This window comes from Salvelinus fontinalis, chromosome 32 (assembly GCF_029448725.1).
Source record: "Salvelinus fontinalis isolate EN_2023a chromosome 32, ASM2944872v1, whole genome shotgun sequence".
NCBI classification, from domain to species: domain Eukaryota; kingdom Metazoa; phylum Chordata; class Actinopteri; order Salmoniformes; family Salmonidae; genus Salvelinus; species Salvelinus fontinalis.
In genome coordinates this window covers 3,870,755-3,942,843 of record NC_074696.1, presented here as the reverse complement: position 1 = coordinate 3,942,843, position 72,089 = coordinate 3,870,755, and the positions used below count along the sequence as shown (strand labels likewise).

Sequence of the window (72,089 nt, the reverse complement as noted above, 5' to 3'; positions counted from 1 at the left end):
TATATATTTTTTTCTTTGTATTATCTTTTACCAGATCTATTGTGTTATATTCTACTACATTCCTTTCACATTTCCATAAACTTCAAAGTGTTTCCTTTCAAATGGTATCAAGAATATTTATATTCTTGCTTCAGGTCCTGAGCTACAGGCAGTTAGATTTGGGTATGTCATTGTAGGTGAAAATTGAAGAAAATGGGTAATCCTTAAACTCTTTAACATCATCCTCAGCTCTGGCATCTTCCCCAATATTTGGAACCAAGGTTTGATAACTCCAATGCACAAAAGTGGAAATTAATTTGACCCCAATAACTACCGTGGGATATGCATCAACAGTAACCTTGGGAAAATCCTCTGCATTATCATTAACAGCACACTTGTACATTTCCTCAGTGAAAACAATGTGAGCAAATGTCAAATTGTCTTTTTACCAAATTACCGTACAATAGACCACGTGTTCACCCTGCACACCCTAATTGACAAACAAACAAAACAAAGGCAAATCTCAGTAAGACAAAAATAATGATGTTCAAAAAAGGGTCCAGTTGCCAAGACCACAAATGCAAATTCCATCTTGACATTGTTGCCCTAGAGTACACAAAAAAACTAAACAGGTAACTTCCACAAAGCTGTGAACGATCTGAGAGACAAAGCCATCTATGCCATCAAAAGGAACATAAAATGTGACATCCCAATTAGGATCTGGCTAAAAATACTTGAATCAGTTATAGAACCCATTGCCCTTTATGGTTGTGAGGTCTGGGGTCCGCTCACCAACCAAGAATTCACAAAATGAGACAAACACCAAATTGAGACTCTGCATGCAGAATTCTGCAAAAAAATCCTCCATGTACAACGTAAAATACCAAATAATTAATGCAGAGCAGAATTAGGACGATAACCGCTAATTATCAAAATCCAGAAAATAGACGTTTAATTCTACAACCACCTAAAAGGAAGCGATTCCCAAACCTTCCACAACAAAGCAGAGAGATGAACCTGGAGAAGAGTCCCCTAAGCAAGCTGGTCCTGGGGCTCTGTTCACAAACACAAACACACCCCACAGAGCCCCAGGACAGCAACACAATTACACCCAACCAAATCATGAGAAAACAAAAAGATAATTACTTGACACATTTGAAAAAATTAACAAACAAAACTGCACAAACTTCAATGCTATTTGGCCCCAAACAGAGAGTACACAGTGGCAGAATACCTGACCACCGTGACTGACCCAAAATTAAGGAAAGCTTTGACTAAGTACAGACTCAGTGAGCATAGCCTTGCTATTGAGAAAGGCCGCCGTAGGCAGACATGGCTCTCAAGAGAAGACAGGCTATGTGCACACTGCCCACAAAATGAGGTGGAAACTGAGCTGCACTTCCTAACCTCCTCCTGCCAAATGTATGACCATATTAGAGACACATATTTCCCTCAGATTACACAGACCCACAAAGAATTTGAAAACAAATCCAATTTTGATCAACTCCCATATCTACTGTGTGAAATACCATAGTGTGCCATCACAGTAGCAAAATGTGTGACCTGTTGACACACGAAAAGGGCAACCAGTGAAGAACAAACACCATTGCAAATACAAAAAATATTTATGTTGATTTATTTTCCCTTTTGTACTTTAACTATTTGCACATCGTTACAATACTGTATATATACATAATATGACATTTGAAATGTGTATATTCCTTTGGAACTTTTGTGAGTAATATTTACTGTTAATTATATTTATTTATTTCACTTTTGTTTATTATCTAGTTCACTTGCTTTGGCCATGTTAACATATGTTTCCCGTGACAATAAATCCCCTTAAATTGAAATTTAATTGACAGAGAGCACAGCATATAACCAGCATTAGTACAAATAAAGCTTTATTATCAAGCTGGTGTTCATCAATGTTTTGTGATGCTGTGAAATAGTTTTCAGGGTTATTATCCAATGTGTTCCAGCTTGTAGCAATAGCTTTCACAGTAAATAACTTTCACAGTAAATAGCGTACCGATTAACATGAGCTTTTAAATTAGATCACCCTGCAAGCTATTTTTTTCACGACCCATTCTCTTCTGAGAAAGTTTTCAGGATAAACAATATTTTCTTGGAGAAAATATAGATGAACATTAAATGTGTTATGACTTTTCATTAAGCAACAACGATAGCAAATCTCTCCGAGGGCCATCTCTTCACGTTCGAGACTCATTATTTTCTTGGTGTGAGTGTAACGGATGTGAAATGGCTAGCTAGTTAGCGGTTACATGAGCCAAAGTAAAAATGTTCCATTGTGATCAACAGCGGTCATGTCTGAATACCCAAGTGTCATTGCAACAACTAGAATTAAATTAAACGCAAGCTACAATGATAGTTGCCATGGTAGTGAGTTTCCGCTATGAAGTAAAGGAATCAAGGAAAGGAAGCTACTTCAGAGTATTGAGATGAGAGGTTGGAAACGAGGAGAGGAAACAAGGTAAGGACACCGGATGAGGAAGCTACTCTTGTGTGCTTCTCCTATGAAGGAAAGGAAACAAGGAAATGAATCAGAGGACACTACTTCAGACAATTGAGATGAAAGGAAAGGGAAAACAAGGAGAAGAAACAAGGTGAGGAAACAAGGAAAGGAAACAGGGAGAGGAGAAGAAACAAGGTGAGGAAACAGGGACAGGGAGCTACGCCAGACTATTGAGACAGTCTGTATCATCCAGCTGGTGGGAGAATAGGTCTGTATCTCATCACGTGTTTTAACTCGTAGTGCTAAAATGTTGGCTCACGCATTCATCTGACACAGAGGGTTTCAATCACACACTAATGAGAATGGAATGGTATCATACCACAGTGCCAGGGGAAAACAATGCCAACCCGCCCCCCCCCCCTGTGGATGCCTGTGGATGCCTGTGGATGCCTGTGGATACGTGGATGAGGGAGAATTACTGCTTAAAACGTTTGTGAGACTTCAGAAGAGGAATGAGCACATAGAGAAAAAGGGATAGTGACGAGAGAACAATAGTGAGGCGAAAAACGAACAAGAGAGAACAGTATTGAGGAGAAAAAAAAGAAGTATAGCTGCAAGCAGAAATGAACGGGGTTCATAAGATGACAGATAGGACAAGCAGATCAATTTGATCACAAAGCACTCGATCCAGTAGGAACTATCTTCCTTCGTGTAAGATCAGTGAAAGCATTATTTATCTCTCAATACCACAAGGATGTGAAGTTTAGTCTAGTAGGATCTTTGAATGCAACAGGTAATCATTTTTAAAGTCATTACTTAACGTATTGAGTTTATATACCAATTCTGGGGACAATTTGACTAATGGGTTATGTTAAGATTTATGAAATATTTTCAACGTTATTTTCACTTTATTTCACATTGTTTGTCTGCATAATTTAATCTAATATTAATTTGCATGAGACAAAGTCCACTTGATCAATAGTTACATTTTAGTAATTTGGTGCCAATTAAATCTACAACTGATCATTGATTAGATTTATTAGGATCCCCGTTAGCCGACACCAAGGGTGACAGCTAGTCTTACTGGGCATCCCCGTTAGCCGACACCAAGGGTGACAGCTAGTCTTACTGGGGATCCCCGTTAGCCGACACCAAGGGTGACAGCTAGTCTTACTGGGGATTCCCGTTAGCCGACACCAAGGGTGACAGCTAGTCTTACTGGGGATCCCCGTTAGCCGACACCAAGGGTGACAGCTAGTCTTACTGGTGTCCGACACACAATGAAAAAGACATTACAGACAAAATACTTTACAATTTACATCCATTTAAAACATTACTATGTAGTGTGTGTGTATCTATCAGTACACACACACAATAAGTAGGTCAAATAGTGCCGTGAGGTGTTGTGCCGTGAGGTGTTGTTTTATCTGTTTTCTGAAACCAGGTTTGCTGTTTATTTGAGCAATATGAGATGGAAGGAAGTTCCATGCAATAATGGCTCTGTATAATACTGTACGTTTCCTTGAATTTGTTCTGGACCTGGGGACTGTGAAAAGACCCCTGGTGGTATATCTAGTAGGGTAAGTGTGTGTGTCAGTGCTGTGTGTAAATTGACTATGCAAACAATTTTTGGAGATTCCAGCACATTTTTTCTTATAAAAACAAGAGGTGACGTAATCAGTCTTTCCTCAACTCTTAGCCAAGAGAGACTGGCATGCATCGTATTAATATCAGCCCTCTGATTGCAATGAAGAGCAAAACGTGCCGCTCTGTTCTGGACCAGCTGCAGCTCAACTAGGTCTTTCTCTCACAGCACTGGACCACACGACTGGACAATAATCAAGATGAGACAAAACTAGAGCCTGCAGGCTTTGTGGAGTGTGGTGTCAAAAAAGCAAGGCATCTCTTTATTACAGACAGACCTCTTCCCAGCTTTACAACCCTTGAATATATATGCTTTGACCATGACAGTTTACAATCTAAGGTTACACCAAGTAATTTAGACTCCTCAACTTGTTCAACAGCCACAAAATTAATTTAAGATTCAGCTGAGGTCGAGAACTTAGGGAATGATTTGTACCAAATACAATGTTCTTAGTTTCAGAGATGTTCAGGACCAGTTTATTACTGGCCACCCATTCCAACACAGACTGCAACTCTTTGTTAAGTGTACCATTAGCTGTGGTTGCTGATGCGTATATGGTTGAATCATCATCATACATGGACACACATGCTTTGTTAAATGCCAGTGGCAGGTCATTGGTAAAAATAGAAAAGAGTAGAGGGCCTAGCGAGCTGCCCTGCGGTACACCACACTTTACATGTTTTACATTAGAGAAGCTTCCATTAAAGAACACCCTCAGTTCTATTAGATAGCTCTGAATCCACGAGATGGCGAGGTTGAAAAGCTATAACACGTTTTCTCAACAACAGGTTATGGTCAATAATATTAAAGGCTGCAGTGAAATCTAATAGTACAGCTCACACAATCTTCTTATTATCAATTTCTTTCAACCAATCATCAGTCACTTGTGTCAGTTAAGTCACATGTTAAGTGCCCTTCTCTACATAGGCGTACAGAGGCGCAGGTAGCCTAGTGGTTAGAGCATTGCACTAGTAACTAGGAACCGAAAGGTTGCAAGATCGAATCCCTGAGCTGACAAGGTAAAAATCTGTCGTTCTACCCTCTGAATAAGGCAGTTATCCCACTGTTCCTAAATAATTGAAAATAAGAATTTGTTCTTAAATTAACTGACATGCCTAGTTAAATAAAGGTAAAATAAGCATGCTGAAAGTTTGTTGATAATTTGTTTACAGAGAAATAGAATTGCCTTTGGTCCCCAAAAAATCTAACAGTTTGCTAAGAGCTGGCAGCAAGCTAATAGGTCTGGTGTTAGAACCAGTAAAGGCCACTTTACCACTATTGGGGAATCGGATGGAAACGGGGTGAACAGGCAGTGTTCACCCCACTCCCTAGAAGGCCAGCATCCCGGAGTCGCCTCTTCACTGTTGACGTTGAGACAGGGGTTTTTAAGGGTACTATTTAATAAAGCTGCCAGTTGAGGATTTGTTAAGGCGTCTGTTTCTCAAACTAGACACTGTAAATGTACTTGTCCTCTTGCTCAGTTGTGCACCGGGGCCTCCCACTCCTTTTTCTATTTTGGTTAGAGCCAGTTTGCGCTGTTCTGTGAAGGGAGTAGTACCCCCGAACATGTCTGATACAGCCCGACAGGATGCTCTCGATTGTGCATCTGTAGAAGTTTGTGAGTGCTTTTGGTGACAAGCCGAAAGCACTCACAAAGCCGACAAGCCATTGGAACACAGGAGTGATGGTTGCTGATAATGGGCCTCTGAATGCCTATGTAGATATTCCATTGAAAAATCATCCGTTTCCAGCTACAATAGTCATTAACAATGTCTACACTGTATTTCCGATCAATTTGATGTTATTTTAATGGGCAAAAAAAAGTGCTTTTTTTTTTTTTTTTAAAGGACATTTCTAAGTCACCCGAAACTATTGAATGGTAATGTAAATGTGGTTGTGAATAAATGAAATGAGATATATCATAAAGCAAAAAAAACAAAAGCACATTTATGCAAAATAAAAATACACAGTTCTAATTGGAAACCTCAAAAAAAGAGAAATTGTTTGATGCTGAATGTAATCTCACCAATCACAGGATAGAAATACTCAGCAACAATATTGTGACACGTTGGAAGAAACAGAAGCATTCTGAGAACACTGTGAAAGAGATTGAAGACTCCATTGATGGAAACCAATTGTGGGAGAAATGGAATGGTCTAAAGGGAAAACAGAGAAATTTACAAAGCAATTCAAAATAGTCTCTATAGAATTATACCGTCAGAAGACCTTACTTGAAACCTACAAAATATGCAAGAAAAACTCCGCTCCCTAGAACACAAGTAAAAACAACCAGAACCCATTTTACATCACACAGGCTGAACTTTCAAAGAAAATACTAAACCTATAAAAGGGTATGTGGCCTGGATAGCATCTGGAATTAAACGCATAAACACAGTACTCCTGAGCTGCAGGGTGTCTTATTAAAACTACTCAACCTGATTTTGGAAAGTGGCTGCTTCCTTTATATTTGGAACCAGGGGCTCATAACCCCCCACCTATAAAAAAACGGACAAATTACACCTTAATAACCTGTAGGCGAAAATGTGTCACCAGTAACATGGGGGAAACTGATCTGCTGTATTCTCAATGATTGAATTACAAACCTCCTCTCACAACATAACGCTCTCAACAACAACAAAAAAACAAAAAAACGAATTGGCTTTCTACCCAAAACACAGAACAACAGACCACATACACAGATTACAACTGTAACTAATAAACCAGCATGTTCATCAGAAATGCAGAGGAAAAGTTTGAGCATGTTTTGTCGATTTTAACAATGCTTTTGATTCCATATGGCATGACGGATTATATTAGAACAGAACCTCCACAGCGTCGGCGGGGGTAAAGTATACGACATCATAAAATCTATTTACTTGAACAACACATGTAGTACCAAACTGAACAATAAAATTAAACAGTTTATTTGCACAAGGGCGAGGGGTAAGACAAGGGTACAGTTTAAGTCCAACCTTGTTCAACATCTACATCAACAAACTAGCAAACGAGCAGTGTTGTTGGACCTATCTGCAGTCCCTGGACTCACCCTCAAAGATGAGGTCAGATTCGTGCTCTACTCAGAAAACCTTGTCCTACTGTCACCAACAGATCAAGGTCTAACAGGAAATACCATTGTTGAACCAACTACCTGGGACAGGAAATACCATGGTTGAACCAACTACCTGGGACAGGAAATACCATGGTTGAACCAACTACCTGGGACAGGAAATACCATGGTTGAACCAACTACCTGGGACAGGAAATACCATGGTTGAACCAACTACCTGGGACAGGAAATACCACGGTTGAACCAACTACCTGGGACAGGAAATACCACGGTTGAACCAACTACCTGGGACAGGAAATACCATGGTTGAACCAACTACCTGGGACAGGAAACAGGAAACAGGAAACAGTGCCTCTGGTGGATTTGATCTGGCAGTGAATGCTCTAAAATAAACATCCTGCAAAACATTTTACTTCATAAAAAGACAATTCTCAAAAATAAATATTCCAATCCGAATCTCGTGCTAAATATTCTATAGTGTAATTTTACCAATTGCACTGCATGGATATGAGGTTTGGTGTCCAACCTGTAATGACGATTATAAGCACTGGGAGAAAAACGTACAGAATTCAGCAGATCATCCTAAATACCCCAAAAGAAAGTCCTAAATAATGCATGTAGCGCGGAACTCAGACGATTCCCTAAAATTGTAAATATAAAGAAAAGGACACTGAAATGTTGACACCATTTGAAATGAAGCCCTAAAACAGCCTTACAATTCAAATCACTGGAAACCCAAGAGCTGAAGCCTGAAAAGAGTCCCTGATGTCAGCTGTTAAAAACACTATACAACCCTACTATCCAAACACACAGGGAAATCAATCACAATGTTACAGAAAATAAAACCTCCTATTTTACAAATTGGGAAAATGAAACAAAAACACAGAATGAACTAGATTGCTATTTGGCCTCAAAAGAGAATACAAAATTGGCAGAATATTTCTACTCTGTCAGAGATACAAACCAGATCCTGACCAAATACAGGCTCAGCGACCACCAATTGGCTATGGAAAAAGGAGACACAAAAAGACATGGCTGCCCATAGAGGAGCGTCTATGTGGTCGCTGAACGAAAGGGGAAGTAGAGACAGAGATGCACTGACTCCTCTACTGTGAGAAATACTCCCAAATAAGATTATATTGTTTAAAGAAAATATCTCAATCAATTCCAAACTTCTGCGCTTTTAATAATAACATAAACCTGGGATTTATTCTGGGAGAAACAGCTAATACTACTGCCAGATATGTACTGTATATGATTACCATAGCCTGAGGGACATCCAATGACCACTAATTCCCTGAAGTATCTACATTGTATATAACTGACAGTAATACACAGTGGAACCATCATCATGTTGTATATAACTGACAGTAATACATAGTGGAACCATCATCATGTTGTATATAACTGACAGTAATACACAGTGGAACCATCATCATGTATTATATAACTGACAGTAATACACAGTGGAACCATCATCATGTTGTATATAACTGACAGTAATACATAGTGGAACCATCATCATGTTGTATATAACTGACAGTAATACATAGTGGAACCATCATCATGTTGTATATAACTGACAGTAATACATAGTGGAACCATCATCATGTTGTTGTATATAACTGACAGTAATACACAGTGGAACCATCATCATGTTGTATATAACTGACAGTAATACACAGTGGAACCATCATCATGTTGTATATAACTGACAGTAATACATAGTGGAACCATCATCATGTTGTTGTATATAACTGACAGTAATACACAGTGGAACCATCCTCATGTTGTATATAACTGACAGTAATACACAGTGGAACCATCATCATGTTGTTGTATATAACTGACAGTAATACACAGTGGAACCATCATCATGTTGTATATAACTGACAGTAATACACAGTGGAACCATCATCATGTTGTATATAACTGACAGTAATACACAGTGGAACCATCATCATGTTGTATATAACTGACAGTAATACATAGTGGAACCATCATCATGTTGTATATAACTGACAGTAATACACAGTGGAACCATCATCATGTTGTATATAACTGACAGTAATACATAGTGGAACCATCATCATGTTGTATATAACTGACAGTAATACATAGTGGAACCATCATCATGTTGTATATAACTGACAGTAATACACAGTGGAACCATCATCATGTTGTATATAACTGACAGTAATACACAGTGGAACCATAATCATGTTGTATATAACTGACAGTAATACACAGTGGAACCATCATCATGTTGTATATAACTGACAGTAATACACAGTGGAACCATCATCATGTTGTATATAACTGACAGTAATACACAGTGGAACCATCATCATGTTGTATATAACTGACAGTAATACACAGTGGAACCATCATCATGTTGTATATAACTGACAGTAATACACAGTGGAACCATCATCATGTTGTATATAACTGACAGTAATACACAGTGGAACCATCATCATGTTGTATATAACTGACAGTAATACACAGTGGAACCATCATCATGTTGTATATAACTGACAGTAATACACAGTGGAACCATCATCATGTTGTATATAACTGACAGTAATACATAGTGGAACCATCATCATGTTGTATATAACTGACAGTAATACACAGTGGAACCATCATCATGTTGTATATAACTGACAGTAATACACAGTGGAACCATCATCATGTTGTATATAACTGACAGTAATACACAGTGGAACCATCATCATGTTGTATATAACTGACAGTAATACACAGTGGAACCATCATCATGTTGTATATAACTGACAGTAATACACAGTGGAACCATCATCATGTTGTATATAACTGACAGTAATACACAGTGGAACCATCATCATGTTGTATATAACTGACAGTAATACACAGTGGAACCATCATCATGTTGTATATAACTGACAGTAATACACAGTGGAACCATCATCATGTTGTATATAACTGACAGTAATACACAGTGGAACCATCATCATGTTGTATATAACTGACAGTAATACACAGTGGAACCATCATCATGTTGTATATAACTGACAGTAATACACAGTGGAACCATCATCATGTTGTATATAACTGACAGTAATACACAGTGGAACCATCATCATGTTGTATATAACTGACAGTAATACACAGTGGAACCATCATCATGTTGTATATAACTGACAGTAATACACAGTGGAACCATCATCATGTTGTATATAACTGACAGTAATACACAGTGGAACCATCATCATGTTGTATATAACTGACAGTAATACACAGTGGAACCATCATCATGTTGTATATAACTGACAGTAATACACAGTGGAACCATCATCATGTTGTATATAACTGACAGTAATACACAGTGGAACCATCATCATGTTGTATATAACTGACAGTAATACACAGTGGAACCATCATCATGTTGTATATAACTGACAGTAATACACAGTGGAACCATCATCATGTTGTATATAACTGACAGTAATACACAGTGGAACCATCATCATGTTGTATATAACTGACAGTAATACACAGTGGAACCATCATCATGTTGTATATAACTGACAGTAATACACAGTGGAACCATCATCATGTTGTATATAACTGACAGTAATACAGGGCCACCGTGCGACAGCCAGTGGCCATCATCGTTGTATATAACTGACAGTAATACACAGTGGAACCATCATCATGTTGTATATAACTGACAGTAATACACAGTGGAACCATCATCATGTTGTATATAACTGACAGTAATACACAGTGGAACCATAATCATGTTGTATATAACTGACAGTAATACACAGTGGAACCATCAACATGTTGTATATAACTGACAGTAATACACAGTGGAACCATCATCATGTTGTATATAACTGACAGTAATACATAGTGGAACCATCATCATGTTGTATATAACTGACAGTAATACACAGTGGAACCATCATCATGTTGTATATAACTGACAGTAATACATAGTGGAACCATCATCATGTTGTTCTATATAACTGACAGTAATACACAGTGGAACCATCATCATGTTGTATATAACTGACAGTAATACACAGTGGAACCATCATCATGTTGTATATAACTGACAGTAATACACAGTGGAACCATCATCATGTTGTATATAACTGACAGTAATACACAGTGGAACCATCATCATGTTGTATATAACTGACAGTAATACATAGTGGAACCATCATCATGTTGTATATAACTGACAGTAATACATAGTGGAACCATCATCATGTTGTATATAACTGACAGTAATACACAGTGGAACCATCATCATGTTGTATATAACTGACAGTAATACACAGTGGAACCATCATCATGTTGTATATAACTGACAGTAATACACAGTGGAACCATCATCATGTTGTATATAACTGACAGTAATACACAGTGGAACCATCATCATGTTGTATATAACTGACAGTAATACACAGTGGAACCATCATCATGTTGTATATAACTGACAGTAATACACAGTGGAACCATCATCATGTTGTATATAACTGACAGTAATACATAGTGGAACCATCATCATGTTGTATATAACTGACAGTAATACATAGTGGAACCATCATCATGTTGTATATAACTGACAGTAATACATAGTGGAACCATCATCATGTTGTATATAACTGACAGTAATACATAGTGGAACCATCATCATGTTGTATATAACTGACAGTAATACATAGTGGAACCATCATCATGTTGTATATAACTGACAGTAATACATAGTGGAACCATCATCATGTTGTATATAACTGACAGTAATACACAGTGGAACCATCATCATGTTGTATATAACTGACAGTAATACACAGTGGAACCATCATCATGTTGTATATAACTGACAGTAATACACAGTGGAACCATCATCATGTTGTATATAACTGACAGTAATACATAGTGGAACCATCATCATGTTGTATATAACTGACAGTAATACATAGTGGAACCATCATCATGTTGTATATAACTGACAGTAATACACAGTGGAACCATCATCATGTTGTATATAACTGACAGTAATACACAGTGGAACCATCATCATGTTGTATATAACTGACAGTAATACATAGTGGAACCATCATCATGTTGTATATAACTGACAGTAATACACAGTGGAACCATCATCATGTTGTATATAACTGACAGTAATACACAGTGGAACCATCATCATGTTGTATATAACTGACAGTAATACATAGTGGAACCATCATCATGTTGTATATAACTGACAGTAATACACAGTGGAACCATCATCATGTTGTATATAACTGACAGTAATACACAGTGGAACCATCATCATGTTGTATATAACTGACAGTAATACACAGTGGAACCATCATCATGTTGTATATAACTGACAGTAATACACAGTGGAACCATCATCATGTTGTATATAACTGACAGTAATACATAGTGGAACCATCATCATGTTGTATATAACTGACAGTAATACATAGTGGAACCATCATCATGTTGTATATAACTGACAGTAATACATAGTGGAACCATCATCATGTTTTATATAACTGACAGTAATACACAGTGGAACCATCATCATGTTGTATATAACTGACAGTAATACACAGTGGAACCATCATCATGTTGTATATAACTGACAGTAATACACAGTGGAACCATCATCATGTTGTATATAACTGACAGTAATACACAGTGGAACCATCATCATGTTGTATATAACTGACAGTAATACATAGTGGAACCATCATCATGTTGTATATAACTGACAGTAATACACAGTGGAACCATCATCATGTTGTATATAACTGACAGTAATACATAGTGGAACCATCATCATGTTGTATATAACTGACAGTAATACACAGTGGAACCATCATCATGTTGTTGTATATAACTGACAGTAATACACAGTGGAACCATCATCATGTTGTATATAACTGACAGTAATACACAGTGGAACCATCATCATGTTGTATATAACTGACAGTAATACACAGTGGAATTTTAACATGTTTCCCATACCAATAAACCCTTAAATTGAATTGAGAGTGAGAGAGAGCACACAGAGGTAGCAGAGAAAGACAGAGTAGAGAGAGAAGGGAGAACAGAGAGTTGAGGGTGAGAAAAAGAGAGAGATAGCAGAGAGAAGGGAGAACAGGGAGTTGAGGGTGAGAAAGAGAGATAGCAGAGAGAAGGGAGAACAGAGAGTTGAGGGTGAGAAAGAGAGATAGCAGAGAGAAGGGAGAACAGAGAGTTGAGGGTGAGAAAAAGAGAGAGATAGCAGAGAGAAGGGAGAACAGGGAGTTGAGGGTGAGAAAGAGAGATAGCAGAGAGAAGGGAGAACAGAGAGTTGAGGGTGAGAAAGAGAGATAGCAGAGAGAAGGGAGAACAGAGAGTTGAGGGTGAGAAAAAGAGATAGCAGAGAGAAGGGAGAACAGAGAGTTGAGGGTGAGAAAGAGAGAGATAGCAGAGAGAAGGGAGAACAGAGAGTTGAGGGTGAGAAAGAGAGATAGCAGAGAGAAGGGAGAACAGAGGGTTGAGGGTGAGAAAAAGAGAGAGATAGCAGAGAGAAGGCAGAACAGAGAGTTTAGGGTGAGAAAGAGAGATAGCAGAGAGAAGGGAGAACAGAGGGTTGAGGGTGAGAAAGAGAGATAGCAGAGAGAAGGGAGAACAGAGAGTTGAGGGTGAGAAAGAGAGAGTAGAGAGAAAGCCTCAACCATGTTTTCCTTGCTTGTTACATAACTTTGGGGAAGAGGGGGGGGGGGGGGGACACACAGTTTACACTGGGACGCCAACACTTTGATGACTCTGTTCAATGTCCACCAGTGAGTCTGCTATTGAATGTTGATATTTCCATGTCTCTATTTGTCTTTGGTTTTAATGTGTTATTTTAGTAACCAGGGTTTTGCGTGGCTTCAGTGATGGTCATGTCCACTAAAGTGTTCCAGTACATTACAGTAGGCTACAATATAGTTCAGAACAAGTTATTAACTTTATTAGTCCTCTCAGCAGAGCATACAGTCAGGCAGGACTGGTTCTATGGTATATACAACCTTACAGAATTGTATTAGTCCTCTCGGGGTCTATATGACCTTACAGAATTGTATTAGTCCTCTCAGGGTCTATACAACCTTACAGAATTGTATTAGTCCTCTCGGGGTCTATACAACCTTACAGAATTGTATTAGTCCTCTCGGGGTCTATACAACCTTACAGAATTGTATTAGTCCTCTCGGGGTCTATACAACCTTACAGAATTGTATTAGTCCTCTCGGGGTCTATACAACCTTACAGAATTGTATTAGTCCTCTCGGGGTCTATACAACCTTACAGAATTGTATTAGTCCTCTCGGGGTCTATACAACCTTACAGAATTGTATTAGTCCTCTCGGGGTCTATATAACCTTACAGAATTGTATTAGTCCTCTCAGGGTCTATATAACCTTACAGAATTGTATTAGTCCTCTCGGGGTCTATACAACCTTACAGAATTGTATTAGTCCTCTCAGGGTCTATACAACCTTACAGAATTGTATTAGTCCTCTCGGGGTCTATACAACCTTACAGAATTGTATTAGTCCTCTCAGGGTCTATATAACCTTACAGAATTGTATTAGTCCTCTCAGGGTCTATATAACCTTACAGAATTGTATTAGTTCTCTCAGGGTCTATATAACCTTACAGAATTGTATTAGTCCTCTCGGGGTCTATATAACCTTACAGAATTGTATTAGTCCTCTCGGGGTCTATATAACCTTACAGAATTGTATTAGTCCTCTCGGGGTATATACAACCTTACAGAATTGTATTAGTCCTCTCAGGGTCTATACAACCTTACAGAATTGTATTAGTCCTCTCGGGGTCTATACAACCTTACAGAATTGTATTAGTCCTCTCGGGGTCTATACAACCTTACAGAATTGTATTAGTCCTCTCGGGGTCTATACAACCTTACAGAATTGTATTAGTCCTCTCATGGTCTATACAACCTTACAGAATTGTATTAGTCCTCTCGGGGTCTATATAACCTTACAGAATTGTATTAGTCCTCTCGGGGTCTATACAACCTTACAGAATTGTATTAGTCCTCTCGGGGTCTATACAACCTTACAGAATTGTATTAGTCTTCTCATGGTCTATACAACCTTACAGAATTGTATTAGTCCTCTCGGGGTCTATATAACCTTACAGAATTGTGTTAGTCCTCTCGGGGTCTATACAACCTTACAGAATTGTATTAGTCCTCTCGGGGTCTATACAACCTTACAGAATTGTATTAGTCCTCTCATGGTCTATACAACCTTACAGAATTGTATTAGTCCTCTCGGGGTCTATATAACCTTACAGAATTGTATTAGTCCTCTCGGGGTCTATACAACCTTACAGAATTGTATTAGTACTCTCATGGTCTATACAACCTTACAGAATTGTATTAGTCCTCTCGGGGTCTATATAACCTTACAGAATTGTATTAGTCCTCTCGGGGTCTATACAACCTTACAGAATTGTATTAGTCCTCTCGGGGTCTATACAACCTTACAGAATTGTATTAGTCCTCTCGGGGTCTATACAACCTTACAGAATTGTATTAGTCCTCTCGGGGTCTATATAACCTTACAGAATTGTATTAGTCCTCTCGGGGTCTATACAACCTTACAGAATTGTATTAGTCCTCTCAGGGTCTATATAACCTTACAGAATTGTATTAGTCCTCTCGGGGTCTATATAACCTTACAGAATTGTATTAGTCCTCTCGGGGTCTATACAACCTTACAGAATTGTATTAGTCCTCTCGGGGTCTATACAACCTTACAGAATTGTATTAGTCCTCTCGGGGTCTATATAACCTTACAGAATTGTATTAGTCCTCTCGGGGTCTATACAACCTTACAGAATTGTATTAGTCCTCTCGGGGTCTATACAACCTTACAGAATTGTATTAGTCCTCTCATGGTCTATACAACCTTACAGAATTGTATTAGTCCTCTCATGGTCTATACAACCTTACAGAATTGTATTAGTCCTCTCGGGGGAGCATACAGTCAGGCAGGACTGATTCTATGCTATATACAACATTTAATATTATTAAACAAGAACTATACTGACTAAAGTTTACAAAGGGCCTTTTCCTGCAGAACAGATGTGTTCAAAAAAAGGTTTGTATCTAAACATGAGCAATGTAAACTTACGAGTTGTGTTGCCCTTTGGTGAAAATAATACCTCTGCCTGCCAGCTTCAACAAGTCCATTTTTAATGCCTCTGGACTACAAATGCAGAAATCTCAACTGATTGTGAACTCCACCCTGCTGCTCAGTGTCTTTGGCGCCATCTACTGGAATAAACGGGGAGTTCACGGTATAGATTTTTATTTATTTATGTAATACCAATAAGACTCACTAGGTGGATATCCTTCACGATCCTTGGATTGTATCAGCACCATATTTATTTAACCTTTTTATTTAACTAGGCAAGTGAGTTAAGAACAAATTCTTATTTACAATGACGATCTAGGAACAGTGGGTTAACTGCCTTGTTCAGGGGCAGAACGTCATATTTATACATTGTCAGCTCAGGGATTCAATCCAACAACCTTTTGGTTACTGGCCCAACGCTCTAACCACTAGGCTACCTGTCGACTCTACACTCTAACCACTAGGCTACCTGTCGCCTCTACACTCTAACCACTAGGCTACCCGCTGCCCCATGTAAGGAAGGGATCAGTATGATCTAGAACAGTGGCTCCCAAATAAATATAAATACATTTACAAAAATATATATTCAAAAAAGGACCTCAGTCCGGCTTTCAACTTCCTCTTGAAAGTTGTAATAGCTGAATGCACAAGGTGCCATTTCTAAAGTAAGTACTAAAGTATGTACAGTACATCAGTGACAAAATGTGTAGAACTGCAGGAAATACACTTCCAACCCTGCAAAGTTCTCTCTGCAAACAAGAGGGATGTAAACAGTTTGTCATGAACAGAGCTCGTGCCCACAGAAAGAACGAGGCGGGGACGTGGGATATTCCCCAACGGTGGGAAGGGGCCTGCGTAAAAAAGGTCTGCGAACCCGATCTAGAAAATATTGTTTTCCACATAAGGACGACGTCTAGTCCAACAAATGTGTTGGTTTGTAATAGGGCTTTCCTCGTTACTGCAGAAAATGACACCAGGTTTGTAATAGGGCTTTCCATTTTATTACTGAAGAAAATGACACCAGGTTTGTAATAGGGCTTTCCATTTTATTACTGAAGAAAATGACACCAGATTTGTAATAGGGCTTTCCATTTTATTACTGAAGAAAATGACACCAGATTTGTAATAGGGCTTTCCATTTTATTACTGAAGAAAATGACACCAGGTTTGTAATAGGGCTTTCCATTTTATTACTGAAGAAAATGACACAAGATTTGTAATAGGGCTTTCCATTTTATTACTGAAGAAAATGACACAAGATTTGTAATAGGGCTTTCCATTTTATTACTGAAGAAAATGACACAAGATTTGTAATAGGGCTTTCCATTTTATTACTGAAGAAAATGACACAAGATTTGTAATAGGGCTTTCCATTTTATTACAGAAGAAAATGACACCAGATTTGTAATAGGGCTTTCAATTTTATTACTGAAGAAAATGACACCAGATTTGTAATAGGGCTTTCCATTTTATTACTGAAGAAAATGACACCAGATTTGTAATAGGGCTTTCCATTTTATTACAGAAGAAAATGACACCAGATTTGTAATAGGGCTTTCCATTTTATTACTGAAGAAAATGACACCAGATTTGTAATAGGGCTTTCCATTTTATTACTGAAGAAAATGACACAAGATTTGTAATAGGGCTTTCCATTTTATTACTGAAGAAAATGACACCAGATTTGTAATAGGGCTTTCCATTTTATTACTGAAGAAAATGACACCAGATTTGTAATAGGGCTTTCCATTTTATTACTGAAGAAAATGACACCAGATTTGTAATAGGGCTTTCCATTTTATTACTGAAGAAAATGACACCAGGTTTGTAATAGGGCTTTCCATTTTATTACTGAAGAAAATGACACCAGATATGTAATAGGGCTTTCCATTTTATTACTGAAGAAAATGACACCAGGTTTGGCACATTGAACAAAAGGACCATTCTGGAACATGACATTGCAAATTAACAAGCAACAAAGAGAGGAATAGATAAATACACATATATTAGTCTAGTTGGTGGACACGTAAACATTACAAAAGTTAAAACATCGTTTTCACAGTGTTGAAATTCCAGCAAATCATATTAGCTTTGGACCAATGAGTTCCCACAATTCTCCCGGATGTGACGGTCACAACGGTTGTGGAAACGTTTTCAAACTTTTAAATACATATACAACGTTTTCACTCATTAAATACATTTACAAATACAAGTACCAGTCAAAATTTGGACACACCTACTCATTCAAGGTTTTTTTTCTTCTTTTTTTATTTATTTTTATTGTAGAATAGTAGTGAAGACATCAAAACTATGAAATAACACATATGGAATCATGTAATAACCCCCCAAAAAGTGTTAAACAAATCAAAATATAGGTATATTCTGAGATTCTTCAAAGTAGCCACGCTGTGCCTTGATGATAGCATTGCAAACTCTTTGCATTCTCTCAACCAGTATTCAAGGCACACTTAACCAGCATGGCTAAGCATTCTGCAGCGATACACCATCCCATCTGGTTTGAGTTTAGTGGGACAACACACCTCCAGGCTGTGTAAGGGCTATTTGACCAAGGAGGAGAGTGATGGAGTGCTGCATCAGATGACCTGTCCTCCACGATCACCCGACCTCAACCCAGTTGAGATGGTTTGGGATGACGCGGACCACAGAGTGAAGGAAAAGCAGCCAACAAGTGCTCAGCATATGTGGGAACTCCGGCAAAGTCTTTTGGAAAAGCATTACAGGTGAAGCTGGTTGAGAGAATGCCAAGCTGTCACCAAAGCAAAGGTTGGCTACTTTAAAGAATCTCAAATATAAAATATATTTTGATTTGTTAAACACTTTTTTGTTTACTACCTGATTCCATGTGTTATTTCATAGTTTTAATGTCTTCACTAGTATTCTACAATGTAGAACATAGTTCAAATAACAAAAAACCCTGGAATGAGTAGGTGTGTCCAGACTTCTCGTACTGTTCATACTATATGTATGTATACTACCTTTCAAAAGTTTGGGGTCACTTAGAAATGTCATTGTTTTTGAAACAAAATCATTTCTGAGAACAAGAATAGACTGACGAGTTTCAGAAGAAAGTACTTTGTTTCTGGCCATTTTGAGTCCGGAATCGAACCCACGAATGCTGATGCTCCAGATACTCAACTAGTCTAAAGAAGGACAGTTTTATTGCTTCTTTAAATCAGAACAACAGTTTCATAACAACTAACATAATTGCAAAAGGGTTTTCTAATGATCAATTAGTCTTTTAAAATTGATAAACTTGGATGAGCTAACACAATGTGCCATTGGAACACAGGAGTGATGGTTGCTGATATTGGGCATCTGTACGCCTATGTAGATATTCCATTAAAAATCTGCCGTTTCCAGCTACAATAGTCATTTACAACATTAGCAATGTCTACACTGTATTTCTAATCAATTTGATGTTATTTTAAATGGACACAAAAAAATATGATTTCGTTTCAAAAACAAGGACATTTCTAAGTGACCCCAAACTTTTGAATGGTAGTATATATATATATACAACAGCATATATATCCGTTGTGTCAGATGTGTTATTTCACATCCAATGTTGAACCGTAATCAAGGTGTTAGAGTACACCACATATTCCTTCATAGATTCTATGTCCTAATGGTTGTTCTGTATCCGCCACCACAAATACACTGTAAAGCCACAATGGTGTAATGATGTTCTTCTGGTTTGTCATCTTCTGACAGACACGTCATTTAAAAGGACACCGTCGTAATGGTGAATAGTGTTCAGGTGATATTTAAGACTAGCAAAACCTGTAAAGCATCTACCACACAGTTTACAGCGATAGGGTTTCTCTCCGGTGTGAATCCGCTGGTGTACTTTCAGGTTGCCTTGGGTGCTGAAGCCTCGTCCACACACAGTGCACGTGAAAGGTCTCTCCCCTGTGTGAACCAGCTTATGTCTGGCCAGATGGTAAGTGTCTTTAAAACATTTGCCACACTCTATGCAACCATATGGCTTCTCCTCCATGTGAGTTGACTGGTGCTGTTCAAGGTCTTCCCTCTGGTCGAAGCCTTTCCCACAGTCCTTACACTGGTAGGAGTTCTCCCCTGTGTGGAACAGCATGTGTTTGGTCAGGTATTGCTTGGTAGGGAAGCCTTTGTCACATTCTTTGCATTGGAATAGTTTCTCTCCAGTGTGAATCCTCAAGTGCACCTTCATATATCCCTTAGATCGGAAGCATTTACCACATTCTCTGCATTTGAAGGGTCTCTCGCCTGTGTGAGTACGCATGTGTAGTTTCAGATTATGATTGTAAGGGAAACATTTGCCACAAACATGACAAGTAGGTTTGGCCGCAGGTTGAAGTTGAGGAGTAGGCATCCCTTTAGTGAAGGTTTGCCGGTGAGCAGTAGGCCTAGGTTTTGGTTCAGTGAGTATTTGAGGATGAGTACTGGGCCTAGGTTTTGGTTCAGTGAGTATTTGAGGGTGAGTACTGGGCCTAGCTTTTGGTTCAGTGAGGGTTTGAGGGTGAGCAGTGGCCCTAGGATTTGGTTCAGTGTGGGTTTGAGGGTGAGCAGTACTTCTCTCTTTAGTGTGGGTTTGCACGTGGACTGTCAGATTTTCTTTGGAGTCCAAGACTCCTTCACACACACCGCAACGGTATTGTTTAGCATGCTTTGTGTGTGTTCTTTGCACGTGATTAACTAAAAAACCCATACGAACAAAAGTCCTCCCACACAGCTTGCAGCAATGAGGAGAAGCTTCTTCAACAACACTTATTCCCTTCTTCACCCGTTTTCTTTGTGATTTCCGTGTCTTTGACCCCAGCGGTCGCTCCCTGCTCCCCCCATCGGTCTCCCTCCCGCTGTTCACACTGTTTTCACTCCGAGCTGCAGGACTGGATGGTTCTGATACTATGTAGTCTATATAGTCTTCGTCATCAGGCTCTGTCTGGATCCTTCCAGTTGTGTTATTGAACGGTGAACCTCCGTCTCGACTCCCCACAGTGTGCGATGCATGACGTGTGTTCACACCCTCACAGTCACTCACCACACAGACAGTTATGAAGTCTTTGGTATCAGACTCCAGCCCTTGAAGCAGCTCTTCCTCCTGTTCATCTTTAATCTGTGTGGGCTCTGGGACCTGTTGCCCCATACTGGGACACTCTTCACAGTGCTGCTGCTCAGGGGGAACCCCCTCTTTAGAGACTGTGAAGGTGAGCTGTTGGGGGTCTAAATTAGAACAAAGAGAAATACAAAATTAGTAATGTTATCATTATATATATAGTTAGACGTTTGACATCTAAAATTGTACCCATAGTTCTCAGAAAAACGCGGCAGTTGCTGTTACAAAGCTTGCTACATGTTTAGCAAACTAGCTAACTACTTTACGGTGGTATACATTCATCAAGTTGTGCTAGCTAGTTAGCTTAGCTAGCTAACGTTAGGTCGATAGTAAATTAGCTATCTATCTTGCCAAGTTGCGACTGGATGTGAATCCAATTTTGAATCGTTGTCGATAATACTAAGAGAGAGGCCATAATTATCTCATCCTTACATATTGATATAGCTAGCTAGGGCAACGGGTGTCCACATATACCTTTTGTATGTAAGTGTAAATGTGGTTTGACATCCAGCAACAGTCGTAACCGTTCGTTCTCCTCCTTGGAACGGAAGATTTCCTCCTGATAGTCTGTTATTGTTCTCTCTACTGCCGATGTTATCTCCCTCGCCGCCGCGGTCAGCCGTTCTGTAAGATACGCGTTGAACAACTCCAGTTTGGACATTTTGAGATTTAAAAAAAAAATACGTTATGAAAGTCGGTTTAAAATTGTTCTTCTGCTAAATGTGCTGTGATTTTATTCCCTTGTGCCCATTGATGTATAAAATAACTGTAGCCCGCTATCCAAGATGGACGACAAGCATCTTCTACTTAATCTACTCATTTGCGTAGTCTCTTACGTAATCACGTTTCACACGTCCCTCTACTGGGTTAGGAACTCAAAATCTGCCTTTGACTCCCAGTCAAATTAGGCTAAAATTTGATTTGTTAAAATCTTGCTCATACTCTTAAATGAAATACCATGACTGTCTTCTCTTTAGCTGGGAATGTTGTTTAAAATGTCAGAGAAAGCATAGTTTGGTGATATCGTTACCAATTTACTGCCTACCCCTTAAAAATATACCTTTTCATGTGCAGGTTGTGCTCTTAGCGTGCTAACACTCATTAAGACAGGCTGGTAGAATAGCTAGCCATAGCTAGCATTCCCCGGTTGAAGTTCAAATCAAGTCAAACTTTATTTGTCACAATTGCCAAATACAACAAGTGTAGACCTTACCGTGAAAAGCTTATTTACAAGCCCTTAACCGACAGTGCAGTTCAAGATGAGTTAATTAAAGAAAATATTTACAAAATAAACAAAACGTTTTTTTTAAGTAACACAGTTTAATTTATTTAACCAGGAAGGGCTCATTGAGATTTAAAATCTATTTTTCAAGAGCATCCTGGCCAAGATAGGCAGCACCAAGTCATTACAAAAATTACAGACAGACAACATGAAAAACTACAAGTAATCTAGTAAAAACCATTGAATTCACAAGAGTATAACAAAAATCAAAAAACAGCAAATTAAAAACATTGACAGGTCAGGGAATCAGTCTCAAGGTCATTCATCAGTGATTTAAAAATACCAATCGGGACAAGTTCCTCCAGAAAAAAAATAACAATAATAACAATAAAATAGCAATAACAATAACAACAATACCAATAAAAATAACAACAATAACGAGGCTATATACAGGGGGTACCGGTACAGGTTAGTTGAGGTAATTTGTACATGTAGGTAGGGGTGAAGTGACTATGCATAGATAATAAACAGAGAGTAGCAGCAGTGTACAAAACAAATGGGGGGGGGGGGGGGGGTAAATAGTCCGGTGGCCATTGAAGTAACTTTTCAGCATAATGTAGTTGACTGGTGACTATAAACTCACCACGTCCAGTTTATTAGGTACACCACCTCGTTCACAAAAATGGATCGCTCCTACAGACAATGTGGCCATGGTTTGCTATATAAAACAAGCAAGCAGGCATCCAGCTACTGTTCGATTGAACTTTAGAATTGTAACGGCAGTCTAGCTCTTCCTCCTCCTCAGACGAGGAGAGGCGAGAAGGATCGGAGGACCAATGTGCAGCGTGGTAAGTTTCCATAATTTAATAACATGAAAACTAGACAAAATACAAAACAACAAACAACAAACATACTAACCGTCACAGTCCCGTGTGGCACAAACATTGACACAGAAAACAACCACCCACAAAATCCCAACACAAAACAAGCCACCTATATATGATTCCCAATCAGGGACAACGATTGACAGCTGCCTCTGATTGAGAACCATATTAGGCTGAACACAGAAACAGACAAACTAGACACACAACATAGAATGCCCACCCAGCTCACGTCCTGACCAACACTAAAACAAGCACAACACATAAGAACTCTGGTCAGGACGTGACAGTACCCCCCTCCTGAGGTGCGGACTCCGAACGCACCCCTAAAACTCAAGGGGAGGGTCTGGGTGGGCATCTGTCCGCGGTGGCGGCTCCGGCGCAGGACGAGGACACCACTCCACCACTGTCTTTGTCCCCCTCCTTAGCGCCCTTTGAGTGGCGACCCTCGCCCCCGACCTTGGCCTAGGAATCCTCCCCAAGGCCCCCACATGATTTAGGAGACAGCTCAGGACAGAGAGGTAACACTCTAACCACTAGGCTACCTGCCGCCTCATATTTTTTAAAATGTTTTATTTCACCTTTATTTAACCAGGTAGGCTAGTTGTGAACAAGTTCTCATTTATACTAATCTCATATGTGTATGTACTGTACTCATCTCGGGTGTATAAGTGTTGGTCCCATGTTTCCTGAGCTGAAATAAAAGATCCCAGAATTTTTCCATACGCAAGCTTAGTTTTATCAAATGTTGTGCAACATTTGTTCACATCTTTGTTAGTGACCATTTCTCCTTTGCCAAAGATAATCTATCCACCTGACATATCAAGAAGGTAAGTAAACAGCATGATCATTACACAGGTGCACCTTGTGCTGGGGACAAAAAAAGACAACTCTAAAATGTGCAGTTTTGTCACACAACACAATGACACGGATGTCTCAAGTTTTGAGGGACCGTGTAATTGGGTTGCTGACTGCAGGAATGTCCACCAGAGCTGTTGCCAGATAATTTAATGTTAATTTCTCTACCAACGTCATTTTATAGAATTTATTAGTACGTCCAACCGGCCTCACAACCGTAGATCACGTGTAACCACACCAGCCCAGGATCTCCACATCCGGCTTCTTCACCAGCAGGATCATCTGAGACCAGCCTCCCAAACAGCTGATGAAACTGTGGGTTTGCGCAATCGAAGAATTTCTGCACAAACCGTCTCAGGGGAAGCTCATATGCATGCTCGTCGTCCTCACCAGGGTCTTGACCTGACTGCAGTTTGGCGTCGTAACCGACTTCAGTGGTCAAATGCTCACCTTCGATGGCCACTGGCACGCTGGAGAAGTGTGCTCTTCAGGGATGAATCCCAGTTTCAACTGTATTGGGTAGATGGCAGACAGAATATATGGCGTGGTGTGGAGGAGCAGTTTGCTAATGTCAACGTTGTGAACGGAGTGCCCAATGGTGGAGGTGGAATAGGCAGGTATAAGCTAGGGACAACAAACACAATTGCATTTTATAGATGACCATTTGAATGTTGAGAATACCGTGACTAGATCCTGAGGCCAAATTGTTGTGCCCTTCATCCACCGCCATCACCTCATGTTTCAGCATGATAATACACGGCCCTGTGTCGCAAGAATCTGTACACACTTTCCAGAAAATGCCCCAGTTCTTCCGTGCCCTGTATACTCACCATACATGTCACCCATTGAGCATGTTTGGGATGCTCTGGACCGATGTTTATGACAGCGTGTTCCTTTTTCCCGCCAATATCCAGCAACTTCACTCAGCCATTGAAGAGAAGTGGGACAACGTTCCACGGGCCACAATCAACAGCCTGATCAACTCTATGTGAAGGAGACGTGTCACACTGCATTAAGGCAAATTGGTGGTAACATCAAATACTGACTGGTTTTCTGAGCCACGCCCCTACTTTTTTGTTTTTAAGGTATCTGTGACCAACAGATGCATATCTGTATTCCCAGTCATGTGAAATCCATAGATTATGGCCTAATGAATTCATTTCAATTGGCTTTCCTTATTTCCTTATATGAACTGTAACTCAGTCAAATCTGAACTGGTTTCATTTTGCATTTATATTTTGTTCAGTGTATATTTGCATCAGAAGGATGAACACAATACACTTACAGGGCCTTCAGAAAGTATTCATACCCCTTGACTGATTCCACATTTTGTTGAGTTACAGCTTGAATTCAAAATAAATTAAATAGACGTTTTTTCTCTCACCCATCTACACACAAACCCCCATAATGACAAAGTGAAAAACATGTTTTAAAGACATTTAAGCAAAATTTATTGAAATTTAAATACACAACTATCTCATTTACATAAACAATCCACACCCCTGAGTCAATACATGTTAGAATCAACTCCGGCAGAGATTACAGCTTCTTGATAGAACATGGAGTTCAGAGTGAAGGATGTTTTACATGATACCAATAAGATTCACTAGGGGGACATCCTTCACTATCCTTGGACTGTATCAACACCATGTAGGGAAGGGGTCAGTACGGTCTAGAACCGTGGTTACCAAACTGTGTGTGTGGGGGGGGGGGTCGACATTACTATCATAATCTGAAACTACACGTGTGCACTCACACAGGCGAGAGACCGTTCAAATGCAAAGAATGTAGTAAAGGCTTCCCTACCAAGCAATACCTGACCAAACACATGCTGTTCCACACAGGGGAGAAATCCTACCAGTGTAAGGACTGTGGGAAAGGCTTCGACCAGAGGGAAGACCTTGAACAGCACCAGTCTCAACTCACATGGAGGAGAAGCCATATGGTTGCATAGAGTGTGGCAAATGTTTTAAAGACACTTACCATCTGGCCAGACATAAGCTGGTTCACACAGGGGAGAGACCTTTCACGTGCACTGTGTGTGGACGAGGCTTCAGCACCCAAGGCAACCTGAAAGTACACCAGCGGATTCACACCGGAGAGAAACCCTATCGCTGTAAACTGTGTGGTAGATGCTTTACAGGTTTTGCTAGTCTTAAATATCACCTGAACACTATTCACCATTACGACGGTGTCCTTTTAAATGACGTGTCTGTCAGAAGATGACAAACCAGAAGAACATCATTACACCATTGTGGCTTTATAGTGTATTTGTGGTGGCGGATACAGAACAACCATTAGGACATAGAATCTATGAAGGAATATGTGGTGTACTCTAACACCTTGATTACGGTTCAACATTGGATGTGAAATGACACATGGTATCATGTACAGTAGTAACCAAAAACAGTGTTAAACAAATAAAAAGATATGTTATATTCTTCAAAGTAGCCCCCCTTTGCCTTGATGACAGCTTTGCACACTCCTGGCATTCTCTCAACCAGCTTCACCTGAAATGCTTTTCCAGCAGTCTTGAAGGAGTTCCCACGTATGCTGAGCACTTGTTGGCTGTTTTTCCTTCACTCTGCGGTCCAACTCATCCCAAACCATCTGAAGTGGGTTGAGGTCAGGTGATTGTGGAGGTCAGGTCATCTGATGCAGCACTGCATCACTCTCCTTCTTGGTCAAATAGCCCTTACACAGCCTGGAGGTGTTTTGGGTCATTGTCCTGTTGAAAAACAAATAAAAGTCCAACTAAGCGCAAACCAGATGGGATGGCGTATCGCTGCAGAATGCTGTGGTAGCCATGCTGGTTAAGTGTGCCTTGAATTTTAAATAAATCACTGACAGTGTCACCAGCAAAGCACCATCACACCTCCACCTCCATGCTTCATGGTGGGAACCACACATGCAGAGATCATCCGTTCACCGGTCTAATGTCTAATGTTCTTGTTTCTTGGCCCAAGCAAGTCTCTTCTTCTTACTGGTGTCCTTTAGACTTCCAATTGAATGAACTAAACATGTTCATTAATAATTGCATAATAACACAAGGCTACAACAACAAAATTAGTTACAGGCTATATTTATTAAATCAGTTTACCTGCTCCAGGTAGGCCGCACAAGTGGCACAAATTGATTTGCAATGACTCCAGTGATATCGTCATTTCAATAAATATGTATTGTATCAAATGGTAGGCTACAGTAGCCTACAATGGCATATAAATGAATAGACTACTTGATCGCCCAACAGAGGCAAATGTATTATTCTACACATTTAATGTCAGTTTCATTGTGGACTTTTCCCCATTAAAAGAGTTCCAGAACTTCCATTTCAAAATTCCACTCGGGCAGCCCTACAGTCGGTCTCCATAATGACTCAGCAACAGTCTGCCTCACTGCCACAACAGGCAGAAATACGTCTGTTACCCACCCACGGAAAAAGGGCTGGAAATACAGTCGGTCTCTCCATAATGACTCAGCAACAGTCTGCCTCACTGCCACAACAGGCAGGAATACGTCTGTTACCCACCTGATAGGGCCTGTGATTGGCTGACCAGGTCCCTAAAACAGAGGCGTGAAGTGCCCCACTGAAAAATTGGGTGAGGCGGTGGATGGTAGCCTTGTCAATTAAGGTGTGTTCGTAAATTCACTCTGACTATCTATTCCGATTTCAGCGTATTCTAGTCTGAGTGCGCCAGAGTGCATAATAACTGATGCATTTACGAACGCTTAACACCCGTTGAATATGGCGGGTGTCAGTAAACCTCGCCAAAAAAAAAAGTAGAATTAAATTGTTGCCAGCAGTACAGTTACAGTCACCAACGCTCTGAGTAACCAGAGATAACTACGATGAGTAAAATGGTCAGAGTGAGGTGTTCTCTCATTTGTGTCTTGAAGTAGCTAGCAAGCTAGCCAGCTTTACCAGTCAGCTTGAGTGCTAGAACGCTTGGATCAACCCTACTCCTCAGCCATAGTGTCCAGTGTGCCATAGTGTCCAGTGTGCCATAGTGTCCAGTGTGCCATAGTGTCCAGTGTGCCATAGTGCCCAGTGTGCCATAGTGTCCAGTGTGCCATAGTGCCCAGTGTGCCATAGTGCCCAGTGTGCCATAGTGTCCAGTGTGCCATAGTGCCCAGTGTGCCATAGTGTCCAGTTTGCCATAGTGTCCAGTGTGCCATAGTGCCCAGTGTGCCATAGTGCCCAGTGTGCCATAGTGTCCAGTGTACCATAGTGTCCAGTTTGCGCTCTGAATTTACAAAGGGACAATCTGACAACACTCTGAATTGATGAATGCCCACAGCACACTCTGGCACCCCCACATTGAATTTACGAACACACCCCCGGAAATTATTTGATAGAACGTTCCAAAATAGCATAGAAATTATTGTGTCTCGGTCCGGACCATGCGATTCACAACACTGTCTCACAACTCCCTCCCAACAGTTCTCATCTATTGAATATACATTTATTTTTAGGCAACAGACATATACAACAAAATCCACAATGTGGACCCAGAGGATATCACTTGAAAGTATGAACTAAAACGCTTATTTCCAAAGTGGTCCTCGATAGTAAAAACAATAACACATATAATGATTAAAAGTCAAGACAACATTACAAACAACCATAAATACATACATTTATATTAACATCCTAAAAAGTGTCACTATTTACTGCACTTCTCCCCAACCTTAAAAATCAACCACATTCATTTCACATTAAAACAATCTATTAATTGCACATCATACCGATCCTTCAAATCAATACTCCTGACCAGCAGTAGAGGGCGCAAGGGGCAGTGGAGTGGTTTCCCTTACATAGACAACCTTGCCCAAATGAAAAACTTTGCCTGCTTTTTAAAGCTATTTTAACTTGTTATACTCCAGATCTTACAAATGGTCCCTCCCAAGTTCTCATCATTACTTCAGGTCTTACTAATGACCGTGAGTGTACCAGTCAGGGTGAGCTTCTAAGCACATTATATTCATTCTTTTTTTTCTATGCTTGTAAACAACTTAAGCATTACAACACTTATAATTGATCAAATAAACGTCACGTAGCAAATATGCCATTCATTCTGTCGACCAAATTCGACATTCTCTCATTAAACCTCCATACAAAAACTCCTTGCTTGGTGTGCGAAACAACGAAAATACGCCACCTGCTGGAGGGAGACATATTTTACACCGAGTTGGGCCTCTCTTCCTCTCTGGTAATATCGCTGTGTGGCTGTCTGACGCTGGTCAGCCATTTTGGGGAGGTTCTTCAACCACGATTTACTAGCTACCACCACCAGGCCGAAGACTTCCAAGAAACTGAACAAAAGACGTTTTTACAAAAAACCATCGTTCAATATGGGTCCACCAGGAGACAAGCTTGATCGTGTGTCCTCTGAAAGAACGGAGGATTTAAGTTGGTTTGTCAATTTATCTTGACATGGCATGCAGGGTTAGTTGGTGGTTGTGACGACGACTGAAGAAAAGCACGAAAAAAAAAACAAGCGAAGATAAATAGCTAACACCTCAAATTCAGCGTGTGAAAGAGATTTTGACTGCGTTTGTTGTCGTCTGTAAAAAAATTAAGTTGGTTCTCTCGACGCGAATCCTAAACATCATGATGATATTGAAGGAAATGTTCATGTAAAATGACAGGACACAACAGTTAAGCCAGCCAACCGTTACGACATTAAATAGCAAGCCAGACACAACTCTTCGGAAATGTAAAATGGAAGATGACTCTCAGCTGGCTAGCTAACCGCACGACATATAGGCCTCCAATTACTCCAAGTAACAAACATATGATGTAGCTAACTAGTTAATCCACTAACTAGTTAGTGTTTGGAAGTGTATGCAGCCTAGCTAGCTCATGTTAGCTAGTCAGGCTAAAAATACTGCCGTCACTATGAGTATCGACAATGGAAGTAAACAAGGCCGCGGGCCAGTTCAATGGCAGTAAACCCCCGGAGATGTCAAGTTACTTTGGTAAACGTCAATGTTGTAACCTCAACCTGGTGCCAACATCTGGTATCCACATTTACTTTCCACGATGGTTGTCTGTACCCCCTGCACTGTCAGTATTACGCTCATAACGCGGTCTCTTCAGATAAATGAACACAAACCGCGTCAGTCATGGACGAAGCTTTGAGTTTGAGAAGACGACAGTAGAATGTGGTCTGCTTGCTAGTTTTGAGTAGTAGTCTTACATTTCAGTAGTGAGAAGTAGTGTCGGTATGGGGTTTAAAAATAGCTATCCTTTCTGTTGGTAGTTTGTTGTCAGTAACAGAAAGAAAAGGTACACCTAAATACGATTTGTTCATGTTATCACTAGCCCAGTGATGTGTTGAATTAAAGTTTAATTTGGCCTGTATTCTAATGTCATGCTTTTAATCACATGGCTTCTTGAGTAATTAATGAAACAAATGTAGCGAAATATTGATTAAGAACCCCCCACTCCTCCTATTATCCCTTTAAATACATACACATGACATAGTTTGATATTTAATGAATTCCTCCTAGAGTTTTAGTATGTATTTCAAAAGAGGATAGTTTAGAAACATTTGATTTCTCGATTCTGTAAGGGGTAGCTACATCTCAAGAGTAAATAGACAACTCGAAAGTATCAAAATCTAATAATGGGGGACCCAATCTCGAGAAGAAACCATACTAGGAATCGACTCCGTGCTCAGATTCAGAAGAAAAGGGAGTCTTTGGCTGACCAGTTTGACTTCAAGATCTACATAGCCTTTGTTTTCAAAGACAAGGTGACTATTATAGAGAAGTAACCTATGGGCCTTGGCCAAAAGTAGTGGACTATATAGGGAATAGGGTGCCATTTGGGACAACCATTCTTTTGCTAGTAACTTCTCTGGTGTGATCGACTTGTCTGCACTGTTGTTATTATTGTCTCTGCCATTTCCTCTCTGCTCCTTCCTGTGGCAGAAGTCTGTACTGTTATTTTCATCCATTTCCTCTCTGCTCCTTCCTGTGGCAGAAGTCTGTACTGTTATTTTCATCCATTTCCTCTCTGCTCCTTCCTGTGGCAGAAGTCTGCACTGTTATTGTCTCTGTCATTTCCTCTCTGCTCCTTCCTGTGGCAGAAGTCTGCATGGTTATTGTCTCTGCCATTTCCTCTCTGCTCCTCCCTGTGGCAGAAGTCTGCACTGTTATTGTCTCTGCCATTTCCTCTCTGCTCCTTCCTTTTGGCAGAAGTCTGGACTCTTATTGTCTCTGCCATATCCTCTCTGCTTCTTCCTGTGGCAGAAGTCTGCACTGTTATTGTCTCTGCCATTTCCTCTCTGCTCCTTCCTTTTGGCAGAAGTCTGCACTGTTATTCTCATCCATTTCCTCTCTCTGTTCCATCAGAAGAAGAAGTCTGCGCTGTTTGAGGTAGCTGAAGTCCTACCGGTGATGACCAACAACTATGAAGAGAATATCCTGAAAGGTGTGCAGGCTGCCAGCTACTCCCTCCAGAGTTCCATGGAACTGATGCAGAAAGATGTTGTGCAGTTGCACGCCCCACGTTACCAATCAATGCGCAGGGTAAGTCAATAACTGCATTCCTTCCATTGGTTAAACCTAAAAACCACACCCACAGACAGAGAGAGAGAGAGAGAGTTTGGCATTCCTCCTTTATTGTTGTTAAGGAAATGACAACAATGAAGGTTCCTAATTTCTATCTAGCATGACTCACACTGGAGCGTTTCAGCCGGCGGCCCCACATTTTAGTGTTTCAGCCAGCGGGTCCACATTTTAGTGTTTCAGCCAGCGGGTCCACATTTTAGTGTTTCAGCCAGCGGGCCCACATTTTAGTGTTTCAGCCAGCGGGTCCACATTTTAGTGTTTCAGCCAGCGGGCCCACATTTTAGTGTTTCAGCCAGCGGGCCCACATTTTAGTGTTTCAGCCAGCGGGCCCACATTTTAGTGTTTCAGCCAGCGGGCCCACATTTTAGCGTTTCAGCCAGCGGGTCCACATTTTAGTGTTTCAGCCAGCGGGCCCACATTTTAGTGTTTCAGCCAGCGGGCCCACATTTTAGTGTTTCAGCCGGCGGGCCCACATTTTAGTGTTTCAGCCAGCGGGTCCACATTTTAGTGTTTCAGCCAGCGGGCCCACATTTTAGTGTTTCAGCCAGCGGGCCCACATTTTAGTGTTTCAGCCAGCGGGTCCACATTTTAGTGTTTCAGCCAGCGGGCCCACATTTTAGTGTTTCAGCCAGCGGGCCCACATTTTAGTGTTTCAGCCAGCGGGCCCACATTTTAGCGTTTCAGCCAGCGGGTCCACATTTTAGTGTTTCAGCCAGCGGGCCCACATTTTAGTGTTTCAGCCAGCGGGCCCACATTTTAGCGTTTCAGCCGGCGGGCCCACATTTTAGTGTTTCAGCCAGCGGCCCCACATTTTAGTGTTTCAGCCAGCGGGCCCACATTTTAGTGTTTCAGCCAGCGGGCCCACATTTTAGCGTTTCAGCCGGCGGGCCCACATTTTAGTGTTTCAGCCAGCGGGCCCACATTTTAGTGTTTCAGCCAGCGGGCCCACATTTTAGCGTTTCAGCCGGCGGTCCCACATTTTAGTGTTTCAGCCGGCGGGTCCACATTTTAGTGTTTCAGCCAGCGGGCCCACATTTTAGTGTTTCAGCCAGCGGGCCCACATTTTAGTGTTTCAGCCAGCGGGCCCACATTGTCCATTGTCCTCGGGTAAACACTGACAGTGACATGCACACAGACATATTGTGTTTATTGATGCACACAGACATATTGTGTTTATTGATGCACACAGACATATTGTGTTTATTGATGCACACAGACATATTGTGTTGTTTATTGCTGCACACAGACATATTGTGTTTATTGATGCACACAGACATATTGTGTTTATTGATGCACACAGACATATTGTGTTGTTTATTGATGCATACAGACATAATGTGTTGTTTATTGATGCACACAGACATATTGTGTTGTTTATTGATGCACACAGATATAATGTGTTGTTTATTGATGCACACAGACATATTGTGTTTATTGATGCACACAGACATATTGTGTTTATTGATGCACACAGACATATTGTGTTGTTTATTGATGCACACAGACATATTGTGTTTATTGATGCACACAGACATATTGTGTTTATTGATGCACACAGACATATTGTGTTTATTGATGCACACAGACATATTGTGTTGTTTATTGATGCACACAGACATATTGTGTTTATTGATGCACACAGACATATTGTGTTGTTTATTGATGCACACAGACATATTGTGTTTATTGATGCACACAGACATATTGTGTTTATTGATGCACACAGACATATTGTGTTGTTTATTGATGCACACAGACATAATGTGTTGTTTATTGATGCACACAGACATAATGTGTTGTTTATTGATGCACACAGACATATTGTGTTTATTGATGCACACAGACATATTGTGTTGTTTATTGATGCACACAGACATATTGTGTTTATTGATGCACACAGACATATTGTGTTGTTTATTGATGCACACAGACATATTGTGTTTATTGATGCACACAGACATATTGTGTTTATTGATGCACACAGACATATTGTGTTTATTGATGCACACAGACATATTGTGTTTATTGATGCACACAGACATATTGTGTTTATTGATGCACACAGACATAATGTGTTGTTTATTGATGCACACAGACATAATGTGCTGTTTATTGATGCACACAGACATAATGTGCTGTTTATTGATGCACACAGACATAATGTGCTGTTTATTGACTGTAGCGTTCGTCTGTTCTTGTTGCAGGATGTCATAGGATGCACCCAGGAGATGGACTTCATCCTGTGGCCGCGCAACGACATAGAGAAGATAGTCTGTCTCTTGTTCTCCAGATGGAAGGGGGCCGAGGAAGAACCCTTCAGGCCTGTTCAGGTTAAAACAGTTAGCTTCCTTCACCAAGTGGCTACACACCCGGGTCCTATTCACTAGGGTAAAGGTTTGAGAGAGAGAGAGAGAGAGAGAGAGAGTTTATTGGATAAATTCAGGTAAATTTTCCCTGTTTTTGGTTTATTACCTCTCTTTTGCGTGAGTTCCTAGTGAATATGCCCCCGAAATCAAATGTAATATATTCAACTAATATTCTGTACTGTTACGTTGAGGGTCAGTCATGGTGAACGTAGTAGGGCTTATTGAACTTGAGCTGTTTTACGTCACAAAGGACATTGTTTTATGTGTAGTATCCAATCTGTATTTCTGTTTTTGTTTATCCACAGGCCAAGTTTGAGTTTCATCATGGAGACTACGAGAAGCAGTTGTTACATGCTGTCGGCAGGAGGGAAAAGGCCGGAATGGTTATGAATAACCCAGCTCAGTCCGTCTTCCTGTTTATGGACCGACAGCACTTACAGGTCAGCCCGTCTTCCTCTTTATGGACCGAAAGCACTGACAGGTCAGTCCGTCTTCCTCTTTATGGACCGACAGCACTTACAGGTCAGTCCGTCTCCCTCTTTATGGACCGACAGCACTTACAGGTTAGTCCGTCTCCCTCTTTATGGACAGACAGCACTTACAGGTCAGTCCGTCTCCCTCTTTATGGACCGACAGCACTTACAGGTCAGTCCGTCTCCCTCTTTATGGACCGACAGCACTTACAGGTCAGTCCGTCTCCCTCTTTATGTACCGACAGCACTTACAGGTCAGTCCGTCTCCCTCTTTATGTACCGACAGCACTTACAGGTCAGTCCGTCTCCCTCTTTATGGTACGACAGCACTTACAGGTCAGTCCGTCTCCCTCTTTATGGTACGACAGCACTTACAGGTCAGTCCGTCTCCCTCTTTATGGTACGACAGCACTTACAGGTCAGTCCGTCTCCCTCTTTATGGTACGACAGCACTTACAGGTCAGTCCGTCTCCCTCTTTATGGTACGACAGCACTTACAGGTCAGTCCGTCTCCCTCTTTATGTACCGACAGCACTTACAGGTCAGTCCGTCTCCCTCTTTATGTACCGACAGCACTTACAGGTCAGTCCGTCTCCCTCTTTATGTACCGACAGCACTTACAGGTCAGTCCGTCTCCCTCTTTATGGATCGACAGCACTTACAGGTCAGTCCGTCTCCCTCTTTATGGTACGACAGCACTTACAGGTCAGTCCGTCTCCCTCTTTATGGATCGACAGCACTTACAGGTCAGTCCGTCTCCCTCTTTATGGTACGACAGCACTTACAGGTCAGTCCGTCTCCCTCTTTATGGTACGACAGCACTTACAGGTCAGTCCGTCTCCCTCTTTATGGATCGACAGCACTTACAGGTCAGTCCGTCTCCCTCTTTATGGTACGACAGCACTTACAGGTCAGTCCGTCTCCCTCTTTATGGTACGACAGCACTTACAGGTCAGTCCGTCTCCCTCTTTATGGTACGACAGCACTTACAGGTCAGTCCGTCTCCCTCTTTATGGTACGACAGCACTTACAGGTCAGTCCGTCTCCCTCTTTATGGTACGACAGCACTTACAGGTCAGTCCGTCTCCCTCTTTATGGTACGACAGCACTTACAGGTCAGTCCGTCTCCCTCTTTATGGTACGACAGCACTTACAGGTCAGTCCGTCTCCCTCTTTATGGTACGACAGCACTTACAGGTCAGTCCGTCTCCCTCTTTATGGTACGACAGCACTTACAGGTCAGTCCGTCTCCCTCTTTATGGTACGACAGCACTTACAGGTCAGTCCGTCTCCCTCTTTATGGTACGACAGCACTTACAGGTCAGTCCGTCTCCCTCTTTATGTACCGACAGCACTTACAGGTCAGTCCGTCTCCCTCTTTATGTACCGACAGCACTTACAGGTCAGTCCGTCTCCCTCTTTATGGTACGACAGCACTTACAGGTCAGTCCGTCTCCCTCTTTATGGTACGACAGCACTTACAGGTCAGTCCGTCTCCCTCTTTATGGTACGACAGCACTTACAGGTCAGTCCGTCTCCCTCTTTATGGTACGACAGCACTTACAGGTCAGTCCGTCTCCCTCTTTATGGTACGACAGCACTTACAGGTCAGTCCGTCTCCCTCTTTATGGTACGACAGCACTTACAGGTCAGTCCGTCTCCCTCTTTATGGTACGACAGCACTTACAGGTCAGTCCGTCTCCCTCTTTATGGACCGACAGCACTTACAGGTCAGTCCGTCTCCCTCTTTATGGTACGACAGCACTTACAGGTCAGTCCGTCTCCCTCTTTATGGTACGACAGCACTTACAGGATACAGCCGATAACCGAATACATCCGATAATAATCCCCGAGGTCTTGACGACAGAGCAGTGTCGCTTTCTAGAATCGACCTTACGTTGTGGTGGTCTGTAAAGTTGTTTCCCCGAGGTCGCAAAAAAAGACAAATGAACACACTGAATTAAATGTAAAAGGCTTTGAAAATAAAACCCCCTTGGTGCTCAGTGCGTCGTTGACATTTCAGCTTGTTTTTTTGGTGAGAAATCTCCTCGTTTCTTCCACAGCTGACTCAATGCCATTTCCCAGATTTATAACCACTTTTTCCTCTGGCCTCCATTGATTTAGTCACCCATCTTACAACAGTAAACACTCTTAACAACTTTGGATAGAGCAATGAGGTTTGGACCATTTGGTTTTCTTTATAGGAGTATCTGTTAAGTTCATGTTTTAAGTATCCCTATATTTCTGTTATTACGGGGCTATCACTCAGTCAAGAGTGCGCCTGCGCAGGGAGTCTTGTAGTTGATGGACCTAGTCCCCCTCCTGTACTCTGTTCACCCACAATTGCGTGGCCACGCACGATTACAATACCATCAAGTTTGCTGACGACATAAGCATGGTAGGCCTGATCATCTGCGACAATGTGTCATCTGACAGGGAGGAGGTCCGTGACCTGGCAGTGTGGTGCCAGAACAACAATCTCTCCCATAAAATGATCGAAACACACGCAGCTGTGAAGAACGCGGGATATCGCTTCTTCCCTCTCGGGAGGTTGAAAAAGTTTAGCCACCCAAACCATAGACTGTTCTCTCTGCTTCCGCACGGCAAGCAGTACCGGTGCATCAAGTCTGCCACCAACAGACTCTTGAACAGCTTCGATCCCTAAACAGTATAAGACTGATTAAATAGCTGATAAAATAGCTACACGGACTATCGGAGTTAACCTTGTTTCTTTGACTCTTTATTCTCTGTCTCTATGCACACTCACACAAACACTCACGCCATCATCTGATCACTCACACACAGTGGTGGAAAAAGTACCCAATTGTCATACTTGAGTAAAAGTGAAGATAACTTATTTACATACAGTTGAAGTCGGAAGTTTACATACCCTTAGGTTGGAATCATTAAAAGTTCGTTTTTCAACCACTCCACAAATTTCTTGTTAACAAACTATAGTTTTGGCAAGTCTGTTAGGACATCTTGGCTGTGTGCTTAGGGTCGTTGTCCTGTTGGATGGTGAACCTTTTCCCCAGTGTGAGGTCCTGGGCGCTCTGGTGCAGGTTTTCATCAAGGACGACTGTACTTTGCTCCGTTCATCTTTCCCTCGATCCTGACTAGTCTCCCAGTCCCTGCCGCTGAAAAACATCCCCACAGCATGATGCTACCACCACCATGCTTCACCGTAGGAATGGTGCCAGGTTTCATCCAGAAGTGACTCTTGGCATTCAGGCCAAAGAGTCTTGGTTTCATCAGACCAGAGAATCTTGTTTCTCATGGTTTGAGAGTCCTTTAGGTGCCTTTTGGCAAACTCCAAGCTCGCTGTCATGTGCCTTTTACTGAGGAGTGGCTTCCGTCTGGCCACTCTACCATAAAGGCCTGATTGGTAGAGTGCTGCAGAGATGGTTGTCCTTCTGAAAGATTCTCCCATCTCCACAGAGGAACTCTAGAGCTTTGTCAGATTGACCATCGGGTTCTTGGTCACTTCCCTGACCCTTCTCCCCTGATTGCTCCGTTTGGCCGGGCGGCCGGCTCGAGGAGGAGTCCTGGTGGTTCCAAACTTATGACGGGGCTTGGCAGCAGGCTATAACTCTACTGCTGGGTGGGTATGAGTCACGTGTCCATCTTGCTTCAGTTCCAGACAGCAGTTGTTCCACCCCGGGACAGCGTCTCAAAGGGCATCCTATTCTCTGAGTAGTACACTACCAGTGTCTGTAGCACTATGGTCAAAAGTAGTGCACTATGTAGGAAATACGGTGCCATCTGTTTGGGGAACGGTGCCATCTGTTTGGGGAACGGTGCCATCTGTTTGGGGAACAGGGTGCCGTCTGTTTGGGGAACAGGGTGCCATCTGTTTAGGGAACAGGGTGCCGTCTGTTTGGGGAATACGGTGCCGTCTGTTTGGGGAATACGGTGCCATCTGTTTGGGGAACGGTGCCATCTGTTTGGGGAATAGGGTGACATCTGTTTGGGGAATAGGGTGCCATCTGTTTGGGGAACAGGGTGCCGTCTGTTTGGGGAACGGTGCCATCTGTTTGGGGAATACGGTGCCATCTGTTTGGGGAATAGGGTGCCATCTGTTTGGGGAATACGGTGCCATCTGTTTGGGGAATAAGGTGTCATCTGTTTGGGGAATAGGGTGCCATCTGTTTGGGGAACGGTGCCATCTGTTTGGGGAATAAGGTGTCATCTGTTTGGGGAATAGGGTGACATCTGTTTGGGGAATAGGGTGTCATCTGTTTGGGGAATAGGGTGCCATCTGTTTGGGGAACGGTGCCATCTGTTTGGGGAATAAGGTGTCATCTGTTTGGGGAATAAGGTGCCGTCTGTTTGGGGAATAGGGTGCCATCTGTTTGGGGAATAGGGTGACATCTGTTTGGGGAATAGGGTGTCATCTGTTTGGGGAATAGGGTGACATCTGTTTGGGGAATAGGGTGACATCTGTTTGGGGAATAGGGTGTCATCTGTTTGGGGAATAGGGTGCCATCTGTTTGGGGAACGGTGCCATCTGTTTGGGGAATAAGGTGTCATCTGTTTGGGGAATAAGGTGCCGTCTGTTTGGGGAATAGGGTGCCATCTGTTTGGGGAATAGGGTGACATCTGTTTGGGGAATAGGGTGTCATCTGTTTGGGGAATAGGGTGCCATCTGTTTGGGGAATAGGGTGACATCTGTTTGGGGAATAGGGTGCCGTCTGTTTGGGGAATACGGTGCCGTCTGTTTGGGGAATAGGGTGCCATCTGTTTGGGGAACAGGGTGCCATCTGTTTGGGGAATACGGTGCCATCTGTTTGGGGAATAGGGTGCCATCTGTTTGGGGAATAGGGTGACATCTGTTTGGGGAATAGGGTGCCATCTGTTTGGGGAATAGGGTGCCATCTGTTTGGGGAATAGGGTGACATCTGTTTGGGGAATAGGGTGCCGTCTGTTTGGGGAATAGGGTGCCATCTGTTTGGGGAATAGGGTGCCATCTGTTTGGGGAACAGGGTGCCATCTGTTTGGGGAATACGGTGCCATCTGTTTGGGGAATAGGGTGCCATCTGTTTGGGGAATACGGTGCCATCTGTTTGGGGAATAGGGTGCCGTCTGTTTGGGACGTAGAGAAACTGACAGACCACTCATTTGTGTTTCGTTTGTGTCTGACTTCAACCCCCCCCCCCCCCCCCTTAAATCAAACATATTGCCACTGCACCGAGTGCAGCCATACAATGTCTTTGGGGAAGCTAATAGCCTATTGAGTTGTAGTACTCCGTTGGGAGCCATTGATTCAATTAGGCAATCATTCAGACAATGTTGTTAAACCATGGCCTAGGGCCTTTTTTATTTCTACAGGGTTAGACGGTCGCTGCCGGCTTGTTGTTTCTCTTTGTGGCAGACTCCCCTCAACGCTGACCTTTCACCACTGCACTAGTCACACGATGGCTTTGCTAAAGCTAAGAGCTCTATCATAGGTGGTAGAGAATCATTCTTTCTGTCATGGGACGAGGATGTCTTACCCACAGAAATGTAGTATATTAGTAAAATGACTAATTGTTAATAGATTTTATTTCTATGGTCTAAACTGTCTCTTCCATGTTGTCAACCATGTTTTCTCTTGTCATCCCTTCTCTCCCCTGTCAGACTCCTAAAACCAAGGCCACAGTTTTTAAATTGTGCAGCCTTTGCCTGTACCTGCCCCAGGACCAGCTAACGTGCTGGGGCGTTGGCGACATCGAAGGCCATCTCCTCCCGTACATGCCCGACTAGGGCCAGCCGTCCTCCATGCCTTCCGCCCACAACACAAGGAAGATTAACCCACAAGCCGCTGAAGCAAGTGGATCTCTCTCCTCCACCACACATCCTTCCGTTTTGAATAGAATTGAACTGGTGCTTGGATCTCCCTTTTTTTTGTTGTTAAACACTTGTTCGTTCATTAATTTCCGTCCTCATGAAGCATATTTGTTTTTCTCCTTACCAAGCTTCCTCCTCCTACCAGTTTTTTGGCTCGGTTTTTCCCTTTTATCCTCCATCGTGTTTATTTTGAACCTGCACAAACATTGAATTTGAGTGGTTGGTTATTCCCCTGGAGCTGCACTGGCAACCACACAGTCCAGTCACTGAAGGAACTATTTATGTTGCTACCAAGCAAGAACAAAGCGCCACACAAGCTTTCACGACGTTCAGTCTCCGCTGGACACATTGTAAACCCATGTCATAAGATTGTAAAAGCTTCTGTCATTTCAAAGATGTGTTTTTAAAGAGGAAAAGATGCCATGGGGATTCGAGAACGACTAGCTACAATCTATGATGACAGGCGAGGTGCTGTTAAACCGTCTCCCCTTTAAAGATAAATACGAACAGTATTTCAAAATCATTTGGTGTAGGTATTTGCTTCTTTGTTTTCCTTTTTTAATAAGCCTCCTTTTTGTTTGAAAGCTGGGTGTTTGTTTGTTTTTGATTTTGGCTGTCATTTTGCGATCCTGTGAAATATGCCGGGTAGATGATTTTGGTAAGAGCTGGAGCATAGATGAGAACTGTTGGGAGGGAGTTTTGAGACCAGTGTCGTGAATCGCATGGTGTGGACAGACACACACACTGTCGATGTCGGTTAGACGCTGAAGCTTGTTAACACGCAACACATTCAAGCTACTGAAATCTGATGTCCCCCCCCCCCTCCCCAAGTGGGTTGGCAAGGGTGAATGTTGGATGTTAAGAAGATAATGTTACCTACTAACAATGGAACAGGTTGTTGAGTTGAAATGAATGTGATCGCCAGATTTATGTTCCTTAATTTGACAAACACAAGTATCCTAAGAGTACTAATTGATGCGGTGCTTATGAAATGAGTGTGTTTCTTTGTTTAGTTTTTTTGGAAGCTTGCTTTGCTGGGGGAAATAAAGCACATTTAATTTGGGTTTTTCTTTTGATTCAATGTGTTCTCCCGAAGGCAGGTCTAGAATCATTGAAAAGTGAAAGACTAAAGTTACATACATGGGATGCTTTAGTGAATTTCAGAATGTCTGGAATAGAAAAGGCAGAAATAAAACAATTCAATAAGCATTCGCAGCCAGTCATCCAAAACATGGTCGTATGCAGTCGTTAAATTCCTATAGAAGGCTGAGGATGTGTTCAACAGGCAGACAAGTTTCAAACCATTTAAATGCATTCATATATATTTTTATATACCTTAGTCTTTTTTTAACAGTTAAATCGATTGTCTTTTTTTACAATCTGCATTTTTACCTCTGTAAAAAAAAAAAAAAAAGCTCAAATATATATATCAAGTGTATGATGTACATTTTAAGTTATTGGCAGGTCTACGTGTTCCCCTGAAGGCAGGTCTACGTGTTCCCCTGAAGGCAGGTCTACGTGTTCCCCTGAAGGCAGGTCAACGTGTTCCCCTGAAGGCAGGTCTACGTGTTCACCTGAAGGCAGGTCAACGTGTTCCCCTGAAGGCAGGTCTACGTGTTCCCCTGAAGGCAGGTCTACGTGTTCACCTGAAGGCAGGTCAACGTGTTCCCCTGAAGGCAGGTCTACGTGTTCACCTGAAGGCAGGTCTACGTGTTCACCTGAAGGCAGGTCTACGTGTTCACCTGAAGGCAGGTCAACGTGTTCACCTGAAGGCAGGTCTACGTGTTCCCCTGAAGGCAGGTCAACGTGTTCCCCTGAAGGCAGGTCTACGTGTTCCCCTGAAGGCAGGTCTACGTGTTCCCCCGAAGGCAGGTCTACGTGTTCACCTGAAGGCAGGTCTACGTGTTCCCCTGAAGGCAGGTCTACGTGTTCACCTGAAGGCAGGTCTACGTGTTCACCTGAAGGCAGGTCTACGTGTTCCCCTGAAGGCAGGTCTACGTGTTCCCCTGAGGCAGGTCTACGTGTTCCCCTGAAGGCAGGTCTACGTGTTCCCCTGAGGCAGGTCTACGTGTTCTCCCGAAGGCAGGTCTACGTGTTCTCCCGAAGGCAGGTCTACGTGTTCACCTGAAGGCAGGTCTACGTGTTCTCCCGAAGGCAGGTCTACGTGTTCACCTGAAGGCAGGTCTACGTGTTCCCCTGAGGCAGGTCTACGTGTTCCCCTGAAGGCAGGTCTACGTGTTCACCTGAAGGCAGGTCTACGTGTTCTCCCGAAGGCAGGTCTACGTGTTCTCCCGAAGGCAGGTCTACGTGTTCACCTGAAGGCAGGTCTACGTGTTCTCCCGAAGGCAGGTCTACGTGTTCTCCCGAAGGCAGGTCTACGTGTTCTCCCGAAGGCAGGTCTACGTGTTCACCTGAAGGCAGGTCTACGTGTTCCCCTGAGGTTAATCTTTATTTTGAAATGAATCTAGAAAACAACACTGCTCAACATATCCCAATACAATGTTAACTTAAAAGTATTTCCTGGTGTGTTTAATTGTGTATACAAAGTGTGTAGATATATATTTACAGCACAATTAGATACACAAAATAATCATATTTCTTCACCCCTCCGCAGACTTGCTGACTAACACAGTGCCACAGTAGCAGTATGACAATTCCTGATTGGCTGACAGTGGCTCTGGGGTGAAGTTTCCCCAAGTTACACGATGTAGGTTCAGCTTCCCCTCTCCCAATCCTAACCATTAGTGGGGGAAATGCAAAACTGACCCGAGGTCAGCATTTAGGGGAAAGTAGCTACCAAGGTGATTTGTGTGTTCCTTGTGCGATGAGTTTCCCCAGAGGCTTTGCCAGTGAGGTCTACAGTAGTGAATGCCAAGCTCCGTCCTTGCTCCGACACCTTGGCTGTGATCAGCACTTCCTCACCCACCTCGGCAGCATTCATGTACCGGTCAGTTAACAGCTGTTCCATTCAGAGTCTGTGTTCCAAATAGCACCCTGTCCTCTATATTGAGCACTATCTTTTGACCAGAGCCCTAGACTGCCATTTTCAGATGCAGCCAAGTGAGCTTTTCCATTCATTGTTTTAGATGACAGGTTACTCTTTAATCTTTCACCTATTACAGTGTGGAGCAACAGTTTTAGAGTTCAAAGGCTACAAAATCAAAGACACAGAGTTCTGTATAAATGGCTTCCATTCATTCTACAGGTATCATCAAGCCCAGGTAGGAGTCTGTTTTGTGCCATCATGCTACTTGTCATACCAAACTGCACAAACAGATTTGAGACCAGGCTATTCTCCCATGTATCAGCTAGCTACTGTCATTTAACTATAAAACTCAGGTGGTGTTCATGTCTGACTGGGGACCAGACAGCCAGTCATTCATTGTCCCTTGATCAATAGTGAAGAGAGCGTGGCAACCTATCAGTTGCAAGACTGGAGTTACATCTCAATTGTATTTCATTGATTCCTTGTGTACTCTCTCCTTGCCCATTTCTCCAAAATGTATGGGAGAAACCTCAGCTATTCTGCTGCAGTGAGCTTTGAGAAGGAGACGAGGGAGGTCAGAAAGCAAGGACAAACCATTTAGATTCACCCTAGGTAACCTGAGAAAATGTAAGAGTGTGGTGAGATCACCTTTGTTGACAAGGCTGTCGAGGTCTGATTTCATCTTATGCTATTTTTTAAAATTTAATAATAACACACCTTAACTAAAATCAAACCCCCGAGGGTCCAACATTTTTGTTTTAGCTACTTTAAAGTTAGAGAAGCCATATTTAACGCTGTATGCAATTTAATTCTCAATCGCGTTAGTGGAAACAAAAAACTGCTCTCAGAACAGTCTGCTACTAATTGGCCAGTTCACATCGCTGCTAACCCTCGTTTTTGATTGGCTAGCTTCACGAGTGCGTGAAGTCTTTGCCCAACAAAGTGATGTTAGGATATATAAGTTATCCCGTATGAGCTTTTGTGCCGACTACATTACGTTGTTACAGGTGTCAAGTTTATGGGCAAGTGGTAGGAGGGCGGTTCCTAGGTTTGAGAAGTGTGCAGAAGGGCATGAGAATGTGTAGTATTGGTGAAAGTAGTGGAATGTGTTAACTGTAGGCGTGCCCATGGGGCTGGGGATCAGAAATGTCCCGTGTGAGAGAGAGGCAGGTTGAGGTATCCAGGGTAAGAGTCGTGCAGAAGTTGTCATATGCTGAGGCAGTGAAGATGGGGGAGGGATCGGCCAAAAGGAGGAGGGATGGGCCAAAAGTAGGAGGGATCCTGAGAGGAGTGGTGTTAGTAGTAGATCTGTACCAGTACAGAGGGATTAACCGATAAGTGATACATGTTTCAGTAAGATTGGTATTTCTAGCATTTACAGAAATGGTTTTCAACTGTACTGCAGGGATGGAACGTAAGTCACGGAAAATTGAGGATGTGGTGGCAGCTGCAGAGAGGTAATGTGAGACCGGACGTCAGAAGAGTTACAGGGTGTGTTAAGTTGTGGTGTTGGCCTGAGGTAGGACTAAATAGATTTAAATAGTGGAGTAGGTTTTTTGTTGTTGTTGTGAGTGTAGGGTTAGATGGTATTTGTTTTATTAATAAATAAATAAAATGTAAGCAGAGTATAAGGAAGTTCTACTCCAGTCTGGTAGGTGGCGGTAATACAACATTCATTGGATGTCAACCGCCGTTAAACCTCGAATGAGAAGTAAAAAAAATGCTTTTGCTTCGCTTCTAACAAGATTACGCGTCGCTATAAAATAGATAAACCATGAGTAATATTTCCAAGTCCGTGTCGACTTTAGAAGAAACGAGGACTGGTCTGTGTGATGAGTTTGTGTCCATAACAGGATCCGATAGCACCGTGGCTCAATGCTACCTTGCTGAAAATGACTGGGAAATGGAGGTATAGATAATTAGCCAGCTTCATCAGTCCAATGTATTAGTTCCCCTTGTAGGGCTACACAACTTTGGAACACAGCCCTTTTACTCAGTCTGCAATGACAGAAGTGTCCAATCCAACATCAAAGTTTGTCAGAAATTATATTGCCTTTAAAACGGTTTCTAATATAGACTAAAAGAAAGAATCTGATTAGATGTTTTTTCCATCTCTAGTCGGATCGAGGCTATGCTACGATCAGGACCGCACGGAGCCGCAGTGAGATATGGCTCGGAAAATGTACCACCCCATGGTTGGGAGATGACGGTGTACTCCTATTTATACCAACTGAGAAATCGAGAATTGAAATACTGCTAGTTTTTCGTCAGTATGCTAGGCTAACTAATGCTATAGCAGCACATTGGATTCGACTACACATCCGGTAGCTACTCGTCCCAACGTTAGGCGTCGTATTTTCATGGAATCCAATGCGTCGGGCATTAAACTAAACGTGTCACTTTAGTTTTAAGGTCTGAAAAAAACACCATTAACTCACTTCTCTGTACTGCATGCATGTTGTGTTACCTTTCAGAGAGCTTTGAACTCATTTTTCGAGGCTGACATGGAAGCAGTTTTTACAGTGGAAGATTCACCAAAGAAGGACATCAGCCCCCCTAAAGTTAAAAGACAGAAGTTGGACAAACCACAGGGGAAAATGGACTGGTATGTAATTGTGATATGTATTCATGTGTTGACCTGTCTACAATATCAATGTTCATTTAGTCATTTTGGTAAGTGTAAAATACACTATGAGCCTCTTTTAACCTTTTTATTTAACTAGGCAAGTCAGTTAAGAACAAATTATTTACAATGCCGGTCTAGATATTTTCTGTACTCCAGTGTTTCCTGGTCCTGGTGACCCAAAGGTTAGTTACTGCCTTAGCAATTACCCTCAACACTTTTGATACAAATAATCAAAGGCTTGATGATGAGTTAAATCAAGTGTGTTAGTGCTAGTGCAAAAAAACAAAATGGACCAGGACTGGGAAACACTGCCTTAATCTGTCCTTGCAAATCCTGCAGCATTGACCTGACCACAGAAGAGCCTGCCTGTTCCAGCAGCAGTGCCAAGTCAACCACCAACTCCTCCAAGTCAGTGGAACCCAAAGCTAAAGGCTCTGAGGAGCAGGATGACGACAAACTGTCGCTGATCTCTTGGAACGTAGATGGGCTGGACACCGTGAACCTGGGAGAGCGTGCTCGAGGCCTCTGTTCTTATCTGGCCCTGTGAGTCGCTGTTCGCTAACTGTCCTTATGTCAGCCATTATGGAACGATGTCAGATACTTTGCTTAACATCCTCACTCTTAACCCAAGGACTTTTCTCTGGGTTACTTAGTCTGCATCCCAAATGGCACCCTATCCCCTATATAGTGCACTACTTTAGACCAGGGCCTAGGGCACCCTGTTCCCTATATAGTGCACTACATTAGACCAGAGCCCTATGGAACCCTATTCCCTAATAGTGCACTACATTAGACTAGGGCCTAGGGCACCCTGTTCCCTATATAGTGCACTACATTAGACCAGAGCCCTATGGAACCCTATTCCCTAATAGTGCACTACATTAGACTAGGGCCTAGGGCACCCTGTTCCCTATATAGTGCACTGCTTTAGACCAGAGCCCTATGGAACCCTATTCCCTGTATAGTGCACTACTTTAGATCAGAGCCCTATAGAACCATATCCCCTATATAGTGCACTACATTAGACTAGGGCCTAGGGCACCCTGTTCCCTATATAGTGCACTACATTAGACCAGAGCCCTATGGAACCCTATTCCCTATATAGTGCACTACATTAGACAAGGGCCTAGGGCACCCTGTTCCCTATATAGTGCACTACATTAGACCAGAGCCCTATGGAACCATATCCCCTATATAGTGCACTACATTAGACAAGGGCCTAGGGCACCCTGTTCCCTATATAGTGCACTACATTAGACCAGAGCCCTATGGAACCATATCCCCTATATAGTGCACTACATTAGACAAGGGCCTAGGGCACCCTGTTCCCTATATAGTGCACTACATTAGACAAGGGCCTAGGGCACCCTGTTCCCTATATAGTGCACTACATTAGACAAGGGCCTAGGGCACCCTGTTCCCTATATAGTGCACTACATTAGACAAGGGCCTAGGGCACCCTGTTCCCTATATAGTGCACTACATTAGACTAGGGCCTAGGGCACCCTGTTCCCTATATAGTGCACTACATTAGACCAGAGCCCTATGGAACCCTATTCCCTAATAGTGCAATACATTAGACTAGGGCCTAGGGCACCCTGTTCCCTATATAGTGCACTACATTAGACCAGAGCCCTATGGAACCCTATTCCCTAATAGTGCACTACATTAGACTAGGGCCTAGGGCACCCTGTTCCCTATATAGTGCACTACATTAGACCAGAGCCCTATGGAACCCTATTCCCTATATAGTTCACTACATTAGACCAGAGCCCTATGGAACCCTATTCCCTATTATAGTTCACTACTTTAGACCAGAGCCCTATGGAACCCTATTCCCTATATAGTGCACTACATTAGACAAGGGCCTAGGGCACCCTGTTCCCTATATAGTGCACTACTTTAGACCAGAGCCCTATGGAACCCTATTCCCTATATAGTGCACTACATTAGACAAGGGCCTAGGGCACCCTGTTCCCTATATAGTGCACTACATTAGACCAGAGCCCTATGGAACCCTATTCCCTATATAGTGCACTACATTAGACAAGGGCCTAGGGCACCCTGTTCCCTATATAGTGCACTACATTAGACCAGAGCCCTATGGAACCCTATTCCCTATATAGTGCACTACATTAGACAAGGGCCTAGGGCACCCTGTTCCCTATATAGTGCACTACATTAGACCAGAGCCCTATGGAACCCTATTCCCTATATAGTGCACTACATTAGACAAGGGCCTAGGGCACCCTGTTCCCTATATAGTGCACTACATTAGACCAGAGCCCTATGGAACCCTATTCCCTATATAGTGCACTACATTAGACAAGGGCCTAGGGCACCCTGTTCCCTATATAGTGCACTCCATTAGACAAGGGCCTAGGGCACCCTGTTCCCTATATAGTGCACTACATTAGACAAGGGCCTAGGGCACCCTGTTCCCTATATAGTCTACTACATTAGACCAGAGCCCTATGGAACCCTATTCCCTATATAGTGCACTACATTAGACAAGGGCCTAGGGCAGGGGTTACCAAACTGTTTTTGGCCCACGACCCTATTTTGCTATCAAAAGATTGTTGAGACCCGAACCATGCAGAAGAAATGATGTAATTAACAGCCAATGTTTAGTTTTTTAATTGGGGCTATGGCTGTCAATTGCAAAACATCCTAACAACATTTATGAGTGTATTCTCAACTCACAATCACACACCTTTTAATGTGGGACTATGACAGTCAATTGTAAATTAGTCTCTGATCTTACCGCCACTAATGAGATGGGTGTGGCTTGATTCATATCACGTCGGAGCTTCTCAAAGTCAGGGGTTGTGGTCGACAGTGTACACCTCATCTCTGCTGTCACATCCAACCAGGATCCATATTCATCTTCAGGTCAGAAAGTCTGAGAAAGAAAGAGGCCTGAGTTCCTGACTTGGAATTCTGTTAAATAGATTTTTTTCTCATTTTTTCCCCCAGTTGTTTTGAACGCGCCATTAATGCTCAGAGGGAGACGTCAGGGTGTTTTGTCAGGAACCTAAATTCCTCCGTGGTGACCCGTGATTGCGAGTCGTTCAGTCAGTTTCCACTTGATTGCTAGCTATCGCATAAATTATTAGTTTTAACAGTGTTATCTGACAAAGGTATTGATGTGCGTTTCTGTCCCTCTGCCTCCCCCACACATTGTTTTCACCATATCAATTGTGGCCGGTTATATCAAAGTCTCTTCAATAGTGTGTGGTTTCATAGTGTAGCTAGTGATTCACCAGGGGAATGATTCAATAGTGTAGCTAGTGATTCACCAGGGGAATGATTCAATAGTGTGTGGTTTCATAGTGTAGCTAGTGATTCACCAGGGGAATGATTCAATAGTGTAGCTATTGATTCACCAGGGGAATGATTCAATAGTGTGTGGTTTCATAGTGTAGCTAGTGATTCACCAGGGGAATGACTCAATAGTGTAGCTATTGATTCACCAGGGGAATGATTCAATAGTGTAGCTAGTGATTCACCAGGGGAATGATTCAATAGTGTGTGGTTTCATAGTGTAGCTAGTGATTCACCAGGGGAATGATTCAATAGTGTAGCTAGTGATTCACCAGGGGAATGATTCAATAGTGTAGCTAGTGATTCACCAGGGGAATGATTCAATAGTGTAGCTAGTGATTCACCAGGGGAATGATTCAATAGTGTAGCTAGTGATTCACCAGGGGAATGATTCAATAGTGTAGCTAGTGATTCACCAGGGGAATGACTCAATAGTGTAGCTAGTGATTCACCAGGGGAATGACTCAATAGTGTAGCTAGTGATTCACCAGGGGAATGATTCAATAGTGTAGCTAGTGATTCACCAGGGGAATGATTCAATAGTGTAGCTAGTGATTCACCAGGGGAATGATTCAATAGTGTAGCTAGTGATTCACCAGGGGAATGACTCAATAGTGTAGCTAGTGATTCACCAGGGGAATGACTCAATAGTGTAGCTAGTGATTCACCAGGGGAATGACTCAATAGTGTAGCTAGTGATTCACCAGGGGAATGATTCAATAGTGTGTGGTTTCATAGTGTAGCTAGTGATTCACCAGGGGAATGATTCAATAGTGTGTGGTTTCATAGTGTAGCTAGTGATTCACCAGGGGAATGATTCAATATTGTAGCTAGTGATTCACCAGGGGAATGATTCAAGTGCAGCCTTTTCTCATTATCTAAGGGCACTCTCTGGTTGAATTTGAGCTTTTAGATTTGAATAATTAGATTTTTAAGGTTAACCACATAATGCTTTTGAGATAAAAATATTATGTCCTCTTTGTTTCTTCTGGATTTTGGAAATTCTCCCACCACCCTATTTTCATATCGGAAACCGCTGGCCTGGGGAACCGCTGGCCTTGGGCTTTGGGAACCGCTGGCCTGGGGAACCGCTGGCCTTGGGCTTTGGGAACCGCTGGCCTGGGGAACCGCTGGCCTGGGGAACCGCTGGCCTGGGGAACCGCTGGCCTGGGGAACCGCTGGCCTGGGGAACCACTGGCCTGGGGAACCGCTGGCCTTGGGCTTTGGGAAAAGCTGGCCTGGGGAACCGCTGGCCTGGGGCTTTGGGAACCGCTGGCCTGGGGCTTTGGGAACCGCTGGCTTTGGGAACCGCTGGCCTGGGGCTTTGGGAACCGCTGGCCTTGGGCACCGCTGGCCTGGGGAACCGCTGGCCTTGGGCACCGCTGGCCTGGGGAACCGCTGGCCTGGGGAACCGCTGGCCTGGGGAACCGCTGGCCTGGGGAACCGCTGGCCTGGGGAACCGCTGGCCTGGGGAACCGCTGGCCTGGGGCTTTTGGGTGCATTTAGAATCAACACAACCTATGTTAAATACATGCCTAACATCCTTCCTCTAAACTCAAGGTCTCTGGGTTAGCAGATCATTTTCAGGCAGATCCAATCCATCATGGGGGAATTTTAGGGACAAAATTCACAGAAAATGTCTTTTGCATTTCAAATGGGTTACTAGTGGTGGATAGTACGATGTTTGGGGTCTATTTAAAGTATGTTAACGTCATTCTCTCCTCTCCGTTAAGCTATACCCCTGACGTGGTGTTTCTGCAGGAACTCATTGGACCGTATGTTCAGTACCTCAAGAAGCGAGCCGTCAGCTACACCATCGTTGAGGGTATGGTGGGACCGTTTTACGATGGCAACATAATACCTTTCCACAGTAGCATAATACTTAGAATGCATGTGCCATTTGTTACGGAGAAGGGGGGGGGGGGGGTACCTTGTCAGTTGTACAACTGAATGTATTCTACTTAAATGTGTCTTCTGTATTTAACCCAACCCCTTCTGATTTAGAGAGTTGCAGGGGGCTGCCTTAATCGACATCCATGTCTTCAGCGCCCGGGGAACAGTGGGTTAACTGCCTTGCTCAGGGGCAGAAAGACAGATTTTTACCATGTCAGCTCTGGGGATTCGCTCCAGCAACCTTTCGGTTCTGAAATCTGTCTTTCGGTTGTTGGCCCAACGCTCTAACCACTAGGCTGCTTGCCGGGCCAGTTAGGTTATAGGATATTTGAAACAGAACCAGTGTCTTCTGTCTTTTTATGCCAAGGTAATGGGTTCGATTCCCGCTGAGGAATGTAAGTTGCTTTGAATAAGTATCTGCTAAATATCATATATACACTGAGTTTACAAAACATTATGAACACCTGCTATTTCCATGACAGACTGATCAGGTGAATCCAGGTGAAAGCTATGATCCCTTATTGATGTCACTTGTTAAATCCTCTTCAATCAGTGTAGATGAAGGGGAGGAGACGGGTTAAAGAAGGATTTTTAAGCCTTGAGACAATTGAGACATGGATTGTGTATGTGTGCCATTCAGAGGGTGAATGGGCAAGACACAAGATTGAAGTGCCTTTGAACAGGGTATGGTAGTAGGTTCCAGGCGCACTGGTTTGTCAAGAACTGCAATGCTGCTGGGTTTTTCACGCTCAACAGTTTCCCGTGTGTATCTAGAATGGTCCACCACCCAAAGGACATCCAGTGAACTTGACACAACTGTGGGAAGCATTGGAGTCAACATGGGCCAGCATCACTGTGGAGCACTTTCGACACCTTGTAGAGTCCATGACCTGACAAACTGAGGCTGTTCTGAGGGCAAAAAGGGGTGCAACTCAATATTAAGAAGGTGTTCCTAATGTTTTGAATAATCTCTGTGAGAGATGTGTGTGAGATATATATATATAAAATGTATATATATATATATATATATATATATAAAATGTATGCCATGACAAACACATTTTACTTCCTCAATCTCAGGGGGCGAGGAGGGGTACTTCACTGGTTTGATGCTGAAGAAGTCCAGGGTCAAACTCCTGAATAGTGACATCGTCAGCTACCCAACCACCCAGATGATGAGGAATCTGCTCGTTGCTCAAGTAGGTCCGCACTGATTTAACCACGAGTCCAAACAGGTAATTGTCTTTTTTTTTTTTTTAAATACACAGCTTATCATAGGTCTGTCGTTGTGCGTGTCCATTTGGCCTCAGGTGAAGTTCAGGGACCAGGAGCTGTGTGTGATGACGTCACACTTTGAGAGCTGTAAGGGACAGGCAGAGGAGAGGATGAAACAGCTGAGGGTGGTCCTGAAGAGGATGAGGGAGGCGCCCAGTAACGTGACTGTCCTATTTGGAGGGGACACCAACTTGAGGGACACAGAGGTTAGCCTATGGTCTCTTCTATATTATCCTAAAACCATACTTTCTCTTCTGGACTCTCATTATTTCTCATCTCTCAGATAGGGAATCTGTTTGACCCTTTTGATAACACTTTTGTCTTAAAATGTTATTTTCTGTCTTCAGGTCGTCAAAGTTGGAGGTCTGCCCAGTGGGGTGTGTGACGTGTGGGAGCAGCTGGGGAAGCAGGAGCACTGCAGGTACACCTGGGACACCAAGGCCAACAGTAACAAGAGTGTACCGTATGTCAGCAGGTGTCGTTTTGACCGCGTCTACCTCCGACCGGCCAAGGAGGGCCCCGGGTCCCGGATGACCCCAGATCACATGGCCCTGGTGGGCTTAGAGAAGCTGGACTGTGGTCGTTATACCAGTGATCACTGGGGAATCTACTGCAGCTTTATCCCCGGCTCCTGAGACTTAAGAGTTGTGTCCCAAATTGTTCCCTGTAGTGCACTGCTTTTGACCAGGAACCAATATGGCACCCTAAATGGAACATGTTTGCGTGTAGTGTTCCCAGCGAGGACTTGGGCTCGAGTTTGAAGAGTTAAACGTTCCTAACGGACAGTTAAAAAGGTTATAGTTGCTCTGATATTGGATAGGTAGCGAGCACAGTCTCTGTATGGCCACAAACGGTAGGATCAGAGACGGCTGGCTCACCCTTTATTGTAATGCTCGTGCCTTGAGCCGAGGACCGGAACGGTTTCTGAAGAGGATACAATCTTGCCTTGGTCGCCTCACGGATCTCTGGTCCTTCCTAATATACCCTCAGAATGAAAATGTTGAAGTTTTAATGTCCTAAATGGCTCCCTATTTAGTGCACTATTTTAGACCAGAGACCTATAAAACTGGTGAAAAGGAGTGTACTGATATAGGGAATAGGGGTGTCATTTTGGACAGCCGATGTGTATCTCATCAGTGTTTAAATGCTTTACTCTCTGAATGCTTTATGCTTTGTCTCCTAATAGGCTTTGACTGTCATTTTTTTATTTCAATATGTGATTGGAAAATTTGTTTGGTTTTAATAGCAGAAGTCTTACATGTGGTGATGATTTCCCTCCAAGTCTGTTTTTAGTCCTGTACATTGAAAACACTTGAATAAAATTGGAATAAATACATTATGGTATATAAAACACTTTCAATAATATATTCAAAAGGCTTGTCTTCTTAACCAGAGAGGCTTCTATAACATATATTTTAAACACCTAGGGAATGATGTGGCATAAATGATCAAGTCCAAATTCTAATCAATTTCCATGAAAATAGTTTCGGAGACATCTGTTCCCATCTCACTGCCTTCTGTCAGAATTTGATTGGCCAATTTTCAAGGAAGAAAGAGGACGTGTCACGAAGGCTCTGCTAAAAGGCTTTTTCTTCAAGTTGGTGTCCTTGCCAACGATCCTCAGTATGTTCTCTCCCCTGGTCGGTTTCACAGATTAGATCAGATTTCATTTTTGGTTTTTACCAACATTTCAAGCATGGAAACAGAATGAGATTAATTGCTAGCTATTTAGATTCAAAACAAATGACCCACGAGCATTTCGCTACACCCGCAATAACATGTGACATCACTGGAAGAAGCAAACTGGTCAATTTATCATATACAAAATGCAAATAATTTTACTGTTCATAAAGGAAATTAGTCAATTGAAATAAATTCATTAGGCCCTAATCTATGGATTTCACATGACGGAGAATACAGATACCTTTTAAATTAAAGGTAGGGGTGTGTATTAGGAAAACCAGACCGTATCTGGTGTGACCAACATTTGCCTCCGAACGTGACACGTCTCCTTCACAAAGTTGATCGTGGCCTGAGGAACGTTGTCCCCACTCTTCAATGGCTCTGGGAAAAGGAACACGATTCAGAGTGGGGACTTTTGGTTGCGTTGCATCATCAATCCACAGGCTTCTTTGATATCACGTGTCCTGACACCATGTCAAGACTAGCTCCCGCTCGCCTCTCCCAATTATATATCTATTTTTAAATGTAACCTTTTATTTACCTTTTCCAATGTTCTGCCAGTGCTCAGACCATAGATATATAATTAGTAGAATGGACACAGCTATTCTATTTGTAATTGTATAGTTCAGATGTTTGGCTAGTGTTTACTGGCAGATCTGTTTTACTGGATGTTCCTTCACCCAGAGGAAGCATCCCAAGTAGCACCCTATTCCCTATATAGTACACTACTTCAGACCAGAGCCCTATGCAACCCTATTCCCTACATAGTTCACTACTTTAGACCAGAGCCCTATTCCCTATAGTGTGCACTAACTTTGAACAGGGACTATAGGGTACATTTATCTAGGGAATAAGGTGCCATTTGGCACATTCACTTTAGATCTTCTCTGGTCATGGCCTCAGGAGGAAAGATGGTCATCATGAGTAGATAGATATGTTGGTACTGGGAGGGTGACAGTAGATATGTTGGTACTGGGAGGGAGACAGTAGATATGTTGGTACTGGGAGGGAGACAGTAGATATGTTGGTACTGGGAGGGAGACAGTAGATATGTTGGTACTGGAAGGGAGACAGTAGATATGTTGGTACTGGGAGGGTGACAGTAGATATGTTGGTACTGGGAGGGAGACAGTAGATATGTTGGTACTGGGAGGGTGACAGTAGTTATGTTGGTACTGGGAGGGAGACAGTAGATATGTTGGTACTGGGAGGGTGACAGTAGATATGTTGGTACTGGGAGGGAGACAGTAGATATGTTGGTACTGGGAGGGAGACAGTAGATATGTTGGTACTGGTACTGGGAGGGAGACAGTAGATATGTTGGTACTGGGAGGGTGACAGTAGATATGTTGGTACTGGGAGGGAGACAGTAGATATGTTGGTACTGGGAGGGAGACAGTAGATATGTTGGTACTGGAAGGGAGACAGTAGATATGTTGGTACTGGGAGGGTGACAGTAGATATGTTGGTACTGGAAGGGAGACAGTAGATATGTTGGTACTGGGAGGGAGACAGTAGATATGTTGGTACTGGGAGGGAGACAGTAGATATGTTGGTACTGGGAGGGTGACAGTAGTTATGTTGGTACTGGGAGGGAGACAGTAGATATGTTGGTACTGGGAGGGTGACAGTAGATATGTTGGTACTGGGAGGGAGACAGTAGATATGTTGGTACTGGGAGGGAAACAGTAGATATGTTGGTACTGGGAGGGTGACAGTAGATATGTTGGTACTGGGAGGGAGACAGTAGATATGTTGGTACTGGGAGGGTGACAGTAGATATGTTGGTACTGGGAGGGAGACAGTAGATATGTTGGTACTGGGAGGGTGACAGTAGATATGTTGGTACTGGGAGGGTGACAGTAGATATGTTGGTACTGGGAGGGTGACAGTAGATATGTTGGTACTGGTACTGGGAGGGTGACAGTAGATATGTTGGTACTGGGAGGGTGACAGTAGATATGTTGGTACTGGTACTGGGAGGGAGACAGTAGATATGTTGGTACTGGGAGGGAGACAGTAGATATATTGGTACTGGTACTGGGAGTGTGACAGTATATATGTTGGTACTGGTACTGGGAGTGTGACAGTATATATGTTGGTACTGGTACTGGGAGGGAGACAGTAGATATGTTGGTACTGGGAGTGTGACAGTAGATATGTTGGTACTGGGAGTGTGACAGTATATATGTTGGTACTGGGAGTGTGACAGTAGATATGTTGGTACTGGGAGGGTGACAGTAGATATGTTGGTACTGGGAGGGAGACAGTAGATATGTTGGTACTGGGAGTGTGACAGTAGATATGTTGGTACTGGGAGGGTGACAGTAGATATGTTGGTACTGGGAGGGAGACAGTAGATATGTTGGTACTGGGAGTGTGACAGTATATATGTTGGTACTGGTACTGGGAGTGTGACAGTATATATGTTGGTACTGGTACTGGGAGGGAGACAGTAGATATGTTGGTACTGGGAGGGAGACAGTAGATATGTTGGTACTGGGAGGGTGACAGTAGATATGTTGGTACTGGGAGGGTGACAGTAGATATGTTGGTACTGGGAGGGTGACAGTATATATGTTGGTACTGGGAGTGTGACAGTAGATATGTTGGTACTGGGAGGGAGACAGTAGATATGTTGGTACTGGGAGGGTGACAGTAGATATGTTGGTACTGGGAGGGAGACAGTAGATATGTTGGTACTGGTACTGGGAGTGTGACAGTATATATGTTGGTACTGGTACTGGGAGACAGTAGATATGTTGGTACTGGGAGGGTGACAGTAGATATGTTGGTACTGGGAGGGAGACAGTAGATATGTTGGTACTGGGAGGGTGACAGTAGATATGTTGGTACTGGGAGGGAGACAGTAGATATGTTGGTACTGGGAGGGAGACAGTAGATATGTTGGTACTGGGAGGGTGACAGTAGATATGTTGGTACTGGGAGGGTGACAGTAGATATGTTGGTACTGGGAGGGTGACAGTAGATATGTTGGTACTGGGAGGGTGACAGTAGATATGTTGGTACTGGGAGGGTGACAGTAGATATGTTGGTACTGGGAGGGTGACAGTAGATATGTTGGTACTGGGAGGGAGACAGTAGATATGTTGGTACTGGGAGGGAGACAGTAGATATGTTGGTACTGGGAGGGAGACAGTAGATATGTTGGTACTGGGAGGGTGACAGTAGATATGTTGGTACTGGGAGGGTGACAGTAGATATGTTGGTACTGGGAGGGTGACAGTAGATATGTTGGTACTGGTACTGGGAGGGTGACAGTAGATATGTTGGTACTGGTACTGGGAGGGAGACAGTAGATATGTTGGTACTGGGAGGGAGACAGTAGATATGTTGGTACTGGGAGGGTGACAGTAGATATGTTGGTACTGGGAGGGAGACAGTAGATATGTTGGTACTGGGAGGGTGACAGTAGATATGTTGGTACTGGTACTGGGAGGGTGACAGTAGATATGTTGGTACTGGTACTGGGAGGGAGACAGTAGATATGTTGGTACTGGGAGGGAGACAGTAGATATGTTGGTACTGGGAGGGTGACAGTAGATATGTTGGTACTGGGAGGGTGACAGTAGATATGTTGGTACTGGGAGGGTGACAGTATATATGTTGGTACTGGGAGGGAGACAGTAGATATGTTGGTACTGGGAGGGTGACAGTAGATATGTTGGTACTGGTACTGGGAGGGTGACAGTAGATATGTTGGTACTGGGAGGGTGACAGTAGATATGTTGGTACTGGGAGGGAGACAGTAGATATGTTGGTACTGGGAGGGAGACAGTAGATATGTTGGTACTGGTACTGGGAGGGAGACAGTAGATATGTTGGTACTGGGAGGGAGACAGTAGATATGTTGGTACTGGGAGGGTGACAGTAGATATGTTGGTACTGGTACTGGGAGGGAGACAGTAGATATGTTGGTACTGGGAGGGTGACTGTAGATATGTTGGTACTGGGAGGGTGACAGTAGATATGTTGGTACTGGTACTGGGAGGGAGACAGTAGATATGTTGGTACTGGGAGGGTGACAGTAGATATGTTGGTACTGGTACTGGGAGGGTGACAGTAGATATGTTGGTACTGGGAGGGTGACAGTAGATATGTTGGTACTGGGAGGGAGACAGTAGATATGTTGGTACTGGTACTGGGAGGGTGACAGTAGATATGTTGGTACTGGGAGGGAGACAGTAGATATGTTGGTACTGGGAGGGAGACAGTAGATATGTTGGTACTGGGAGGGAGACAGTAGATATGTTGGTACTGGTACTGGGAGGGTGACAGTAGATATGTTGGTACTGGGAGGGTGACAGTAGATATGTTGGTACTGGGAGGGTGACAGTAGATATGTTGGTACTGGGAGGGAGACAGTAGATATGTTGGTACTGGGAGGGAGACAGTAGATATGTTGGTACTGGGAGGGAGACAGTAGATATGTTGGTACTGGGAGGGAGACAGTAGATATGTTGGTACTGGTACTGGGAGGGAGACAGTAGATATGTTGGTACTGGGAGGGTGACAGTAGATATGTTGGTACTGGGAGGGTGACAGTAGATATGTTGGTACTGGTACTGGGAGGGTGACAGTAGATATGTTGGTACTGGGAGGGTGACAGTAGATATGTTGGTACTGGGAGGGAGACAGTAGATATGTTGGTACTGGGAGGGAGACAGTAGATATATTGGTACTGGGAGGGTGACAGTAGATATGTTGGTACTGGTACTGGGAGGGAGACAGTAGATATGTTGGTACTGGGAGGGTGACAGTAGATATGTTGGTACTGGGAGGGAGACAGTAGATATGTTGGTACTGGGAGGGAGACAGTAGATATGTTGGTACTGGGAGGGTGACAGTAGATATGTTGGTACTGGGAGGGAGACAGTAGATATGTTGGTACTGGGAGGGTGACAGTAGATATGTTGGTACTGGGAGGGTGACAGTAGATATGTTGGTACTGGGAGGGAGACAGTAGATATGTTGGTACTGGGAGGGAGACAGTAGATATGTTGGTACTGGGAGGGAGACAGTAGATATGTTGGTACTGGGAGGGTGACAGTAGATATGTTGGTACTGGGAGGGTGACAGTAGATATGTTGGTACTGGGAGGGTGACAGTAGATATGTTGGTACTGGGAGGGTGACAGTAGATATGTTGGTACTGGGAGGGTGACAGTAGATATGTTGGTACTGGGAGGGAGACAGTAGATATGTTGGTACTGGGAGGGAGACAGTAGATATATTGGTACTGGGAGGGTGACAGTAGATATGTTGGTACTGGTACTGGGAGGGAGACAGTAGATATGTTGGTACTGGGAGGGTGACAGTAGATATGTTGGTACTGGGAGGGAGACAGTAGATATGTTGGTACTGGTACTGGGAGGGAGACAGTAGATATGTTGGTACTGGGAGGGTGACAGTAGATATGTTGGTACTGGTACTGGGAGGGAGACAGTAGATATGTTGGTACTGGGAGGGTGACAGTAGATATGTTGGTACTGGGAGGGTGACAGTAGATATGTTGGTACTGGTACTGGGAGGGTGACAGTAGATATGTTGGTACTGGGAGGGTGACAGTAGATATGTTGGTACTGGGAGGGAGACAGTAGATATATTGGTACTGGGAGGGTGACAGTAGATATGTTGGTACTGGTACTGGGAGGGAGACAGTAGATATGTTGGTACTGGGAGGGTGACAGTAGATATGTTGGTACTGGGAGGGAGACAGTAGATATGTTGGTACTGGGAGGGAGACAGTAGATATGTTGGTACTGGGAGGGAGACAGTAGATATGTTGGTACTGGGAGGGAGACAGTAGATATGTTGGTACTGGGAGGGTGACAGTAGATATGTTGGTACTGGGAGGGTGACAGTAGATATGTTGGTACTGGTACTGGGAGGGTGACAGTAGATATGTTGGTACTGGGAGGGTGACAGTAGATATGTTGGTACTGGGAGGGAGACAGTAGATATGTTGGTACTGGGAGGGAGACAGTAGATATATTGGTACTGGGAGGGTGACAGTAGATATGTTGGTACTGGTACTGGGAGGGAGACAGTAGATATGTTGGTACTGGGAGGGTGACAGTAGATATGTTGGTACTGGGAGGGAGACAGTAGATATGTTGGTACTGGGAGGGAGACAGTAGATATGTTGGTACTGGGAGGGTGACAGTAGATATGTTGGTACTGGGAGGGAGACAGTAGATATGTTGGTACTGGGAGGGTGACAGTAGATATGTTGGTACTGGGAGGGAGACAGTAGATATGTTGGTACTGGGAGGGAGACAGTAGATATGTTGGTACTGGGAGGGTGACAGTAGATATGTTGGTACTGGTACTGGGAGGGAGACAGTAGATATGTTGGTTCTGGGAGGGTGACAGTAGATATGTTGGTACTGGGAGGGTGACAGTAGATATGTTGGTACTGGGAGGGAGACAGTAGATATGTTGGTACTGGGAGGGTGACAGTAGATATGTTGGTACTGGGAGGGTGACAGTAGATATGTTGGTACTGGGAGGGTGACAGTAGATATGTTGGTACTGGGAGGGAGACAGTAGATATGTTGGTACTGGGAGGGTGACATTAGATATGTTGGTACTGGGAGGGTGACAGTAGATATGTTGGTACTGGGAGGGAGACAGTAGATATGTTGGTACTGGGAGGGAGACAGTAGATATGTTGGTACTGGGAGGGTGACAGTAGATATGTTGGTACTGGGAGGGAGACAGTAGATATGTTGGTACTGGGAGGGTGACAGTAGATATGTTGGTACTGTGAGGGTGACAGTAGATATGTTGGTACTGGGAGGGAGACAGTAGATATGTTGGTACTGGGAGGGTGACTGTAGTGGGGATGTTTCTGGGACACCAGGTACTGGGAGGGTGACTGTAGTGGGGATGTTTCTGGGACACCAGGTGGTGGGAGGGTGACTGTAGTGGGGATGAACCATCTTGTCCCTGCATGTCCATGTATCATTTATCTTGGTGCCAATATTAACACAAGTACACATAAAGCGCGATCCTCAGTGTTTTAATATTTCAATGAGCATCTTAAAAAAATTCAACATTGGTCACAGATTGTTTTGTTTTTATAAATAACACTGAACTGCATAGTAACAAAATACAGCGATAAATATAAATTCAAACACTGACAGTACGAAATACAGTATATGTCTAATGCACTTGTTAGAGGTGGGGAAGTATTATGTAGTACCTGGTCTGATCGGATACAGGTTGCGGAGTATTACATTGTACCTGGTCTGATAGAGGGGGGGAGTATTATATAGTACCTGGTCTGATAGAGGGGGGGAGTATTATATAGTACCTGGTCTGATAGAGGGGGGGAGTATTATATAGTACCTTGTCTGATAGAGGTGGGGCAGTATTACATAGTACCTGGTCTGATAGAGGGGGGGAGTATTATATAGTACATGGTCTGATAGAGGGGGGGAGTATTATATAGTACCTGGTCTGATACAGGTGGGGGAGTATTACATAGTACCTGGTCTGATCGGATACAGGTGGGGGAATATTACATAGTACCTGGTCGGATACAGGTGGGGGAGTATTACATAGTACCTGGTCTGATCATATACAGGTGGGGGAGTATTACATAGTACCTGGTCTGATCGGATACAGGTGGGGGAGTATTACATAGTACCTGGTCTGATACAGGTGGGGGAGTATTATTTAGTATCTGGTCTGATAGAGCTGGGGGAGTATTACATACTACCTAGTCTAATCGGATACAGGTGGGGGAGTATTACATAGTACCTGGTCTGATCGGATACAGGTGAGGCAGTATTACGTAGTACCTGGTCTGATCGTATATAGGTGGGGGGGTTTTATATAGTAGCTGGTCTGATCGGATACAGGTGGGGGAGTATTATATAGTACCTGGTCTCATAGAGCAAGGGACTATTACATAGTACCTGGTCTGATCGTATACAGGTGGGGGAGTATTACATAGTACCTGGTCTGATAGAGCTGGGGGAGTATTACATTGTACCTGGTCTAATTGGATACATGTCGGGGAGTATTACATAGTACCTGGTCTGATAGAGCTGGGAGAGTATTACATATTCCCTGGTTTGATCGGATACAGGTGGGGGAGTATTACATAGTACCTGGTCTGATAGAGCTGGGGGAGTATTACATTGTACCTGGTCTAATTGGATACATGTCGGGGATTATTACATAGTACCTGGTCTCATCGGATGGAGGTGGGGGAGTATTACATAGTACCTGGTCTGATCGGATACAGGTGAGGGAGTATTACATAGTACCTGGTCTGATCGGATACACGTGGGGGAGTACTACATATTACCTGGTTTGATAGAGCAAGGGAGTATTACATATTACCTGGTTTGATAGAGCAAGGGAGTATTACATAGTAGCTGGTCTGATCGGATACAGGTGGGGGAGTATTACATAGTACCTTGTCTGATAGAGCTGGGGGAGTATTACATAGTACCTGGTCTGATCGTATACAGGTGGGGGAGTTTTATATAGTACCTGGTCTGATACAGTTGGGGGAGTATTACATAGTACCTGTTCTCATCAGATGGAGGTGGGGGAGTATTACATAGTACCTGGTCTGATAGAGCTGGGGGAGTATTACATTGTACCTGGTCTAATTGGATACATGTCGGGGAGTATTACATAGTACCTGGTCTGATAGAGCTGGGGGAGTATTACATATTATCTGGTCTGATCGGATACAGGTGGGGGATTATTACATAGTACCTGGTCTCATCTGATGGAGGTGGGGGAGTATTACATAGTACCTGGTCTGATCGGATACATGTGGGGGAGTATTACATAGTACCTGGTCTGATCGGATACAGGTGGGGAATTTTACATAGTACCTGATCTGATACAGGTGGGGGAGTATTACATAGTACCTGGTCTGATAGAGCTGGGGTGGTATTACATAGTACCTGGTCTGATAGAGCTGGGGGAGTATTACATAGTACCTGGTCTGATAGAGATGGGGGAGTATTACATAGTACCTGGTCTGATAGAGATGGGGGAGTATTACATAGTACCTGGTCTGATAGAGATGGGGGAGTATTACATAGTACCTGGACCGATAGAGCTGACAGAGTATTACATATTACCTGGTTTGATCGGATACAGGTGGGGGAGTATTACATAGTACCTGGTCTGATAGAGATGGGGGAGTATTACATAGTACCTGGTCTGATAGAGATGGGAGAGTATTACATATTACCTGGTTTGATCGGATACATGTGGGGGAGTATTACATAGTACCTGGTCTGATAGAGCTGGGGGAGTATTACATAGTACCTGGTCTGATAGGATACAGGTAGGGGAGTATTACATTGTACCTGGTCTAATCTGATACAGGTGGGGGAGTATTACATAGTACCTGGTCTGATCAAATACAGGTGGGGGAGTATTACATAGTACCTGGTCTGATCGGATACAGGTGGGGGAGTATTATATAGTACCTGGTCTGATAGAGCAAGGGAGTATTACATAGTACCTGGTCTGATCGTATACAGGTGGGGGAGTATTACATAGTACCTGGTTTGATAGAGCTGGGGGAGTATTACATTGTACCTGGTCTAATTGGATACATGTCGGGGAGTATTACATAGTACCTGGTCTGATAGAGCTGGGAGAGTATTACATATTCCCTGGTTTGATCGGATACAGGTGGGGGAGTATTACATAGTACCTGGTCTGATAGAGCTGGGGGAGTATTACATTGTACCTGGTCTAATTGGATACATGTCGGGGAGTATTACATAGTACCTGGTCTCATCGGATGGAGGTGGGGGAGTATTACATAGTACCTGGTCTGATCGGATACAGGTGAGGGAGTATTATAAAGTACCTGGTCTGAACGGATACAGGTGGGGGAGTACTACATATTACCTGGTTTGATAGAGCAAGGGAGTATTACATATTACCTGGTTTGATAGAGCAAGGGAGTATTACATAGTAGCTGGTCTGATCGGATACAGGTGGGGGAGTATTACATAGTACCTTGTCTGATAGAGCTGGGGGAGTATTACATAGTACCTGGTCTGATCGTATACAGGTGGGGGAGTTTTATGTAGTACCTGGTCTGATACAGGTGGGGGAGTATTACATAGTACCTGTTCTCATCGGATGGAGGTGGGGGAGTATTACATAGTACCTTGTCTGATAGAGCTGGGGGAGTATTACATAGTACCTGGTCTGATCGTATACAGGTGGGGGAGTTTTATGTAGTACCTGGTCTGATACAGGTGGGGGAGTATTACATAGTACCTGTTCTCATCGGATGGAGGTGGGGGAGTATTACATAGTACCTGGTCTGATAGAGCTGGGGGAGTATTACATTGTACCTGGTCTAATTGGATACATGTCGGGGAGTATTACATAGTACCTGGTCTGATAGAGCTGGGGGAGTATTACATATTATCTGGTCTGATCGGATACAGGTGGGGGATTATTACATAGTACCTGGTCTCATCGGATGGAGGTGGGGGAGTATTACATATTACCTGGTCTGATCGGATACATGTGGGGGAGTATTACACAGTACCTGGTCTGATCGGATACAGGTGGGGAATTTTACATAGTACCTGATCTGATACAGGTGGGGGAGTATTACATAGTACCTGGTCTGATAGAGCTGGGGGAGTATTACATAGTACCTGGTCTGATAGAGCTGGGGGAGTATTACATAGTACCTGGTCTGATAGAGATGGGGGAGTATTACATAGTACCTGGTCTGATAGAGATGGGGGAGTATTACATAGTACCTGGTCTGATAGAGCTGGGGGAGTATTACATAGTACCTGGTCTGATAGAGATGGGGGAGTATTACATAGTACCTGGTCTGATAGAGCTGGGGGAGTATTACATAGTACCTGGTCTGATAGAGCTGGGGGAGTATTACATAGTACCTGGTCTGATAGAGATGGGGGAGTATTACATAGTACCTGGTCTGATAGAGATGGGGGAGTATTACATAGTACCTGGTTTGATAGAGATGGGGGAGTATTACATAGTACCTGGACCGATAGAGCTGACAGAGTATTACATATTACCTGGTTTGATCGGATACAGGTGGGGGAGTATTACATAGTACCTGGTCTGATAGAGATGGGGGAGTATTACATAGTACCTGGTCTGATAGAGATGGGAGAGTATTACATATTACCTGGTTTGATCGGATACATGTGGGGGAGTATTACATAGTACCTGGTCTGATAGAGCTGGGGGAGTATTACATAGTACCTGGTCTGATAGGATACAGGTGGGGGAGTATTACATTGTACCTGGTCTGATCGGATACAGGTGGGGGAGTATTACATAGTACCTGGTCTGATCAAATACAGGTGGGGGAGTATTACATAGTACCTGGTCTGATCGGATACAGGTGGGGGAGTATTATATAGTACCTGGTCTGATCGTATACAGGTTGGGGAGTATTACATAGTACCTGGTCTGATCGGATACAGGTGGGGGAGTATTACATAGTACCTGGTCTGATCGGATACAGGTGGGGGAGTATTACATAGTACCTTGTCTGATAGAGCTGGGGGAGTATTACATAGTACCTGGTCTGATCGGATACAGGTGGGGGAGTTTTATATAGTACCTGGTCTGATACAGGTGGGGGAGTATTACATAGTACCTGTTCTCATCGGATGGAGGTGGGGGAGTATTACATAGTACCTGGTCTGATAGAGCTGGGGGAGTATTACATTGTACCTGGTCTAATTGGATACATGTCGGGGAGTATTACATAGTACCTGGTCTGATAGAGCTGGGGGAGTATTACATATTATCTGGTCTGATCGGATACATGTGGGGGAGTATTACATAGTACCTGGTCTGATCGGACACAGGTGGGGAATTTTACATAGTACCTGATCTGATACAGGTGGGGGAGTATTACATAGAACCTGGTCTGATAGAGCTGGGGGAGTATTACATAGTACCTGGTCTGATAGAGCTGGGGGAGTATTACATAGTACCTGGTCTGATAGAGATGGGGGAGTATTACATAGTACCTGGTCTGATAGAGATGGGGGAGTATTACATAGTACCTGGTCTGATAGAGATGGGGGAGTATTACATAGTACCTGGACCGATAGAGCTGACAGAGTAATACATATTACCTGGTTTGATCAGATACAGGTGGGGGAGTATTACATAGTACCTGGTCTGATAGAGATGGGGGAGTATTACATAGTACCTGGTCTGATAGAGATGGGAGAGTATTACATATTACCTGGTTTGATCGGATACATGTGGGGGAGTATTACATAGTACCTGGTCTGATAGAGCTGGGGGAGTATTACATAGTACCTGGTCTGATAGGATACAGGTGGGGGAGTATTACATTGTACCTGGTCTGATCGGATACAGGTGGGGGAGTATTACATAGTACCTGGTCTGATCAAATACAGGTGGGGGAGTATTACATAGTACCTGGTCTGATCGGATACAGGTGGGGGAGTATTATATAGTACCTGGTCTGATCGTATACAGGTTGGGGAGTATTACATAGTACCTGGTCTGATCGGATACAGGTGGGGGAGTATTACATAGTACCTGGTCTGATCGGATACAGGTGGGGGAGTATTACATTGTACCTGGTCTGATCGGATACAGGTGGGGGAGTATTACATTGTGCCTGGTCTGATCGTATACAGGTTGGGGAGTATTACATAGTACCTGGTCTGATCGGATACAGGTGGGGGAGTATTACATTGTACCTGGTTTGATCGGATACAGGTGGGGGAGTATTACATTGTACCTGGTCTGATTTGATACAGGTGGGGGAGTTTTACATAGTACCTGGTCTGATCGGATACAGGTGGGGGAGTATTACATAGTACCTGGTCTGATAGAGAGGGGGAGTATTACATAGTACCTGGTCTGATTGGATACAGGTGGGGGAGTATTACATAGTACCTGGTCTGATAGAGAGGGGGAGTATTACATAGTACCTGGTCTGATTGGATACAGGTGGGGGAGTATTACATAGTACCTGGTCTGATCGTATACAGGTGGGGGAGAATTACATAGTACCTGGTCTGATCTGATACAGGTGGGGAATTTTACATAGTACCTGATCTGATACAGGTGGGGGAGTATTACATAGTACCTGGTCTGATAGAGCTGGGGGAGTATTACATAGTACCTGGTCTTATAGAGCTGGGGGAGTATTACATAGTACCTGGTCTGATAGAGATGGGGGAGTATTACATAGTACCTGGTCTGATAGAGATGGGGGAGTATTACATAGTACCTGGTCTGATAGAGATGGGGGAGTATTACATAGTACCTGGACCGATAGAGCTGACAGAGTATTACATATTACCTGGTTTGATCGGATACAGGTGGGGGAGTATTACATAGTACCTTGTCTGATAGAGATGGGGGAGTATTACATTGTACCTGGTCTGATTGGATACAGGTGGGGGAGTATTACATAGTACCTGGTCTGATCAAATACAGGTGGGGGAGTATTACATAGTACCTGGTCTGATCAAATACAGGTGGGGGAGTATTACATAGTACCTGGTCTGATCGGATACAGGTTGGGGAGTATTACATAGTACCTGGTCTGATCGGATACAGGTGGGGGAGTATTACATAGTACCTGGTCTGATCTGATACAGGTGGGGGAGTATTACATTGTACCTGGTCTGATCGGATACAGGTGGGGGAGTATTACATAGTACCTGGTCTGATCGGATACAGGTGGGGGAGTATTACATTGTACCTGGTTTGATCGGATACAGGTGGGGGAGTATTACATAGTATCTGGTCTGATCGGATACAGGTGGGGGAGTATTACATTGTGCCTGGTCTGATCAGATACAGCTGGGGGAGTATTACATATTACCTGGTTTGATCGGATACAGGTGGGGGAGTATTACATAGTACCTGGTCTGATACAGGGCGGGAGTATTATATAGTACCTGGTCTGATTGGATACAGGTGGGGGAGTATTACGTAGTACCTGGTCTGATCGGATACAGGTGAGGGAGTATTATTTAGTACCTGGTCTGATAGAGCTGGGGGAGTATTACATTGTACCTGGTCTAATTGGATACATGTCGGGGATTATTACATAGTACCTGGTCTCATCGGATGGAGGTGGGGGAGTATTACATAGTACCTGGTCTGATCGGATACAGGTGAGGGAGTATTATATAGTACCTGGTCTGATCGTATACAGGTGAGGGAGTATTACATAGTACCTGGTCTGATCGGATACAGGTGGGGGAGTACTACATATTACCTGGTTTGATAGAGCAAGGGAGTATTACAAATTACCTGGTTTGATAGAGCAAGGGAGTATTACATAGTAGCTGGTCTGATCGGATACAGGTGGGGGAGTATTACATAGTACCTTGTCTGATAGAGCTGGGGGAGTATTACATAGTACCTGGTCTGATCGGATACAGGTGGGGGAGTTTTATATAGTACCTGGTCTGATACAGGTGGGGGAGTATTACATAGTACCTGTTCTCATCGGATGGAGGTGGGGGAGTATTACATAGTACCTGGTCTGATAGAGCTGGGGGAGTATTACATTGTACCTGGTCTAATTGGATACATGTCGGGGAGTATTACATAGTAACTGGTCTGATAGAGCTGGGGGAGTATTACATATTATCTGGTCTGATCGGATACAGGTGGGGGATTATTACATAGTACCTGGTCTCATCGGATGGAGGTGGGGGAGTATTACATAGTACCTGGTCTGATCGGATACATGTGGGGGAGTATTACATAGTACCTGGTCTGATCGGATACAAGTGGGGAATTTTACATAGTACCTGATCTGATACAGGTGGGGGAGTATTACATAGAACCTGGTCTGATAGAGCTGGGGGAGTATTACATAGTACCTGGTCTGATAGGATACAGGTGGGGGAGTATTACATTGTACCTGGTCTGATCGGATACAGGTGGGGGAGTATTACATAGTACCTGGTCTGATCGGATACAGGTGGGGGAGTATTATATAGTACCTGGTCTGATCGTATACAGGTTGGGGAGTATTACATAGTACCTGGTCTGAACGGATACAGGTGGGGGAGTATTAAAAAGTACCTGGTCTGATCGGATACAGGTGAGGGAGTATTACATTGTACCTGGTCTGATCTGATACAGGTGGGGGAGTATTACATTGTACCTGGTTTGATCGGATACAGGTGGGGGAGTATTATATAGTACCTGGTCTGATCGGATACAGGTGGGGGAGTATTATATAGTACCTGGTCTGATCGGATACAGGTGGGGGAGTATTACATAGTACCTGGTCTGATCGGATACAGGTGGGGGGAGTATTACATTGTGCCTGGTCTGATCAGATACAGCTGGGGGAGTATTACATATTACCTGGTTTGATCGGATACAGGTGGGGGAGTATTACATAGTACCTGGTCTGATACAGGGCGGGAGTATTATATAGTACCTGGTCTGATTGGATACAGGTGGGGGAGTATTACATAGTACCTGGTCTGATCGGATACAGGTGAGGGAGTATTATTTAGTACCTGGTCTGATAGAGAGGGGGAGTATTACATTGTACCTGGTCTGATTGGATACAGGTGGGGGAGTTTTACATAGTACCTGGTCTGATTGGATACAGGTGGGGGAGTATTACATAGTACCTGGTCTGATAGAGAGGGGGAGTATTACATTGTACCTGGTCTGATTGGATACAGGTGGGGGAGTTTTGCATAGTACCTGGTCTGATCGGATACAGGCGGGGGAGTATTACATAGTACCTGGTCTGATTGGATACAGGTGGGGGGGTACTACATAGTACCTGGTCTGATAGAGAGGGGGAGTATTACATTGTACCTGGTCTGATTTGATACAGGTGGGGGAGTTTTACATAGTACCTGGTCTGATCGGTTACAGGTGGGGGAGTATTACATAGTACCTGGTCTGATAGAGAGGGGGAGTATTACATAGTACCTGGTCTGATTGGATACAGGTGGGGGAGTATTACATAGTACCTGGTCTGATAGAGAGGGGGAGTATTACATAGTACCTGGTCTGATTGGATACAGGTGGGGGAGTATTACATAGTACCTGGTCTGATCGTATACAGGTGGGGGAGAATTACATAGTACCTGGTCTGATCTGATACAGGTGGGGGAGTATTACATAGTACCTGGTCTGATCTGATACAGGTGGGGGAGTATTACATAGTACCTGGTCTGATCGGATACAGGTGAGGGAGTATTACATAGTACCTGGTCTAATACAGGTGGGGGAGTATTATATAGTACCTGGTCTGATCGGATACAGGTGGGGGAGTATTACATAGTACCTGGTCTGATCTGAAACAGGTGGGGGAGTATTATATTGTAACTGGTGTGATCGGATACAGGTGTGGGAGTTTTACATAGTACCTGGTCTGATCGGATTCAGGTATGGGAGTATTATATTGTACCTGGTGTGATCGGATACAGGTGGGGGAGTATTACATTGTACCTGTTCTGATCAGACTATACACTGTATAGTACTAGTACATAGTCTGATTGGATACAGTCACCCTTATGGCTCTAATCTGATGTCTAGTCTCCCTTATGGCTCTAATCTGATAGTGTTAGTGGGGTGGTAGATGTCTTGTCTCCCTTATGGCTCTATTCTGATAGTGGTAGTGGGGTGGTAGATGTCTAGTCTCCCTTATGGCTCTAATCTGATATTGGTAGTGGGGTGGTAGATGTCTAGTCTCCCTTATGGCTCTAATCTGATAGTAGTTGTGGGGTAATAGATGTCTAGTCTCCCTTATGGCTCTAATCTGAGAGTGGTAGTGGGGTGGTAGATGTCTAGTCTCCCTTATGGATCTAATCTGATAGTGGTTGTGGGTTGGTAGATGAAAAGTCTCCCTTATGGCTCTAATCTGATAGTGGTAGTGGGGTGGGAGATGTCTAGTCTCCCGTATGTCTCTAATTTTATAGTGGTAGTGGGGTGGTAGATGTCTTGTCTCCCTTATGGCTCTAATCTGATAGTGGTAGTGGCGTGGTAGATGTCTAGTCTCCCTTATGGCTCTAATATGATAGTGGTTGTGGTGTGGTAGATGTCTAATCTCCCTTATGGCTCTAATCTGATAGTGGTATTGGGGTGGTAGATGCCTAGTCTTCTTTAAGGCTCTAATCTCATAGTGGTAGGGGGGTGGTAGATGTCTAGTCTCCTTAATGGCTCTAATCTGATGTCCAGTCTCCCTTATGGCTCTAATCTGATAGTGTTAGTGGGGTGGTAGATGTCTAGTCTCCCTTATGGCTCAAATCTGATAGTGGTATTGGGGTGGTAGATGTCTTGTCTCCCTTATGGCTCTAATCTGATAGTTGTAGTGGGGTGGTAGATGTCTTGTCTCCCTTATGGCTCTAATCTGATAGTTGTAGTGGCGTGGTAGATGTCTAGTCTCCCTTATGGCTCTAATCTGATAGTGGTAGTGGGGTGGTAGATGTCTAGTCTCCCCTATGGCTCTAATCTGATAGTGGTCGTGGGGTGGTAGATGTCTAGTTTCCCTTATGGCTCTAATCTGATAGTGGTTGTGGGGTGATAGATGTCTAGTCTCCCTTATGGCTCTAA

At 43.2% G+C, this 72,089-nt stretch overlaps 3 protein-coding genes across 6 annotated transcripts; 2 read left to right on the top strand and 1 right to left on the bottom strand.

Annotated features, from left to right (window-relative positions):
• Positions 1-17,546: 17,546 nt before the first annotated feature.
• On the bottom strand, positions 17,547-22,422 carry LOC129830646 (zinc finger protein 182-like). Its single transcript, XM_055893238.1, has 2 exons — positions 21,964-22,422; positions 17,547-21,596 (listed from the first exon to the last, which is right to left on the bottom strand). Exons 1-2 carry the CDS (start codon positions 22,148-22,150, stop codon positions 20,092-20,094), a joined length of 1,692 nt encoding a protein of 563 aa, XP_055749213.1. The 5' UTR covers positions 22,151-22,422; the 3' UTR covers positions 17,547-20,091.
• Positions 22,423-29,696: 7,274 nt separating this feature from the next.
• On the top strand, positions 29,697-41,756 carry LOC129830643 (uncharacterized protein C6orf62 homolog). Of its 3 annotated transcripts, XM_055893234.1 has the most exons (5): positions 29,697-31,208; positions 31,810-31,986; positions 34,233-34,358; positions 34,700-34,834; positions 40,484-41,756. In XM_055893234.1, the coding sequence occupies exons 1-5, from the start codon at positions 31,080-31,082 to the stop codon at positions 40,607-40,609; spliced, it is 693 nt and encodes a 230-aa protein (XP_055749209.1). In that variant the 5' UTR covers positions 29,697-31,079; the 3' UTR covers positions 40,610-41,756. The 3 variants fall into 3 exon arrangements, with proteins under 3 accessions (XP_055749209.1, XP_055749208.1, XP_055749207.1); XM_055893233.1 differs by lacking the exons at positions 29,697-31,208; positions 31,810-31,986; positions 34,233-34,358; positions 34,700-34,834 and adding exons at positions 34,841-35,080; positions 35,204-36,597; XM_055893232.1 differs by lacking the exons at positions 29,697-31,208; positions 31,810-31,986; positions 34,233-34,358; positions 34,700-34,834 and adding an exon at positions 34,841-36,597.
• Positions 41,757-44,961: 3,205 nt separating this feature from the next.
• tdp2b (tyrosyl-DNA phosphodiesterase 2b) lies at positions 44,962-54,162 on the top strand. Of its 2 annotated transcripts, none has more exons than XM_055893236.1 (7): positions 44,962-45,136; positions 46,154-46,284; positions 46,645-46,848; positions 51,363-51,454; positions 52,603-52,721; positions 52,833-53,003; positions 53,145-54,162. In XM_055893236.1, exons 2-7 carry the CDS (start codon positions 46,184-46,186, stop codon positions 53,430-53,432), a joined length of 975 nt encoding a protein of 324 aa, XP_055749211.1. In that variant the 5' UTR covers positions 44,962-45,136; positions 46,154-46,183; the 3' UTR covers positions 53,433-54,162. The 2 variants fall into 2 exon arrangements, with proteins under 2 accessions (XP_055749211.1, XP_055749210.1); XM_055893235.1 differs by lacking the exon at positions 44,962-45,136 and adding an exon at positions 45,345-45,588.
• Positions 54,163-72,089: the final 17,927 nt, after the last annotated feature.

Excerpts from the sequence above, each read along its gene's own strand:
- LOC129830643 (XM_055893232.1), top strand. The coding sequence starts at position 34,978 with ATGGACAGACAGCACTTACAGGTCAGTCCGTCTCCCTCTTTATGGACC. Across the intron at positions 36,598-40,483 it reads TGGACCGACAGCACTTACAG|ACTCCTAAAACCAAGGCCAC; the intron begins GTCAGTCCGTCT and ends CTCCCCTGTCAG.
- tdp2b (XM_055893235.1), top strand. The coding sequence starts at position 45,454 with ATGAGTAATATTTCCAAGTCCGTGTCGACTTTAGAAGAAACGAGGACT. Across the intron at positions 46,285-46,644 it reads CCACAGGGGAAAATGGACTG|CATTGACCTGACCACAGAAG; the intron begins GTATGTAATTGT and ends CAAATCCTGCAG. Across the intron at positions 53,004-53,144 it reads CCAACTTGAGGGACACAGAG|GTCGTCAAAGTTGGAGGTCT; the intron begins GTTAGCCTATGG and ends TTCTGTCTTCAG.
- LOC129830646 (XM_055893238.1), bottom strand. The coding sequence starts at position 22,150 with ATGTCCAAACTGGAGTTGTTCAACGCGTATCTTACAGAACGGCTGACC. Across the intron at positions 21,597-21,963 it reads TTTACACTTACATACAAAAG|ACCCCCAACAGCTCACCTTC; the intron begins GTATATGTGGAC and ends GTTCTAATTTAG.